The sequence below is a fragment of the Chiloscyllium punctatum genome, chromosome 27 (assembly GCF_047496795.1).
Source record: "Chiloscyllium punctatum isolate Juve2018m chromosome 27, sChiPun1.3, whole genome shotgun sequence".
Lineage (NCBI taxonomy): Eukaryota > Metazoa > Chordata > Chondrichthyes > Orectolobiformes > Hemiscylliidae > Chiloscyllium > Chiloscyllium punctatum.
The window spans coordinates 71,622,284-71,694,372 of NC_092765.1; the positions used below are offsets into that span (position 1 = coordinate 71,622,284).

Here is a 72,089-nt window from a genome sequence, read left to right on the forward strand (position 1 = left end):
TTAAAGAATACATTTTTTGCTATGCAGAGGCACCTGAACATCCTTCTGTAGGAGGGTTGGTCACCAGGTACAACAATCAATTCAGAAGGCAAATGGAATATTGTCCTTCATTGCAGATGGGGTTGTGTTTAAAAGCAGAGGTGTGCTATAGTGGATGCTAGTGAGCCCACACCTGGAGTACTGCATGTCGTTTTTATGTCCTTTCTTGCTCAAGGATGTACTGGCACTAGAGGGTGTGCAGAGGAGGTTAACTATGTTGACTCCGGAGGTGAGGGGTTTGGCTTAACAGAGACTGAGTAGATTGGGATTCTATTCATTGGAATTCAGAAGAATGGAAAGATATAAAATAATGAATGGAATGGATAAAATAGAAGTAGAGAGGATGTTTCCACTGGCAGGTGAAGCTAGGATAAGAGGGCATTGCCTCAAGATTAGAGGCAGCAAATTTAGGACTGAATTGAGAAGGAACTTCTTGACTTCTATGGAATGCATTGCCCAGCGAAATAGTTGATGCTAGTTCAGTAAACGTTTTTAAAGCTAAGTTAGTTTTTTTTAAAAAAGAAATAATTAATTAAGGAATACGTTAAGAACGTGGGTAAATGGTTCTGCAGCCACAAGATGATCAGCCATGATCTTATCGAATGGTAGAGCAGGCTCGAAGGGCAGGATGGCCTTCTCCTTTTCCTAGATCTTTTGTTCTTATATTATGCATTCCTCCCTCACTCGTGACTTGCAGGTGCTGGTGTTGGATTAGCATGGGAAAATTAAAATTCACAGAACACCAGGTTATAGTTCAACAGGTTAATTTGGAAGCACTACTTTTCCGGTCCTTCATCAGGTGGTTGTGTGATTTTTAACTTTGTCCCTCACTCTTGTAAATGAGAAATAGCAACAAACGCCACGAAGCAGTGCGCAAGCTCCAGCCAACAGTTGGTATTGTGGACAATGAAGAAGGTTATCTCAGAATACAATGGGATATTGATCAGATGGGCCAATGGGCTGAGGAGTGGCAGACAGGATTTAATTTAGATAGATTAGGTTAGGATATCTGGTTAACATCGACAGGTTGGACCGAAGTAGTCATTGATGTCAGCGGCGGACCAATGCCTAGGCAGGGGCGGAGCTGGAGGACTTGGCGGGGCAGTTGGTTCTCCGGCCAATCAGTGAATAAGGGTGGGACTGGACTATACCATGTGATCATACTTGTGGTGTGTGCGGATGTTCGGAATGTGTGCGCGCGGAGTGCTGTCGGTAAGGAAAGAAATAAACAGCAGGAAGCGGGAGGGAAATGGTGTTGGTATGGTCTGAGAGGTTTTACAATCATTTGCTGCACATTGGAAAATACAAATTTGAAACTTACAGTTCCGTTTTTGCAGCAAATGGGAAGATGCCTCGTTGAGTAATCGGCCCAAGTGAGCGCCGCCATCTTTATTCGGGACAATGATTCACTGGACACGTGCGCGGCCGCCAGCTTTGTAGGGGGAAAAATTCAGATGGATGTATGTACAGCCGTCCCTGGTAAAAAGAGTCATAGGGCAGGATTTACACAGAGCATATTCAAACCCAGAGAAATGTGTTTTTTTCTGGATTTGTTTCGTCATTCATTAAAATGATTTGGATGTGAATAGAGGCCGTATAGTTAGTGAGTTTGCAGGTGACACCAAAATTGGAGGTATTGTGGACAATGAAGAAGGTTATCTCAGAGTACAGTGGGATATTGATCAGATGGGCCAATGGGCTGAGGAGTGGCAGACAGGATTTAATTTAGATAGATTAGGTTAGGATATCTGGTTAACATCGACAGGTTGGACCGAAGTAGTCATTGATGTCAGCGGCGGACCAATGCCTAGGCAGGGGCGGAGCTGGAGGACTTGGCGGGGCAGTTGGTTCTCCGGCCAATCAGTGAATAAGGGTGGGACTGGACTATACCATGTGATCATACTTGTGGTGTGTGCGGATGTTCGGAATGTGTGCGCGCGGAGTGCTGTCGGTAAGGAAAGAAATAAACAGCAGGAAGCGGGAGGGAAATGGTGTTGGTATGGTCTGAGAGGTTTTACAATCATTTGCTGCACATTGGAAAATACAAATTTGAAACTTACAGTTCCGTTTTTGCAGCAAATGGGAAGATGCCTCGTTGAGTAATCGGCCCAAGTGAGCGCCGCCATCTTTATTCGGGACAATGATTCACTGGACACGTGCGCGGCCGCCAGCTTTGTAGGGGGAAAAATTCAGATGGATGTATGTACAGCCGTCCCTGGTAAAAAGAGTCATAGGGCAGGATTTACACAGAGCATATTCAAACCCAGAGAAATGTGTTTTTTTCTGGATTTGTTTCGTCATTCATTAAAATGATTTGGATGTGAATAGAGGCCGTATAGTTAGTAAGTTTGCAGGTGACACCAAAATTGGAGGTATTGTGGACAATGAAGAAGGTTATCTCAGAGTACAGTGGGATATTGATCAGATGGGCCAATGGGTTGAGGAGTGGCAGATAGGATTTATTTTAGGTAGATTAGGTTAGGATATCTGGTTGGCATAGGTTGGACCGAAGAAGTCTGTTTCTGTGATAGATATCTTTGACTGTGGGATCATAAAAGTGAACTCTGCTCTGGTTCACCTCTGGGTTCTCTGATGTCCACTTGTTCATTATCTAGCTTCCTCAGTCTCTCATGGGTATATTTTTGCTCTGTATAGTATTTTACTATTACTTTCACAGCTGCTTTGTAAATGACTTGAAAAATGTAGAGCTGGAAAAACACAGCAGGCCAGGCAGCATCCGAGGAGCAGGCGGATCAACGTTTCGGGCATAAGCCATTCTTCAGGAATGTAAATGAATTGTCCACTGCTGCCTGGCTCTTGACCGTATGATGTTCCATTATCAGTTTATTTTTTCCACAATATCTTTGACAGTCAAGAATTCTTTTTTCCAAGAAGCGAGTGCATTTTCCTTCAATTTTCTGACAGTCAAATTCTGCACCATTTTCATTCCCTGTAATTAATATTGCACTCCTTGAAACATCAACTGTGTATTTCTCCTTCCACAGAAGCCAGTGATCAACGCCAAAGCCTTGTTGCCTGTGGAGAGGGTGATGTTTGACTTCCTTGTACTGCTGCAGTTTGTATGGTGAAGGTGGTTGGGTAAGAGACATTACAGATTATTCACTCAGTGATATTGAAGAGTCGACGATATCTGTACAAATCATCATGGTTTTAATTTCACAAAAATATTATTGAGAAGTTTTGACATAAGGCTACAGATGGAGAATATTGTGTCCAGTGACCAAAACCATTGCCAAATAAGCAGTTTTTTCAAGAATGCCTTAAAGGAAGAAAGTAGATCTTAGAGGGTTAGAGTGGGGATTCCAGAACATGTTCGCTGGGAGTCTATAGAAACAGTCACACAGGTGAACTCAAAAATAAACACATCATTGAGAGTCTGAACTAAAACGAGATATTATTGAGATATGAAAGGGTGTGTGGTGCAGGGAGATAGGAATGATTACAGCCAGGAATTAATTCAAAGGTGCGAAAGTAAATTGTTGTTGCTTACAAATGGGAGTCTTTTGATTGATCAGCAAGTTTTGGTACAAGTGAGCACTTCGGCAGTAGAGTTTTCAATATTCTAGAGATTATTGGGAGGGTGAATGTGGGATGCTGGCCAGGAGTGGGTTTAGACAATGAAATCTAGTGTTAACAAAAGGAATGAATGAGAGTTTCAGCAAATGAGCTGAGACTGTGGTGAGGTCAGGTGATATCACTGAAGTCGAATTAGTGGTCTTGGAGGGGGTCTGGCCTATCATCCTCACCTCATTCAGCTGTTTGTCAGTTTGTGAATCAAGTCTGTAACAAGCTCAGGAACTGAGTGGCCCTGGCAGAACCCAAAATGGGCATCGCTGAGCTATTGCTTGACAGCACTGTTGATGACACCTTCCATCACTTCACTGCTGAGCGAGTGTGGACTGATAGAGGGGAATTGGCTGAGTTGGATCTGCCCTGTGTTTTTGTGTTGGAACATCCCTGAGCAATGTTCCACAAAGTCAGTAGGTGCCAGTGCTGGAACAGTACTTTTCTTGTTGGGCAGCAGGTTCTGGAGCACAGCCAACAGTATTATTGCCAGAATATTGGCAGGGCCCATACCTTTACACTACTTATTTCAAATCAGATCAAGAAATGGATGAGTTTTAAACCAAGTCGATTCATATCTGTGATGTCAGGGACCAATGGAGAAGGCTCATCTACTTGGCACTGCTGGCTGAAAATCGCTGCTAATGCTGTCCTCTTATCTGTTGCATGAATGTGTGAGACCCCTGCATCGGTAAGGGTGGGGATATCTGTGATGCTTCCTGCAGTGAGTTGTTTAATTGTCCATCACTATTCTTGGTGTGGCAGAACTCCGATCTAATCTGTTGGTTATGGGATCACTTAGTTCTATTTGGTGTTACTGTTTGGCATGCAGGTTAGGTAGCTGCACCAGGTTGGCACCTCATTTTTAGGTATGCCTCTTACTGCTCCTGGCATGCCCTCCTGCATTCACCATTGAACCAGGGTTGATTCCCCTGGCTTGATGTTAATGGATAAGTAGGGGATATCAGGCCATGAGATTTCAGATTGGGCTGGAGTACAGTTCTGCTGCTGTTGTTGGCCCATAGTGAGGCAGAAGTTGCAGGGGCAAGAGGGCTGATTGTGTGGTTGTATTTGCTCGTGCATTGGTAGATGTAATGTGGTCCATCCATGTTTAATTCCTTTGTTGAGACTGTGCAGTGATTAATACAATGAGTGACTTGATGGGCCACTGTCGGGTTTGTTTCCCTCAAGGACATTGTCAATGGCAGAAAAACATCCCCAATAGTTCCATGGCAAACAGTAGATTCTTCATTCCATTTATTTTTTTCTTGAATTCAGAGCCACCCTCTACCGATTTGGGATCCAAACCTGAACTTCAGTTGTATATTTTAATATTCTTGATAAATGATAAATATGTCAGGTTTGTTCACTTATTTTTAGAATCACTATCACAGGTTTTGTTTATTATTTTGGAAATAAAAACACTGTCCATTATCCTGTCTCCTCCATCCTCCCCTCCAACAACAAGAGTGAGGAGCACATGGAGTTTCTCTGTCAATAACATTGAGACAATCCAATCAGCTGCCTCTGCTTCTTTTCTCCCTCTCCACTAGCCACACTGCCTCACAAGGGTGCTCCTCATTTTAGTCCTAAACTTGCATTTCCTCGAGTCCCTTGTCAAGCCTTATTCGAGGTCATCTTGACCATTTACCCTAGTGTAGCTAAATCATGGACATTCCAAATCTCTGTCTCATCCTCCTGCTTGTCACTACCCTCCCTCCCTCCACTACCCCCCCCCCCCACCTTGCAATTCACAGATATTGTTCCATGATCTGTCTGTCTATCTTTTCTGGTTATGTCCTTCTCTCCCATTCTGCTAAAACCTAATATTTGACCTCACCATCATTGGAAACTCCTGCTCCATCTCCACTCTTCCTTTCCTTTCTGAATTCATTGTATTTGGTGTCCCTCCAGGATCTATCCTTGGTCCGTCCTGTTTCTCACCTACATACTGCCAGGAGGTAACATCGCCCAAAAGCACCGTGTTAGGTTTCACATGTACACTGACAATGCCCAGCTCTCCCTCCCCATCATCCCTCTTCATTACTCCACTATTACTCAGTTATCAAACTGCTTACCACGCTTCGATTAGCTGCAATTCCCTCCAATGAAACACTGTAATTGTTAAACCCATTGCCTTCACTTCCTATTCCAAATTCATTTCCCTTACTGCTGTGTCCCTCCCTCTCACTGGGAAGTGTCTGAGGCAGAACTACATTCTTCACAATATTGCTTTCATATCTGACCCCAAGGTGACCTCCTGATCAGACATCTACACAATCACAAACACCAGGAATTCCAATCTCGAAAACGTTGCTTGTCTCCTTCTCACCCTAGCTCCATTGCTACTGAAACCCCTTACCTGCGTCGGTGTTGCCTTTAACTTGACAAATCTGAAACAGCACCCTTCATTCCGCGACTGGCCCAGAATCTGGTTCAAGACTCACCCGTAGTGGGACACATCCTCTCCATATTTACCCTGTCAAACCTTGACAGAATCCGGTATGTTTCAAAGAGATCACCTCTCATTCTTCCAAAGTCCAGTGAGTATATTCCCAACTTATTCAGCCTTTGCTTACAGGATAATCCCTTCAAAACAGGGATCATCCCAATGGAACTTCTCTGAAATACCTCCAATAAACTGCTCTATTTCATGAACTAAAGCGACCAAATCTGTTCACGTTACTCCAGATGTGGTCTCACTCGCCATTTGTTTAGTTGCCCTAAGATATCTATTCCAAACTCTTTGAAATAATGGACCGCATTCCATTCCCTTTCCTGATTCCATGTTGTAACTGTGTGCTCTCTTTCTGTGTTTCCTGCTCATTTTCCCCCAGTCCCTTTGTGGTGCAGCTTTCTACAGTTTATCCCAAGTTATACTCTATTTGCCAACTTGTTGCCCACGTTTCCTGTGAATATCTCTCTGTAAACTCTTTATAACCTTTTGGAACGTTCCTGTTATGCCTTTTCTAGGAGATTTCCCCCCTCATTATTCGAAACATGTCCTGTGAGCACTGGGCAGTGGGAAGCATGCACAGTTGCTATCTTTCAGGGATACTCTGTTTCATGACTGGGAGGAGCTTGCTGCCCATTGGTCAGAATGGAGACAACTTGCCCATCAAACTGCATGAGCCTTTCACACCCCATGTCTTATTGGGGAGGCACAGCGGCAGAATGGAAGGAAAGAAAAGGAAGCAAATCCTGCTCTCCATATCTCACTGAATCTTGGTACATGCTGTCCCATGTTCAGTCACATGAAGTCCCAAGGTGGAAACTCATAGAAACCCACATAGATCTGTCCTTGAATGTCCTGCTAACCTCCACCAGGGGTAATGTGTACAGTCCTCCTGGGCCAGGAGGAGGGGATTGTATGAGTTTCTAACTTGAACTGACAGTGACGGATTTTATAAACTTGTATTACAGGCAGATATTCAGATGGTAATCTCAGTCATTGTAACGCCAAACTCTGACAGAATTACTCAATACATCAGGCCCTGGATATTCGTATTGTGTGAGAGTATTGTGTTCCAGATCAATACCATTTGCTGAATAAAAGTTCTCCTTTGAATCAAACCATCCTCTCAATAGATCTTCCCAAATCTTCAACATGTGTCCGGTAATCATTGTATAATGAGCTGAAGGGTCTAAGATTTATTATAATATGTAACTGTTGTAAACCGCTTTGTCACAGCTCCCCAAATTTCCTTTGCTACAAGGAGAGCACACTCAGTTTTTCCAAACCGCTGATTCCCCAATGTCTGTTTGCTCTCTCTAAGGTTCACATCAGGATTGTATTGGAACATTCTCCACTTGCCTGCATCAGTGCACCCCCTCGCCCCCCCCCCCGCCCCCCCCCCCCCCCACAACAATATTAAAGAAAGCGAACATCCTCCAGGCTAAAGTACTGTACCTGAGTGGTTTCACATCCACCACCTTCAGCATTCCCTTTCCCCACCCTCGAGGCACAGTGGCATCACTGTGTAAAAGATCAAGTCAGCATTGTCCTACTGTGCTCATTAGAGAGCACATTAGAGCTCATTAGAGAGAGATGTCTAGTAGTGGTTAACCTGAATATTACCACAGCACAGGCAAGGGGAGAGGTTGAAAAGGAAAGTCCATTAATTGCGGATGGTTATTCTTGATGTATATGAGCAACACACATGTCACGTGAACAATTAATGTTAAAAAAACCCCACAAATTCTGCAAATAAAATCCCCCATTCCTTGAACCATCTTGGTAAATCTCCTGTGCCCTGTCTCAGGGAGCCTGCCATCCTTCACAATGTGTGGGCGATCTGTGGTTCGCCCAGACCTAGCTGCCCTGAACCCTGTGGGTGATAGCATAGAGCAACAGTTGCGCTAAACCTCACTGTCTGGAAGTGAGTGAGAGACAGAAATCCCGAAGGCATTTAAATTCTATTTCGGAACATACTTGCAAGGCCAAGGCTGACAGGTCTATGTGCTCTGTGCTGGAAAATGGGATTAAATAGTTAGCTGGGAGATTTCTTTGCAGCATAAACCCAATGGACCACAAAGCCGTTTTCTGTCATGTAGACCACAGACGCATAATATAGGAATATGACAAGCCACTATAGAAACCAGGTCAGAGAAGGTGATATTAGAATAGATGATACGTGATTGATTAATGTTTTTTTGAGGAAAATGTGACAGAGGTTAAGCGGGACATTGTGGGGCTCTGGGTGCAGGAATCTGAAATAAAAATGGGCTATCCTGAAGGTTGGAATTAAAGAAAGGCACATCACAGAGATTTGAGAGGGTGGACAAGATTAAAGATAGAAAGTGTGTTGAGACTGGACGAGATTAAAGGTTGGAGGATGTTGCAGAGATTTTGAGATGTTTTTGATCCCAGAGATAGTGGTAGTTCTGAGGCTAGAGAGGGATTATAGAGATAAGGATGAGTTGTTAGTTTTCCCAACACTACCTCTTTACTGATAATGATTGTTTCTCTGTCCTTATCTGCCATTGCCTCCATAGGCCTGCGACAATGAGAGCACGCAGATAGTATGTTCCCGTTAAGGCCAAGGCTGGGAGGCTTCGAGAATGCTGCATGACCTGCAAAATTGAGGCTCTGGTCAAGAAAATGAAGGAAGGATATGGCAGGTACAGACCCCACTGTGTTTGTGTGAATCCCTAGAGGAATATAAGGGAAGTAGGAGTATACTTGCGGAAAACCAGGAGGCAAAAAAGGGGACATGAGATAGCTTTGGGAAATAGGTTTAAGGAGAATCCAAAGAGATTCTACAAATACACTAAAGACAAAAGAATAACTAGGCAGAGAATAGCGACCCTCAAAGATCAACATGAATGTATATGGGATAGCAGGAGGTGGGAGAGATTCTGTAAGTATTTCATGTAAATTTTTACTGAAAGGGGATATGAAAGTGAGAGAAGTTGGAGAAATAAATAGTGATAACTTGGCAAGTGTACATATTACAGAGGAGGTGGTACTGGATGTCTTAAAATGCATAAAGGTGGATAAATCGGTGAATCTGATCAGGTGTATCCCAGAAACTTGTGGGTAAATAGGAAAGCTTTTGCTGGGCCCCTCGCTGCGATATTTGTATCATTGATCGCCACAGGTGAGGTACTGAAAGATGGGTGCCATTATTTGAGAAAGGTGGTAAGGAAAAGTCAGGGAACTATAGACCGGTGAGCCTGAAGTCAGTGGCAGAGAAGTTGTTGGAAGGGATTCTCCGGGACAGGATTTGCAAGTCATTGGAAAGGCAAGAAATGATTAGGGAGAGTCAGAATGGCTTTGGGCATTGAAATCAGGAACTTGGACTTGAGAAAGACACAAGGTTTCACATAACACACTGGTTAGCAGGTTCAACACCATAGAATTCTGGCGGAACTAACTGTTTGAATACGGAATTGGCTGGAAGTTCAAAGAATTATAGATGGACTGCACAGAAACAGAGACCCGTCGGTCCAACCAGTACATGCTGATCAGATATCCCAATGCAATCTGGTCCCACCTGTCAACACCCGGCCCATATCCTTCCTATTCATATACACATGAAGATGCCTTTTAAATGTTGCAATCGTAATGGCCTCTACCACTTCCTCTGGCAGCTCATTCCATACACGTACCACCCTCTGTGTGAAAACGTTGTCTCTCAAGTCTCTTTAAAGTCTTTCCCCTCCTACCATAAACCTATGCCCTCTAGTGCTGGGATCCCCCACGCCAGGGAAAAGACTTTGTCTATTTACCCTATCCTTGCACCTCATGTTTTTATATACATAGATAAGATCACCTCTCAGCCTCCGACGCTGTAGGGAAAACAGCCCCAGTCTATTCAACCTCTATTCAACCCCCAGCCTAGCTCAAATCCTCCAACCCTGGCAACATTCTTGTAAATCTATTCAGAACCCTTTCAAGTTTCACAACATCCTTCCAATAGGAGGGAGACCAGATTTGTACGCAACGTTCCAAAAGTGGCCTAACCAATGTCCTGTACAGCTGCAACATGATCTCATATCTCCTGTACTCAATACTTTATCCGATAAAGGCAAGCATACCAAATGCCGCCTTCACTATCCTATCTACCTGCACTCCAAGGTCTCTTTGTTCAGTAACACTCCTCAGGACCTTACCATTAAGTATATAAGTCCTGCTAAGATTTGTTTTCCCAAAATGCCACTCCTCAGCCATTCACCCATCTGACCGAGATCCCATTGTACTCTGAGGTAATCTTTTTCACTGTCCACTACACCTCCAGTTTTGGTGTCAACTCACTAACAATACCTCCTATGTTCTAAGTCATTGATATAAATGACGAAAGGCGATCGTTGTAACACTCCACTAGTCACAGGCCTCTAGTCTGAAAAGCGACCCCCATCACCACCCTCTGTCTTCTGCCTTTGAGCCAGTTCTGTATCCAAATGGTTAGATCTCCCTGTATGCCATGAGCTCTAACCTTGCTGAGCAGTCAGTGTCAAAGTGGAGGGTGCTTTTTGGACTCGAAGCCTGTCATGAAAAATATGCTGTCAGGTTGGGTGCTGGGTCCACTGCTTTTTGCCATTTATATAAATGATTTCTATGTGAATATAGGAGCTATGGTTAGTAGGTTTACAATAGACACCAAAATTGGAAGTGCAATGGATAGCAAAGTTACCCGAGAGTACAATGAGACTCCGATCAAATGGGCTGAGGAGTGGCAGATGAAGTTTAATTTAGATATATGTGAGGTTCTGCATTTTGGAAAAGCAAATCAGGGCAGGACGTCTACACTTAATGGGAAGGTCCTGGGGAGTGTTGCTGAACAAAGAGATCTTGGAGTGCAGGTTCATAATTCCTTGAAAGTGGAATCATAGATAGGCAGGGTAGTGAAGCAAGTGTTTGGTGTACTTGCCTTTATTGGTCTGTGCATTGAGTTCAGGAGTTGTGACGTCATTTTGCGGCTGTACAGGACATTCATTCAGCCACTTCTGGAATTCTGCTTTCAGTCCTAGTCTCCCCGCTATTGGAATGATATTGTGAAACTTGAAAGGATTCAGAAAAGATGCAAAGGTGTTGCCAGCGTTGAGGGATTGAGCTATAGGGAGAGGCTGAATAGACTGGGCTGTTTTCACTGGAGAATCGGATGCTGAGAGGTGACCATAGAGGTTGATAAAATTGTTAGGGGCATGGATAGTGTAAACAGCCAGGGTCTTATTCCTGTTTAGGTGAGTCCAAAACTAGAAAGCACAGGCATGAGGGAAAAGATTGAAAAGGGATATTAGAGGCAAAGTTTCAAGCTGAACGTAGTATGTGTATGGAATGAGCTGCCAGAGAAAGTGTGGAGGCCGGTACAGTTACAACATTGAAAAGGCATCTCACTGGATATGTGATTGGGAAAGGTTTAGAAGGCTATGGGCCAAGTGCTGGCATATGGGCCGAGATTAATTTAGGATATCTGGTCGGCATGGACAAGTTGGACTGCAGGGTCTATTTCTGTGCTGTACATCTCTATGGCACTAATCAATTAAAATTAAGATAGTTTTCTCTTTTATGGAGAGTTAGCAGAAGGCCAGACAATTCTCCTTGGAGCTGAGAAGGTTAAGCAGTGATTTCAACCAGGAGTTGATTTGTTTCCAGGGTATTTCATTTACAGAGAGACAGAGTGAGAAATTTTTAACGTCACAAATTTTAGTAACTATTTTCATGTAACTGGCAAATAATGCAGAGGAAAAATGTGAAGATTATTTTACTCACTAATTTCTGAGCATTTGGAACAGTTTTACCGACAGCTGGATGCAGATTCAGTAGTTATTGTCAAAACAAATTTGAAATTTAACATTTTTAAGGAAGGATTTGGAGGGCTATGTCCAAATGGGAGGTGGGGTGGGACTGACTGGCACCATCTCCAGAGGGAGAGAGTACAGCCCCAATGGGCGGAATAGACTCCAGTCCCTGTGCTCCGTGATGCTGACCCATTCACTGTGAATGATGAAGCTCATCACAGGGCAGAGCCATAGAGATGTGCAGCATGAAAATAAACCCTTTGGTTAAACTGGCCCATGCTGACCAGATATCCCAACCTAATCTAGACCCACTTGCCAACACTTAGCACATATCACTCTACAACCTTCCTATTCATATACCCATCCAGATGCCAAATGGTTTAATTGTACCAACATCCTCCACTTCCTGACAGAAAATTCCCAACACGCACCAGCATCAGTGGGGAAAAAATATTGCCCCTCAGATCAATTTTAAATTCTTCCCCTCTCATCTTAAACCTATGCCCTCTCATTCTGGACTCCCCCAAACCAGGGAAATGACCTTGTCTATTTATCTACCCATGCCCCTCATGGTTTTATAAATGTCTGAGGTCACCCCTCAGCCTGTGATGCACCTGGGAGGATCCCACCACTCATGTCACAATGGGGCCTGGCTGATTGACGCAGCTTCAAACCAGTAGGAGAGTTGGCATGATCCTACAGCCAATGGGAGTGAATGAGGGGTGGGTCCAGCAGGCCAACACATGACCATCAGCTTTGCAGGCGCAGTGTCACTGTGAGGGGGGACTGAATGTGAAGGAGTGGGAGAGACAGCGTGATACTGGGAGAGAGATGGAGTTCGTGTGGACTGGGAAGGTTGATAAACACTGATTCAGTCTGCTGGACCTGAATTAGATACTCTGGGTAAATTAGAACCTAAAGAACTTCGGATGCTGTAAATCACGCACAACAGCCAGAAGGTACTGGAAATGCTCAGCAGATCTGTCAGCATCTGTGAAAAGAAATCAGTTCGCATTTTCGATCCAATGACGCTTCCTCAGGAACTGATGTTACTGAGAAAAAAAAGTCTGTTTTTATGCAGAAGGTAGGGGTTAAGGAGTAAATGATAAGTGGGGATAGAGAACAAAGAGAGAGATAAGAGCAGTTAGACAAAGGAGTGGATAACGATCTGACGGGGGGAGGGTGAATACCTTTTTATGGGGACTGATCGTGGCTCACCATAGGTAGTGTATAATGGCAGGCTACGTAATAACAAGGCCTGGTATGTGGGGTGGGGGGAAAGACACTAGGACTTGGGAGAGTTCAGGACCTAAAATTATTGAATTTTATGTTGAAGCCAGAGGATTGCAGGGTTCCCGAGTGGGAGATGAGGTGTTGTTCTTCCGGTTTGTGTTCAAGTGTGGCGCTGGAAAAGCACAGCAGGTCAGGCAGCATCCAAGGAGCAGGAGAAGTAACGTATTGGGCATGTCAGCACTTCATCAGAAATGTGGGTGGTGGAATATCGCTGAGAGATAAATAGGGAGGGGTGTTTGGGGTTGGAGGGAAGGGAGCTAGGGTGGCAATAGGTGGTTGTAAATCGAGGGTCGTGGTGAGAGGGTGGAATGGACAATTGGAAAGGAAGATGGACAGGTGGGACTGTTCAAGAGGCCAGTGCTGTGTTTGAGGGTTGAATCTGAGATAGGTTGGGGGATGGGAGATGAGGAAACCTTGATGCCGTGTGGCTGAAAGTTCCCAAGGTGGAAGATGAAGTGTTCTTCCTCCAGGTGTCGGGTGGCTCGGATTTGGGATGGAGGACTTGCATGTCCTTGGCAGGGTGGTGACGGAGGGGGTGGGGGGTAGCCGAAGTGGTCAGCTGCAGGGCGGTGGGATTGGTTGGTGCATGTGTCCCAGAAATGTTCCATGAAATATTCCACAATTTGGTGTCCTGAGAGCAAAGGACACAATAGGTGAGGTGTTTGTGTGGGCAGGGAAATCTCTGCTGGATGTAGGAGAATCCAGTGGTGCCTTGGATGGAGGTAAGGAGAAGGTGTGGGCACAGATTTTCCACCTCTTGCAGTGGCAAGCGAAGGTGCCTGGAGTGGAGGGTGGGTTGGTGGGGACCGTGAATCTAACGTGGAAGTCACAGAAGGTATGATCTCTGTGGAATGCTGAAAGGAGTGGGGAGGGAAATATATCTCAGGTGGTTGGATCTGATGGTGGAAAGAGAAAAGATGATGCGTTTTTTTATGGGTGGTAGGTGAGGATGGTGGGATTCCATCTTTTTTGCATTTGGAGGGGTGGGGTTCAAGGGCAGTGGTGTGGGAAGTGGAGGAGATACACTGGAGGGCATTGTTGACCACATGTGAGGGGAAATTGCAGCCCTTGAAATAGGAAGCCATTTGGTATGTTCTGAAGTGTTCTTCCAGCTTGCATCAAGCTTCACAGGAACACCGCAGTAAGCATGAGACAGTGATGTTGGACAGGGAACAGTCTTGTGTGTTAAAGAGCAGGCAACTGGAAGCTCAGGGTCTTTTTTGCAGGCACAATGTAGATCATGAGCCACCATTTCCACCACTGCCACTGAGATGCTAGAAGGTTCCTGTCTCCTCCAAAAACAGCTTTCCACCTTCCCACTCCTTTATCTCTCCAAATGTTCCTGTGTCTCTGTCCTGTGTCCAAATGTTTGGGCTCTGTCCCCACCTATTATTTACTGTTTAACCCCTATCTCCAGTAGTCCAAAGATGTGCAGGTTAGGTGAATTGGCCCAGTTAAATTTCCTGTAGTGTTCAGGGATTTGCATTAGTCCGGGGAAATGGTGAGTATTAGGATAGGGGAATGGGTCTGGGTGGGTGTGGAATTATTGGGCCGAAGGGCCTGTTTCCTGTGGGGATTCTAAATTTCCCAGCTGCCGTCGGTTCTGAGGAAGGGTCACTGGACCCATGATGACCCATGGTGTGTGCAGGTGGAGGAAATGGGAAAGGGAAGAGTGGCAGCAGAAACCGGATGAAATGTATCAGTGTAGACTGGGAGGGTTTAGTTGCACTCTGTGCAGGTCGTTAGTCTGAATTAGAAACTCTTGGTCCCACGTTTGCAGCAAAGGGGAAGATGGCTTGGGCCTCAGGCAGTGAGAGGTCCTGGGTTCTGGCCACCATCTTTATTTGGGGCAAGGTACAGCAAGGAGCATGCACGTGTCCTCTTCCTGAGTGGGGGCGAGGTGATTTGAAGAGGAGCATTTACACATCAAACACATACCAAGAGAAGTGTTTGTCTTCACTATTCATCTTGCACTGACTGAGCTTTGTTTTGTGAATTCAGTTTATAGGATATTAATTCAGAATAATTGAGACTGGGATCTTCAAAAAAACAAGTTTCTACAGTCAGCGGAGTCATCAGGATCTGAATATCATTGGGATTTAACTGTGGAACGAGAAAAGTTTGTCTGTTCTGTCTGTGGGAAAATATCTTCAATATTTTTGTGAAGCCAAAAGCAGAAAGATGTTCAAGTTCATGGTTGGATCCCCCTTGCGTTCAATTCTTGTCCCTGTAGCTGCGGAAGGAGGTATTGGCCTGAGAGAGAGCACAGATTTATCCAAATTACACCTCGTCCTTTTGCAGGAACTGTCAGATTTAGTCTCAATCATCCACTTTATAATGTTAATCCTTAAACTCCCTACTTCCAATTCTCCGCATATTTCTCGTGGACTCAAATTCCAGCACCATTTCAGGTGGAACGTTCCAGATTCTGACAACTGTCTGTTCATTCAGAAACTGCTGAAGTCCATTTTGACTCTGACTTGAGTCTGAATTGGGCTAAATTGAAAGATGCAATGCTGGTCTGAGCTCCCATTGAGATGCATTAGAACAGTACAGGAGGCTGAGGGAAGTGTAGGTGTGAGCAGACAATGAAAATGACAGGGCTGCACTATGAGGGCTGCTTGGCTCAATGAGAGTGTTTTGGAGTTGCTTGTAAATAGTGAGGTGAGACAGGGAGATGGTGAAGCTGAAACTCAGTTTTAGTTCAGCATTTCAGAAATTCACAATCCCAATGGGAATAGCCAATTTGTCAGTGATACCTGTGGAGTATTTAAGTTTTCAAAGTATGACGTATCAGCTTAAGTAAAGATTTTTTTTGTTATTACAATGGACATGTTTGAAGTGAAGGAAGGTTGCTCACTCATTTAAATTCTCTTAATGGGAGTAACGAAATGAATGTAGAGAGACGTGACAGGAGCCCTCAGACCCGTGGTGTGCTCCTCTTGCACAATGTGGGAAATAAGGGCCGCTTCCAGTGTCCCTGACGGCTATTTCTGCAGGAAGGGTTCCCATCTGCAGCTACTGGGAAACTGCTTTTCAGAGCTGGAGCTGTGAGTGGACTCACTGTGGAGCATCTGCAATACTGAGAATGTTATGGACAGCACGTTTAGTGAGTTAGTCACACTGTAGGTGAGGGTTACACAGGCAGAAAGGGAATGGGTGAACATCAGATCTAGTAAAAGGCTCAGGAAGCGGGTACAGGAGTCCCCTGTTGTTATCCTCTTCTCATACAGATATTGTATACCGCTTGGGATTCAGTAAGGGCGGGAATGGGTGGGGTAGCTTCTTGGAAAATCAGCAACAGACAGGTTCATGACACCACAGAGCTCAGCTGATCAGAACAAGAGGAATGAGAGTGGCAGGGCTATAGTGACAGGGGATTCAATAATCAGGGGTACAGCCAGGCACTTCTGAGCCCACAGACATGAATCCAGGATGGTATGTAATCTCCCTGGTGCCAAGGTCCATGATATCATGGAGTGGCTGCAGGACGTTCTGGAGCTGGAGGGTAAACAGCCCGTGGTCATGCAACACACAGATACCAACAATATCGCTAAACAGAGGGATGAGGGCCTGAAAGCTGGACATAGGGAGAGCAGAGATACATTAAAATGTAGCTCCTGAAATGTAATAATGTCAGACTTACTCCCAGTGCCATGTACTAATGAGAGCAGGAATGAGAAGGTAGATCAGCTGGATGTGTGGCTGGGGAAATGCTGTACCACAGAAGGGTTTTGATTCTTCAGGAACTGGGACTGTTTCTGGGTGGGTCCTGTACCAGCCTGACCGGTTACCCCTGGGCAGAGCTGAGACAAATTCGGTGGGGGCTTTGGCCAGTTCCATTGGTGTCGTTTTAACTAGTCTAGCAGGGGGATGGGAACTGAAGTGTAGGCTTATATGGGTCAGATTCAGGACAGGGAATGGGAGGTAGAATATTAGTGATGTAGTTAGCGGCTCAGAAAGCCAAAGGAAAGGAGGATAAACGAAGATTAAGTCCCTCTTCAGCCATCAGTCCTGACATCCCAGGAATGTGACTCAACAAAATATGGAACTGTATACATGTCTATGACTCTGTGCTTCAGCAAAATGGTGTAAATCTGCCAGAAAAACAAAAAGTGCTGGAGATCCTCAGCAAGTCTGTCAGCATCTGAAATGATGACAGATGCAGGAAACATTGCAGCCTTAAAGAAGTGTTCAGATGATCCCACCAAGCACTACAATATCGATTACACGCTGAGTGCCAGAACGTGGGACTAGAATAAATAGGTGCTTGATGACCAGCATGAATACGATGGGGCTGGAAAGTTGACGTTTCGGGTCAGGGCTATTTATCAAGACTGACAAAGGGTCCTGACCCGAAACATCAACCTTTCTGCTCCTCTGATGCTGCCTGACCTGCTGCACCTCCCCAGGTCCACATTGTACAGACTCTGACTTCCAGCATCTGCAGTCCTTAACTATCTTCACATCCCAGGACTCATCTGGTGATCCTCTTTTACACTCTCTCAATAACCAGGAGAGCCTTCCTTGGAAAGGGGGAACAAAGGTGTATACAGTAGTCCAGGTGTGGTCTCACCAAGGCCCTTCCAGAAAGGGATCCCTGCCCCCATCTTATCCATAATGGTCATCAAGCACACATGCCTCGTGTGATCATCTCAACACTTCTTCAAGGTTGCAATGTTTCCTGCATCTGTCACCATTTCAGATGCTGCCAGACCTGCTGAGGATCTCCAGCGCTTTTTCTCTGTTATAGAGTATTGAAAGGGGGGATTTGCAGTTGAGAAATTCAAATTGAACTTCATGTTACTGGATCCGTGCCGATCTGAATATCACTGACCTTTTCATCTGGAAGGAAAGGTTTGCAATCTGTCCATGGACGAATATTTCAATTGTCCGTGTGACTGGAAAAAAAGTACTGAGACAGTGAAGTCCATGTTAGCGTGGGGACTTGGTTTTTGAAAGTCTAAAAAATCATGGCACATTTCCCTGGAAAAGGTAAGACACAGATTGGTTTTGTATGAGGACAATTAACCATGAAACCAGAAAGACAACAGGATTCCTGCATCATGGAAAAATCTATGAAAATGGGATTGTTGTAATGGAGTGAGTTATCAATCATTGATTGTAATCCATTGGCGTTGTCGCATCGGTTCCAGTGCCGTGGGGAAACACAGGAAATTTGATGAGTGCAGTGTAGGTTTGTTATTCAACTGAAAAGGTGAAGAAGAAATTTACAAGGATGATGCCAGGGCTCAGGGGTCTGAGTTACAGGGAGAGGTTGGACAAGAGAGGACTTATTTGTTTAGAGCAGAGGAAACTGCGGTGGAATATTTTATAGAAGTGTATAAGACCATGAGAGGCATGGGTAAGGTGAATGCACTCGGTCTTTTTCCCAGTAACTCAAGGATTGGAGGGCATCAGGTTAAAGTTAGAGGAGAAAGAATACATGGGAAACTGAGGGGCAACTGTTCTACACAAAGGTGGTATGTATATGGAATGAGCTGCCAGTGGAAGTGGTTGAGGTGGGTATATTAACAACAAGTAAAAGACATTTGGACATATACATGGATAGGAAAGTTTCAGAAGCAGATGGGCCAAGTGCAGGGAAATGGGGTTAGTGTGGATGGACATTCTGATTGGCATGGGCCAGTATGGACCAAAGGGCCTGTCTCTGCTGCAGGACGTTATAACTCTAAGTGCATGTGCTATTTCTCCCTCTAACACTGTTGGTATCATGGGATGTATTCCATCAGGGCAAGGAGACTTGTTTATCTTTAGCTCCATTAGCTTGCCCAGCTCTAACTCTTTCGTGATAATGGTTGTTTCTTGGTCTTCACCTTCCTCAGTCTCCTTATCAATTACTGGCATGTTGTTCGTCTCCTCCACTGTGAAGACTGACTGCTGTGTGCTCATATTCCTGAACCCTGCTGGATAGGAATAACTGGGCACAGAACTCTGAGAGGTCTTCTGAGTCTTTATTGATGAGACACGGCAACTCCCTGGATAGTGTACATGCAAAACGCCTTCAGGCAGCATCAGGTAACTCCCCGCCTGTCCGATGTATGGCTCCCCTTCTTATACCTTTTGTGGTTTGTGACTTTGAATACAGACTGTCTCTCAATATTATCTCCATGGCAACGGCAGTTGAAAAGTCTAGTTCAGTTTAGCACTTTGTGGTTAAACCACACACCCCTCCCCCACACCCCTGTGGCTCCCTCAAGTACCTGACAGGCGCTTCAGTTTCAGTGGGGCTATCTATCAGGATTCTGATGTGGAGGAGCTGGGGTTGGGGTGGGGTGGACAGAGTTAAAAACCACACATCACCAGGTTATAGTCCAACAGGTTTATTTGGAAGTACAGGCTTTTGCAGTGTGCTGTGACTTTTAACTTGATCAGGATTATCTCTATCGTAACAGTTAAGTGCTTCAACAATTACAGAGGCCATATGTTCCCCAAACAATAGGTTTCCCTCTAGCAGGGTAAACTGCTATTCTGTCCCTGGGGAGAGCTACTCATCACTTTTTATCCCAATTCCATCATGCTTTCTTTTCCTACAGTCCTTCCTTTTCACTGATATATACTTCCGCTGAGAAATTTGAAAAATTACTTTGATATTCCTCCACTGTCCATCAACTGTCCCACAGTAAAGTCTTTGCTTCCAGTCTACATTACCAGCTGCTGCCTCCTCCTATTGTAGTCTCCTTTGTTTAAGCACAGTATCTTGGGATTCGATTTAATCTTCCCGCTTTCCATCTCTGTTCGAAATTCAACCAGATTAATGACAAGTCTTTTTATGAGGTTACGAAGGGAGGCGATGTTTCCTGGGTGTTTTGGTTTCATTGTCAGTAAACCTTGGCTTTGTAACAAAGTACAGGATAGATATTCACAACAGAGTATTCTGGACGGTGTGAATGTACTACACCGTCTAAAACCATAAATCACTGTCACCCCTCCATTTAAAATTGCAAAATTATTATCTCCTACACGCTTCCTCACTACCTAAGTTTGGAATGATAATCCACCTGACTATCCTGCTGTTTCTGAAAATCTCCTTTGGTGAAGGTGGTGAGTTTTGGATTCATCTTTCTGGTTATTACTGTAAGAAGATAAGCCCTGGGCACAGGAAAGGCAATGCAGCCCTTCGAACCAGCTGCTCCATTTAATACGGTGATGATTGAGCTCACCTCGGTCTCGGCTGGATTTGCCCGCCTGCTCTCTCTCACACTTCAACTCATTGAAAATTAAAAATCTGTATCTCTTCATTAAATTGGCTCATGTCTTGGCATCCACCGCACTTTGAATAGGGAATTCCACAGATTCACAACACATTGAGATAGGTACATTCTTCCTCATGAGAATAGAATAGAATCCCAAAAGTGCAGAAACAGGGTATTCGTCCATCGATTCCACACCAACCCTATGATGAGCATCCCTTTCAGACCCACCCATTCCCTGTAACCTTCACCTTCACCTTCCTTAGTCTCCTTATCAATTACTGGCATGTTCTTCGTATCCTCCACTGTGAAGACTGACTGCTGTGTACTCATATTCCTAAACCCTGCTGGATAGCAATAACTGGATAGGAATTTTCCCGTGACTAATTGCCTAACCAACGCACGCATGGACCCTGTGAGCAATTTGGCATGACCAATCCACCTAACCTGCACATCTTTGGACTGTGGGAAGAAACTGGAGCACAGAACAAAACCATGCAGACATGGGGAGAATGTGAAAACTCCACACAAATCACACCCGGGTCCCTGACGCTGTTAGGCAGCAGTGCTAGCCACTGAGCCACCTCTGCTTATAATCTGCTGCCCATTATTAACATCCCCACCCCGCAATTGGCGGAATGTATATTCCTTATGTCAGAAATCGAGGTGTTTAAGCAGATGTCTTACTAAATCCCCGTGACAGCCCACATGTCCTGTGTGTCTGAATAGTTATCCTATAGACAACACCCTCCAGCCCACACTTTTTTTCACTTTCCAGGGACAGGTCTCCAGAGGCTTCATGGGGACTACAACTCCCACAATCCCTGAGGCAGGGACCACACATGTGTGAGGAAACCCACCACTGTACATGTACAGAATGTGGGTGGGTTTTGAAGCATGTTCTTTGGAGTAACTAGCGGAAAGCATTTCACACTGTGATTGGCAGGAAAAGGGACGCATCTGTCTATAGTATTGATCAGTTGGCGGGGAGGGGGGGGGTCAAAGTGTCACTACACCTAGATGGGACCAAGTTCCATTCGCAACTTGTCATAACACTGGGAATTGACCAATGGGAAACAAGGAAGAATCTGACCCATTCTCCCAGACTGAAGGTTCCTGTTCTGTCCAGGATCTGCCACCTCCCTTTCTGTTTCCTTTTGTTTCATTCTGCTGTTACATTATTGACTTGCAGCAACTGAAGAGAAAGGAAGTGATCCCAGAAAGGGTGCAGAGTCTAACCAGGATGGGAAGTGGTGGCATGGATCTGTTTATTTGTTCCTCCATGAGAATGTGGAGGGTGTAAATAGGGGGCAGTAGAGTCAGAATGGTGGGAGAGAGTAAGGGTTACAGCTTTGGGGGAAGAAAGGGGAAAAAGATATTCCAGAGAAACGAGAATTGTCTGTTCTGAATTTCTAATCTGTACATATTCCTTTTATACAGGGTGCTAGATAGTGAAGATTTGCAGACTGAAATCTCAAAATCAGGTGCAGATTGTGATTAAGTTGACCAGCATTTGATGAACCAAAGATGGAGAATCACTCGGCCAAAATCCTGCAACACTCTCCCTCCCAGCATTGTCGGTCTCTCTGTGACAAATGGACGGTGAATGGTTCAAGACAGCAGCTCACTACCATCTTCTCAAGGGTACCTAGTGATGGGGAATAAATGCTGGCTGAGCCAGTGATGACCATATCCTGGAAATGGTTTCTATTTCTCGTTGTTGAAACCCAGTTGATGTTACTGCAGGATGATGAGGGACGCTGAGTGCATCCGCCAGGAGGCAGCACCATCACATTACACTTGCCTACATCCACACAGTAACATCACAACGCCTCTGGATCAAAAGGCAGTGAAGCTAAATGAGGACTTCGATATAGTTCTTCAAGGTAAAGTCATGAAAGGGAATTGGAACACAGCAGGAACAGGAGACTGAGCTGGATGGTCAGCTGTGTCCCATTGAATGGTGGAGCAGGATTGAAAGGCCGAATGGCCTCCTCCTGCTGCTATCTTCCAGGTATGTATATCGTCATGGAGCCCGTGTAGGGCAGGGATTCTCCAGGAGATTGCACTTCCACAGCAGTTTTCAGTGAGGGATGGTTTGATGGATTTTATTTAACATTTATCTTTAACACAAGGTTTCTAAATTTTGGCTTTAAAAGGTTGCAAAAGCTTTTTGCACAGCAAATAAAATTAAAGAAAATAACGTAAACTGTCTGAATATAATAGTTTTAAAGCTTTCAACCTCCTGTAAAACAAAATCCTGTCTATTCCCAGACACCATCACTTTCCAGCTACTTAAACTCCAGGGAAATATTCCCTCCCTGTCTGAACCTTTGGTTTGATTTAACTGCTTTTCAGTTGTCATTCTGTGAGGTGTGAAGCATACTTTGTCCCTATTTCTCTGACTCCGAAATGTGAGCACAACAACCTTCCCACCATCAAAATTATCATTATGCCATTTTGCTTTTGGTTAACCTATAATCTCCAGCAGTGCAAAAGTGAGGACTGCAGATGTTGTAAACCAGAGCCTAGATTAGGGTGGTGCTGGAAAAGGCATCTCGCCAAAACGTTGATTTTCCAGCTCCTCGTATCCTGCCTGACCTGCTGTGCTTTTCCAGTACCACTCTAATCTCGACATATAATCACCAGCAGTACACCATTTGTGTAACCAATTGAATATTTCCAAACAAAGTCTATTACGGGTCAAGCAAACCAATTCAAGTGACAGAGTGAGAAGGGACTAAATCAAAGTAGAGTTGTAGGGAGGGGGCAGTGGTGGAGATAAAGTACTGTATCCCCTGCGGTGCCTAAAGGCATCGAGAGCATTGATCCACACTACATGCTCCTTCTCCAAGGACACCCTGCTGTGTAACCTTAGAATAAAATCATAGAATAAAATCCCTACAGTGTGGGAGGAGAGCATTGGCCCATCAGACCCCACCGACCATCCGAAGAACATCTCGCTCTGAGCACTCCATCACTGTAACACTGCATTTCCCATGGCTGATACACCTAGTCTGCACTATCCTGGATAGTGTGGTCAATTTAGCATGACTGATCCACCTAACCTGCACATTGTTGGACTAGGGGAGGAAACCAGAGCACCTGGAGGGGACCCACTTTATCATGGGGAGAATGTGGGAACGCCACACAGGCTTTGACCAAGGCTGGACTCCAACCTTGTACCTGATGCTGTGAAGCAGCCGTGCTACAGTCACAATTTAAATCAAAACAGATAATCCCTGCTCATTGTCACATTGCTGTTTGTGGAGACTTACTGCCCAGAGAGACATCCTGAGGTTCAGAAAGTGGCAATGTAAGTTCAGTCAAATCCAGCTCAGTTAATGTGGATAACAACAACAACATCAATACTCCAACAGTGTCATCGTGTACAAGGTCCACTCCTGACTCTGATGGACAGTAACATCAGAATCAGAGTCCTGCAGTCCACACGGGGCAGGGGGATGACCACTTCCCTGTGAGCACTCACTGGGCTCTCAATCGTGTTGAAGATGCAGCAAATCCATTGTCACACAGAGGGATCAACAGCTCCTACCCAGTTTGAACCCGCTGGGGTCTCAGGGGATGGGATGAATCACTGAATGCCTTCTTCCACACTGAGCATCTGAATGGCCTCTCCTCTGGTGGGCTCCTTGAGGTCTCAGCAGGAGGGATGAATCACTGAATTCCTTCTCCCACACTGACCATCTGAATTGCCTCTCCCCTGTGTGGGCTCACTGGGGACTCTGCAGGTGGGGCATTTGAGTAAAACTCCCCCCACACTGGGAACAAGTGAATGACCTTTCCCCAGAGTGAGCTCGCTGGTGTTTAAGCAGGTCAGAGGACTGAGTGAATGCTTTCCCACACACTGAGCAGGTGAATGGCCTCTCCCCGATGGGAATGCACTAATGTCTCCGCAGGTGAGAGATTTGATTGAATCCTTTCTCACACATGGAGCAGGTGAAGGGTCTAAATCCACTGTGCCATCTCTGGTGCCTCAGCAGGTTGTAAGATCGTGTAAATCTCTTCCCATACGTGGGGCAGGTGAACGGCCTCTCCGCAGTGTAACTGTGTCGGTGGGTGTCCCACTGGGAGGGGTAAGTGAATTCCTAATTCTAATTGAGTACATCCTCCTGTTTTCTCGTTTGTTATTGACAGTCTCATTCCCCTCACTGGAACAGAGCCTGTTCCAGTGTTACAGAAACAACAGAATGGTCAGCTACAGCTGGTCACCTGACTGATCACTGGACACGAACGGTTCACTCTCCACAGATGCTGCCAGACCTACTGAATTTTTCTAGCAATTTCTGATTTCCCAGCATTTGCAGATGTTTAGTTTTCCAATACTCATCTTGTGTGTTTCAGAGGAGTTTATTGATGAAATTAGATGGTTTTGAAAGTTGTATGTTAGGTCACACATCAGCTATGATCATCATGAATGGCAGAGCAGAATTGATGGGCTGAATGGCCTCCTCCTGTTCCAATGAAAGTTACCCATCGGCAGCTTGTTGTTACATTTCCCCTCACTGCTCACTTCATCTCCATGTCGAATACACTGTTACTGACTGAACAACCTCCTGTGTTTGAACGAAACCTGCTCATGTTCAGTGGCTCCCTCTCCTGCCACCCGGGTTTAACTCTCATCATGGAATGCTGTCTTGTATTACTGCAGGAATGCCCACAAGGACTAATCCTGGATGTTCACGTTTGAGAGAAGATTTGTAGCTCGGGTGTTCGTTGTTGTGGTTCTGTTAACCGAGTTGGGAATTTGTCTTGCACACGTTTCGTTCCCTGTCTAGGTGACATCCTCAGTGCTTGGGAGCCTTCTGTGATCTTTCCTCCGGCATTTATAGTGGCCTGTCTCTGCCGCTTCCGGTTGTCAGTTCGAGCTGTCCGCTGCAGTGGCCGGTATATTGGGTCCAGGTCGCTGTTTTTGTTGATAGAGTCTGTGGATGAGTGCCATGCCTCTAGAAATTCCCTGGCTGTTCTCTGTTTGGCTTGACCTATAATGGCAGTGTTGTCCCAGTCGAATTCATGTTGCTTGTCACCTGTGTGTGTGGCTACTAAGGATGGCTGGTCGTGTCGTTTCATGGCTAGTTGGTGTTCATAGATACAGATCGTTAGCTGTCTTCCTGTTTGTCCGATGTAGTGTTTTGTGCAGTCCTTGCATGCAAAACCAATGTAGTGCACAAATTCCCATGCAAGGACCGCACAAAACACTACATAGGACAAACAGGAAGACAGCTAATGGTCCGCATCCATGAACACCAACTAGCCACGAAACGACACGACCAGCTAACCTTAGTAGCCACACACGCAGATGACAAGCAACATGAATTCGACTGGGACAACATCATTATTATAGGACAAGCCAAACAGAGAACAGCCAGGGAATTCCTAGAGTCTGTGGATGAGTGCCATGCCTCTATCAACAAACACCTCGACCTGGACCCAATCTACCGGCCACTACAGCGGACAGCTGGAACTGACAACCGGAAGCGGCAGAGACAGGCCACTATAAATGTCGGAGGAAACGGCACAGAAGCGCTTCACAGGAGGCTCCCAAGCACTGAGGATGTCACCTAGACAGGGGACGAAACGTTTGCAAGACAAATTCAAAGCTCGGCGAACAGAACCACAACAACTAATCCTGGAGTCTGTATCCCCTGGGATCCACAATCACCATTTATTTCCTTCTTCCTCTTTCATTCTGGCGATTGAACTCTCGGTTTCAATCCATTCTCCTGTCATGCTGTTCAACATGTCCATGTGGGTGGACGAGGGGCAGCTGGGATTTAATGAAGGGAAGTGGGGATTAAGCAGAAGCACGAGCAGAGGCGACAGCAAAGATCGTTCTCATTGTAAGGGCAGAGTTTCTCCATGACCTCGTGAGTGGCGAGGCACCTGAGTTTGTGGGGGAGGAAGATTCAATCAGGGATTTGGGAAAACACTCATACATTGACCTGTCCATCTGAGTATTAACTCAGACAGACAGAAAGAAAGATGCACATTAAAATTCACCTTTGAAGATCTGGGGCAATGAAACATGCTTCCAATCCAATGATTCCAGCTCAAGTCTCTGAAAACACAGACACAAAACTTTCTACTTGTACCAGGCTGTCTCTGAGCCTCCTCTTTTCTTGAGAAAAGCGTTTTGAGCTGTTCAGCCTTTCCTGGTGATTATAACCGCTATGTTCCTGTAAGATTTATGACTGAACCTTTATTTTCCTGTTCCTTGTGAATGATAAAAGTAGCAGAAACAGTTCCTGACCTGTGAGGGGTTTCAGTTGGAGTATTTATATTTACAAATCCATTCCCACCCTGGCATACAGCGTGAAATTGATGTAAAACTGAAGGGAAGGAGTGAGTGAGCACCCACAGAATCATATGTATCTGAGTTGAATGAACCTGGCATGGGGAAAATGGGCCAACACTCACAACTAGTTAGAATCACAGAATCCCATAGGTGCAGACAGAGTCTATTCGGCCCATCGAGTCTGCAATGATCTGCTCACCCACCCTACCCCTATAACCCCACTTTAACAATGGCTAGCCCAACCCACATAAATTGCACACTGCGGCCATTTTCGCTTCGCCAATCCAGTAACGTTACACATCTGTGGGATGGTCACAAATTACATCCAAATACTCGGAATTGTGGATGAAGGCTCACAAATATTTGACTCTGACACAAGTGCTCTGCTTTTCAAAATAAAATCTGGGGGAAACTGCAACCGGAAAGATTTCTGATTATCTCAGGAGGAAGAGAACGCAAAACTCATGCCATTGACCCGGGGGTGCAGTGAAAGTTACAGAGGTCTGGGAACCATCAGAAATGTAACAGGTTGTGAGCAAGGTGGGGTTGAGACAAGGACAAAAAGACAGTCTGTCACATGGGGAAAGGCGGGAGAGATTAAATAGCAGAAATGATCATCCCGCAAGGCCAAGGGGGATAGAAATAGCGCTGGGAAAGAAACAAGGAAACAAGGTGTACAGCTGTCAGAGAAATATGTTAAAAACAGATTATAAAAGCATAGAGGGCAGAGTACAGTCTGAAATTGTTGCTCTCAATTGTGAGTACAAAAAGCTGTAAAGCCTGGGGAGTTTACAGCCAACACACACTCAGGATTGGCCAAGTGGCCTCGATCTGTGCTGTAACTTTCTGATAACTTTTTTTCTGACATTTGTAGTTAAAGTCTGATGACGCTAGTAACTTTTCAAATTGGACTGGAGTTTAATATTCTGGAGGAGTGTCAAATAAATCACATTGATCACATTCTGCAGATCTTAGACCATTATCCTGCATGTTCCAGCATTTCAGTTACATCCATGTCCTTCCGGTGGGACAGGGCATACAGGGATGGTGACGATGGTGTCTAGGACATTGTAAGCTGTTATTCTGTGCGTATGACTGTGTCAGCTTGTTGCTTGACTAGCCTGCGTTCCAGCTCCCCCAATAAGATGTTAGCAGGGTGAGATACTACAGTTGGAGCTCCTCTGCTCGCCAGTTCCTTTCATTTCTCCTTTTTAAAAAATTCTTTCTACATCACTCTCCATTTTACCGACTCTGACACAAGTGTCTCAACATTCAATCATGACAATTTTTTTTTAAAAGAACATGTCTCTACAAGAAAACCAATGGAGGAAAATATATTATTCTTGCATCAACTGCATTTGTAAACAAAAACAATCCTGTTCAATGAACACTCTCATTTCTTCCCTTCAATTCTATCAAACGAGCTATTATATTTGATCCCTCAATTTACCGATCTTAATAAATATACAATCAATTTCAGAGCAACATGTTTACAAAGTATTGAACCAATGTATCTGTTTAGGTTTTAGCATTAGTCATTAAGTCATTACCATTACAATAATTGCATAGTAATTGGTCTGGGTAACAAGTATACTGAGGTTCACAATTTAATTTATTGACTGTTGAAAAATGGTCAATTATATCCTTTTTTCAGGCTTCTAACAGTAGTTATTAAAGAATTTCCATGACAATAATTATTATATATTTTAGTTTATCTTGCTAACAACCACAGTGAAGTTTATATTTGAATTTAATCCAATCTTCCATAGTACCGAAACAGTAATATAAAAATCCATTTTATTTCCAATCACACACCTACAAAAGAATCCATTATTTCTGATGCAACACGCACTATTAAAATTACGACTTTTGCTCATTTGAATGATCTGTGTTATCCCAGCCTTATAAATTTAGAAAAACCTAATTACTTTTCCCTGCAACAATTCCTGTTCATTTTTGCAGATAGCACAGTCAAATAGCAAGAGGAAATGTATCATTATTCGTAAGTATGCTCATACAATTTTGAAAATCTATGTCTGGCTAATATATAAATGTTCATTTCCGTCCATAGAATATAGAACAGTACAGCACAGTATAGGCACTTTGGCCACGATGTTGTTCCGACCTTTTATCCTACTCTAAGATCAAACGAACCAACATGCCCTTCATTTACTGTCATTCATGTGCCTATCCAAGAATCGCTTAGATGTCCCTGATGGATCTGAATCTACTATCACCACTGGCAGTGCATTCCATGCACCCATCATTACCTATAAAGAAACTATCTCTGACATCTCCCCACAACTTACGCCATTCACCTTAAAATTATGCCATTTTGTGGGGAAAAGTCTTTCATTATCCACTCTATCTATGCCTCTCATCATCTTACACAAAGCTATCAAGTGAACTCTTATCCTCTTTCACTGCAATGATCAAAGCCCCAGCTTCCTCAACCTTTCTTCATAAGACATGCCTTCCAGTCCAGGCAACATCTTGATAAATCTCATCTACACCTTCTCTAAAGCATCCGCATCCAATGTATAATGAGTTGATCAGAACCGAACACAATATTCCAAGTGTAGTCTCACCAGGGATCCATAGAGGCGCAGCATAATCTCATAGCTCTTAAACTCAATCTCCCTGCTAATGAAAGACACCATGCACCGTCTTAATGACCCTATCACCTTTTTTTAGATTAGATTAGATTACTTACAGTGTGGAAACAGGCCCTGCGGCCCAACAAGTCCACACCGACCCGCCGAAGCGCAACCCACCCATACCCCTACATTTACCCCTTACTTAACACTATGGGCAATTTAGCATGGCCAATTCACCTGACGTGCACATTTTTGGACTGTGGGAGGAAACCGGAGCACCCGGAGGAAACCCACGCAGACACGGGGAGAACGTGCAAACTCCACACAGTCAGTCGCCTGAGGCGGAAAATGAACCCGGGTCTCTGGCGCTGTGAGGCAGCAGTGCCAACCACTGTGCCACCAGATGTCAGTTATGAGGGATCTATGGACGTGAACCCCACGATCCCACTGTTCCTCCACATTGTCAAGAATCCTGCATTTAATCTCAAAATATGCATTCAAATTTGAATTTCAAAAATGAATAACTTCATATTTTCCCAGGTTGAACTGCATCTGTCACTTCTCAGCTCAGCTCTGCATCCTGTCAATGTCCTCCAGCAACCTGCAAAAGTCCTCCACACTATCCACAACTCCACCTACCCTCGTGTCATTGGCAAACCTCCTTACTCACCCTTCCACTTGATCATCCAAGTCATTTGTAAAAATCATAAAAGAGCAGAAGTCCCAGAACTAATCCCTTCAGAACACCATTGGTCACCGTGCTCCATGCTGAAAACTATCTATGTAATCTCACCCTGTCTTCTATGGACCAGCAAATTTATTATCTAACCAGGCAGGTTTTCCTGTATCGCATGCCTCATTACTCTCTAAATGAGCCAACCATGGGGAACCTTATCAAACACCTTGCTAAAATCCATATAAACCACATCCACTACTCTGTCCTCACCAATGTGCTTGTCACATACTCAAATAATTCAATAAGGTTTGTGAGGCATAACCTGCCACTCACAAAGCCATGCTGACCATCTCTAATCAATCTATACTTTTCCAAATAATCATCAATCCTGTCTCTCAGAATGCTCTCCAATAATTTGCCCACAACTGTTATAAGACTGACTCATCGGTGATTCCCAGGATTATCTCAATTGCCTTTCTTGAATAAGAATAATTTTCCACCCTCCAATCATCTGGTATGACTCCAGTGGACAGTGAGGTTGCAAAGATCATCGCCAAAACACAGTAATCCCTTGCCTCCCTTCTCATAACAACCTATATTATATCCTTTCTGGCCTAGGGGACTTATCTATCCCCATGACTTTTCAATATTTTCAGCACATTCTCAGAGTTAACATCAACCTGTTCGACCATATCAGCCGGTTTCACGCTGTCCTCACAAAGAACAACGTCCCACTCACTCGTGAATGTTGAAGCAAAGTACTCATTAAGAACCTCCCCTACCGCCTCTGACTCCTGGCACAAGCGTGCTTTACTATAACGGGTATAAATGTAGAATTACGCATGAGCGCTGAATTAATGTAAAGATAATACAGCGTACAATCACTCGATTACTTTGAATATTGAACTGTATTTTAACTGAGAAAACACAGTTGAATTGATTTGATTATATTTCACTTCAAGCTAACGTTTATTGTCTTTCAAACCACAATAAGAGTTTCATTTTTACATATATAAAACTTACTTAAAATTCATCGCACGTTTATGTACAGAAAATAGAATTATCATCTGCTTGTTCCTTCCTTTTTCAATGACTGTTCATTTTGAAATAGTGGAAGTTGTACATTGTTGAAAGGAAAGGAAATTGTCATCAGCTGAATATTCACATTGAATGACTGATGCTTTTTTAAATCAAAGTACAATGATCACGCAGTTTTGTCGATTTGTCTTTCAAAGAATTGTCATGAGATTCCTGTTTATTTAACAGTAACATTCATTTATTTTATTGGTATTGTAAAATATTGCTTAAGATCCAGTCCATTACACACAGAAACTACCTAATGAATTCCCATTCAAATTACAACAATAAACAGCTGATTAGTTTTCATTTGAGAAACCACATGAAACACAATATTGCAGTCCTGCCCGTCCTGAGTGGGAACATTATGAAAGGAGCTTGTGGAGCTGTGGTAGTCCCTCTATTTCTAGACCCGACGGAAGGTTTCAAATCACACCTTCCCCAGAAATATATCAAGAGCTGCTCTGAATGTTGATGAGAGAGTACCTAAGCACAGATTGAACTGCTTTTCAATCCAACATTAGATCTGCTTTTATCTATTATATCAATCATCACAAAATCTGATGCTTATTTGAGTCAGGTTACAAAGAAATATGTGTTGGAAAATTCGCTTTAGCCACTTTGCTTTGACAAAAGACTTATATCTGTCCCTGTTTTCTCTAATTGAAAGAAATATGAAGAGGATTTTCACTTTTATTAAAAAAAGGGGGATGTTTCCCATATAAATTAATGCTTCTTCGATTTACGCCTTTTCAGCTTAGGAAAGGTTTCATAATAACGCTCTACTTTCGGATAGTGGGGATACCTGTATCTATTTCTGTCGCTTATAAGTTCCTGGAGAATATTTGAAAATGTTGCAGAATTCAAGATTACGATGTCTAAGTAATTAGATTGATCATTTTTTGTTGCAAAGGGGCAAGTCGAAACAATTGAAACACATTAAACATTATTATCTTGTGCTATAAATTGGATATAAAGTTGATAGCTTCTTCAGTAAACGAACAAATGCTACCACCTATTACTTGTCAGTCAGCTGTTTGCCTACTTTGTAACTAAATGGTGTGATTCAGCTCAATATTACACTGTCCTTTGATCAAAGTGAATTTGTAATTGTTGTTCAGTTTATGAATTGTCAGAAACTTGTTTTTACTTTTCCTTTCACCTGTTCATTTTGACCGTAAGGTTGAAATGCTTTGAAAATATTGGAGTTTATTCGTTTAAAAATAAGGTTTGCACATCTCTCACATATCTCATTTCTTGTATTATGATTCAAGAATGTTTCCTGGTGGAATTCAAGTAAATTCCAAACATTTGTTCACTTCAAATACGGTCTTTAACACCCAGTTATCAATCTGTTGTTAATGTTTCAGTTGTTTACATTGACATTGATTATGTACTCATTCAGAGAGATCAACTGACAATTATAAACTATTTGCAGGATTATTGAATTGAAAGAAAGATGCAGACGTCCAAACATTTTTTGGAAGGAATTGCTTTTTCATTCAAATGTGTAGGCTGTTCAAGAATTCTATATCGCCTTCCACTTGTTTTCTTGTCGAGAAATCAAATTTATAATTTATGCGAATTTTAATGTGTTCTGTATTTTGAAATTTGTATCAGATTTAAGAAGAAAAAGAGGAGCAATTAACATGACAACTTCAGTGAATAGAAAGCACAGTAAATTAAATTGACAGAGGCAACTTTTAGTATTATCTCTGAATATTCAGTCAAACATTTCTAATGTCAAAAGAGTGTGGTGCTGGAAAAGCACAGCAGGTCAGTCAGCATTCGAGGAGAAGCAGAATCGACGTTTTGGGCATGAGCCCTTCGTCAGGAATCTTTTCTGATGATGGCCTAATGCCCGACAGGTTGATACACCTGCTCTTTGGATGTGCCTGCCCTTTTCCAATGCTACAGCTTTCCTCACTTTCTCCAAATATGTTTAATGAACACAAACTGAATATGTTCGCATCAGCAGTTGAACAAGACCAGATTAACACATTTTTTTGCAATATTTATAGTTAAAACCTATTTGAGAACATGCAACAAATCAGATCGAACAATATCTCTTGCCGTTAGAACCATTAGCCATTCATAATAAAGAATAACCATGCTTTCAATAGCCAGTATGTTTTATAACTACTGAACAGAAATACCAGAGGACAACGATTGCATTTATTGGAGGGAATGATAACCAGATCCTTACTGTGCTAGTGGTGATTGATCTCAGGAACAGTAACATATTTACTGTGATTATTCCACTGAACAGTAATTAGATGGTCATGAAGATATTTGTGTGGCTTTATGTGCAGTGTTTTGTTTGAACATTGATTTCAGTAACATTGAGATATTCTACAAGATTGACAATTGCCTGTTATATTTAAGTTTTAAAGGCAACATTTTAAAAAAATTGTCAGTTTTGTTTAGCAAAACACAATTCTAATTATATGGAATCCCTACTGTGTGGAAACAGGCCATTTGGCCCAACAAGTCTACGCTGACATTCTAAAGAATAATCCACTCAGCACCATTCTGCTTTCAGATTACTGGACATTTATCACGGACTAAAGTATATAACCTACACATCCCTGAACAGACCGTGCAGCTTAGCATGGCCAATTTACCTAATCTGCGCATTTTTGGATTGTGGGAGAAAACCAGAACATGCAAACTCCACACAAACATGTGGCCGAGGATGGAATCAAACCCAAGTGCATAACACTGTAAGCCACAAGTGCTAACCACTGATCTTCTGTTCTCAATGCCCAGCCCCCATGCAAGAAGTGAAACAAGTGAGAGATGTGCAAAATAAAAACTCCTGACAAATCATGAATGAACAATAATTAGAAAATTTATATGATCAAAGGACACAACAATATTAAGGTGAATTGCATTGTTTAACAACAAATTTGGGAATGAGCTAAAAAAATCAGTACAATCACATTGACTTCTTCATCCTTAAGACTCAAACATTTTCAATTACTTTACTGATCCTCTGTTCTCAATGCTCAGCCCCCATACAAGAAGTGAGATAAGTGAGAGACGTGCAAAGTCAAATTTCAAATGAACACTCTGATGTTGCCAAAGCGTACCAATCTTACATTCAATATGAATAGGTGAACGGAAAACTAAAAATAGAAATCCCTGACAAATCATGAATGAACAATAATTTGAAAATTAATATGATCAAAGGGCACAACAATATTCAGGTGAATTGCATTGTTAAATTATAAATTTGGGAATTAGCTAACTAATGAATAACGGGAAGTGACATTTGTTTACTTCACTGTTGATGAAATTGACTTGCTTTTCTTCTTTGTAACACTGCAGAATAGCAATTTATGTGCCTGAAATGTTTGAATTAAGCTGTTTCCAATAAAAAAAATCAGTAAATTCACATTGACTTCTTCATCTTTAAGACTGCAAAAATATCAAATACTTTCCAGGAATTTAGAACCAGCAGAATTAGTTAATTTGGTTGCTTGGGAACTCGAAGAGAATAAACAGCAGATACTGTGAATTAGTCATTCAATGTGAATATTCAGCTGAAGACAACATCCCGTCTTTGCAAAAATGCTCAGCTTCGAAAAATTCAAAATGCATTGTCATTGTTTAATGAAACAATACAGAAATGTTCATTCTTTTTCATTTGACTTAACAACATGCAGGAATTTTACATGATATTGTGTCAGGAAAAATACTTAAAACTTATGATGATTAGAAATACAGTAAATGTTCACATCAAAGTGAAATATATTTAACTGAATTCAATTATGTTTCCACGGGTAAATTAAGAATTAATAAAAACAATGAATGAGAGATTGCACACTATATTAGTTATTCATGTAAAGAGCCGTAATTCCACATTCACAGCACGTACTGGATTGAATAATTATTAGGTATGAGCAACAAATGAATTATAAAATTCGATCAATGAATTTAGAAATAATGAGAAATTTCGTTTTGATATGTGACTGAGGAATATGTGCAAACAAACAGGAATTATTGCAATGAAAAGTAATTGCAGGTCTATGAATTTAAAGTCTGTGATTGCGGAGATCATTCAAATAAGCAAACATTAGACATTCATAATTAATGTTGGATTGGAAGTCCTTGGATCCATTGTGGGAAACTTGACCTTAAAATAAAGTTTCATATTGCAATGTTGGTACTCAGAAACAATTGGTTAAATTAAAACGTGAGTCTCACTTTACTTGTTCAAAGCACTTTCTTAAATAATTGCGCAATTATTATCATGACAATGACTTGATAATGTTGTTATATGAGCAATTAAAATGATTCAATATTTCAAAAATACTTTGCTGTTCTGTTCATTGGATATTTATTAAAATTGGTAAATTGTGGAATAAAATATAGTAACTCCCTTAATGAATTGAAGAATAAATGAGCCATTCAGTTTATTACAGAAAATGTTTTTCTTTCTTTACTAAAAAATGAAGGTAACACAAGAAATATGAATTTCTATCAAATGGTTTTATCAAAGAGACATGTTATTTTAATTGAGATGATTAATATTATGATCAGAGTTCAGACATTTGTGTCAGAATTTGGAAGAAAGTTGGATAGATAATGAAAGTGAGCATGAAAGTGAACAGATGATGCAGTCAATGACATTTGGTACATAAAGGAATTATAATAATTGTTCATTATTGTACAGTGATTAATAATGTTGGAATAGAAAAGACAAAAAGAATCAACATGTTCAAAACAGTTCTTTTCATACAATTAAATGAAACCAATAATCATTTTGCAGAGCGTGTGATTTTGAAAAAAATGTCATTTAATGTGTTATATAAATTGAAAACTACTTCCATTTTGCAAAAATGGAGATTTTCCCAAATTCAAAATTTAGGTTTGCTGAATTATACAACAAAAATGGTTATAATTTGAAATATCTCTTGACACAAATTTAAAATAAGTAAACTTAAAGATTTTTAGAATGACAAACATTTGTTGTTTACATGATTGTATTACAGGCAATATAAGTAATAAAGTAGAAGCATTGTTTTAAGCAACATAAATCATCTTTAACTACTGAACTGAAATAGAAGATGTCAATTGCACTTGTTGCATGGAATAGTAAGCAATTGCTTACTGTTATCATAGGATTCAGGAGCAATAAGTTACTTCCTCAGGTTATTCTATTGAACAAGAATCAGATAGTGATGGAAGTCTTTCTGTTGCTTTATGTGCATTGTTTAGTGTGAACATTAAGTTCGATAAAATTGAGATATTTGCATGAATTAGGAACAGATTGATAATTGGGTGTGAATGATCTGATTTAAAATCAGACAGTTTTTGATATTTTTTCGAGGATTGCTAAGTGAAACGTTCTTAAACCACCATGCAATCAACGGGATAAGTGAGAGATATGCAAATTGAACTTTCAAATGAACACACTCTGATATTTTCACACCATTTCAATATCACATTCAATATAAATAGATAACTGGAAAGCTAAAAACAAATCTCACACAATTCATAAACTGACCAATAATTAAAAATTGAGAAATAATAGCAAGTGGCATTTGTTTATTTTACTGAGAAGTAATTGATCTTTTCTCATATTTATAGCACTGGAGCATAAAATTCTGTGCTGTTTTAACTAAGATATACAGAACAACAGAAAATGAATGACTCTCATGACTTTGTATATTTCAGCTTTATGACTGTAACATTGTCAAATATTTTCTGAGGAATCTTGATTGAGTGGAATTAGATACATTTTGCTATGAGTGACTAGAAGAAAGTATATAGCAGATACTGAGACTATTGGAATGGATGATGATACCTTCAAATTGTGATTGGATATACAGTATTTGTCAGCATCGAAATAAATTATAATCAAATCAATTCAAAGATGTTTCCAAGTTTAAAATAAATGCAATATTCACAATGATTGAGAGATTGTAAATTGCAATGTCCTTGCAGTATTTATTGTGCAGAAGCATAATTCCACATTTGTAGCCCTTACTGGATTGCACAATTATTAGATATGAGATATATTAGCCACAAAGGGATTTTTAAAAATATATATTCGTGTTATGAGAATAATAAGATATCTCATCTTGATATTAGACTGAGTAATATGTAGAAATGAACAGTAATATTGCAGGGAAAAGTAATTGGAGTTCTCTGAATTTCAAAGGCTGAGATAATCGTTAAATTTCACGTGAGCAAAAATCAGACATTTACAAAGAATTTTGCAAGGGATATTATTGGTCGTTTGGTATGTGCATGGGCCTGAACAAATAGGTATTAATATAGTAGCATTGACAGTAAGAAATAATGAATGACATTTAAAAATAACACTGCATTTTTACCAAGTCTATGTTAAATTGCTGTGCAATTATTGTAATTGATAATTGCTTTTGGAATCCTGACAGATAAATTGACTTAATATTTTGAAAACACTTTGCTCTGATATTGATTGGATATTCATTAAGATTAAGGAACTGAAAATTAAAGCATAAAACTTAGCTGGATGATGTGAAAAAAATCATTCCGCAACAATTTAAAAAAAAAAGATTTTGTTTCAAAAAACAGTCAATGCAAGATTTATATGGTTCCAATAGTTTTCTTGAAGAGTCATGTCAATTTTGTTGATGTAATTTTTACCACAATAAATGATTTGATATTTATTTCAGAATTAGGAGGAAAAGAATTAGGCCATGAAAGTGACTATTATTGTGAACAAAATACAGGATCACTGACATTTGATACAGAAAGAAATTCTCATAATTGTGTGATTATTGTTCACTGACATCTAATATGGGAGGAAAAGGAGAATTGTCAACATTTTTAAGGAATTTTTTTCATATAATAATTTGAAAATAAAAATCATTTTGGAGGGCAATTTGTTTGAAAAAAGTAAACAGTCATTTCATATGACATTTGAGCTGAAGACACGTTCCCATTTCCCCAATTGTAGTCTTTACAATAATTTAAAACTTATTGTTGGTTGAACGAAAGAACAAATGGATATAATCGAAATGTTTTCTTGTACACCAAAAAAAGTAAATGTAAAGCAATTTTATCATGAAAATTATATCGCTCTGAATATAATAATTTCACCATAAATGTTTGTATTGAATTGAAATGTCTGAACTCCCTCGGGCATCTCAGGATACCTTATCAGTTGAGACATTTTGAGTTCTGCCATTCATTTAATTTTATTTTATTTTATCTTACTTTAGCTTACTTGCATTAGTAATATGGCTTGTGTTATAAAGTTTGTTATATTGTGTACAACTATACAGCTACTCTTTCTGTCAGGACTTTATAATTAATGAGCAGTCAACATCATACCGTGAAGTTAATTCCTAAAACTAGCTAACTTCAAATCCCAGTCTAAATGCTTTTCCATAATGTTTTTAGGAGGCATTGGTTACATATATCAAACTTATGTTGCAAATTTCCCCTATTATACTCAAGAATCTGTAATTAGAACCTATGTTTAATATTTTGAGTAACTGTAAAATAATAACTATATCTGACAAATGAACTCTTCTGTTGTCATGAAAGCTGCTTAGTGAGTTAACTGGGCTGCACCCTGCAGCTGCTGTTTATTCATTTACTGGGACAATTATCCTTTCATTTATGATGATCAGGATTGGTCATTTGTCTGTATGTCGGCATGCTCTTATCAAGAAATGTCAGGAATGCTGTAGTCCTGGCGTTGGAGTAGATCCATTGGTAGTGTGCTTTCTTTTAATTTGAGGCTGGAACAGAATGTTAGTCTAGTTTATCACCCCCTGACACCTTGTAATTTAGTTCTAAGGTAGGCTGCCTGTTTTTGATTGCCAGGCATTTTGTATGAGCCAATATGGACCATTCTATTACAGGTGGGGGCAGGCCATGCCCACAACAGCAAATCAACTAAGATTCAAGTATTGAAATAAAAATCACCATTCGCTACCGTTGGTTTCTGTACGATGCAATACGTTTACGTTACTGAGCCTTAATTTCACACTTAAAGCTAGATATACTGGATTTGAACAATTCTTCAATATTAGATATAAGCAACAATTCATAATAAAAACATTTCATAGCAAACTTAAAAATGATTAGAAATCTCATATAGATGCCCATCATATGTAAAAATGAACAGCATTTATTGGATTGTAAAATAATCAGACGTCTCTTAATATGTAAGTCCGAATATTAATCCAATGATTTCTGTGAACATTCAAATGAGAAGGGAACAGATATTATCTGTGAGTATTGGATAGGGAATCATTAATTAGTTTGTGTTATCCTGGAATAAGAGAACTATTTTTTTTAATATTGACACTCAGAAATATTGGATTAAATTAAAATGTGAATTTGACGATGTTTGTTACAAAACCTAAACTGAATTACTATGTGATTTTTGGAATGGCAATGAATTGATAATTAATTTTAGAACTTTGGAAAAATAAATGATTCAATATTTCCAAATGGATTTGCTCTGATATTGACTAGATATTTCTTCATCTGTCAGCTGAGAATGCAAATTCTGGCATGATGACATGGAAAGACATTAGACATTCAGTGAACGTTGATCAGAAATGGTTTGTCATTCAAAATTCTCAGATCTTCAAGATTTCTATACTTGGTTTCTCTACCTTTCTTCTGGAGAAATATAATATATAATAAGAACAAATTCTGCATTGTATTTAATTCATGCAATTTTTCATATCATCAATATTTAGACATTTGAGTCAGAATTATAATGAACATAAGTCAATAAGGAAGATTTATTTTCACAGAAGCGTCCAGTTAGCAGCATTTATCAACGTATTTGTTTCAATATTGTCTCTGAATAAATGGTTAAATACGTTTAATTGGCATCTGTTGACAATGTAATGAACCACAATATCATTTTTATCATAATTTTTGGATTGGAAATCTATCAGAAAAAAATCCTATATTCAGGACTTGCTTCAGCTCGATACATGTTACACGTAGTATCCTCAGGCATAAGTAATAAGGTGTTATCAATAATCTGGGAAAGATGAAGTGTGTAAATTATAATAAGATGTCTCTTACATATGTTTGGATCTGGTTAGACTGTGATGTTTGCTATGATTATTCATCCTGAGAACAATAAGGCACGTACAAAGTGTGTTTCACCGAACAGTAATTAGGTGGTCTTGAAGACCATTACAAGTACTTTGATTTCAATAATGTTGAGCTGATTTCCATGATCTGGGAAATGTTTCACAACATTTTACCAAAATTCTGGATTCTAAGCATTCAATGCGTTTCGTGCAAACACCCTTCACTTGTCATCATTCTCAAGTGAGGTGTCTAATGTTCAGGCACTGACTGGAAGTCAAGGTGCCAGGAAGTCTGCTTCAACCTCTCCAAAACACAGCTCTTGGGCTGGTGTAACAGGGTGTCCCGAACCTTTGTGAGCTCTTTGACCGGGCTTTCCATTGTTTTCTGGAGCTGGTTACTTTGTCTACTGTTTCCTTAAGTTTGACCTTTTTAGCTCTGCTTTCCCCAACTGTAGGAATATTTACGATGTTCAATTATGGGCCACAGGTCACTTGACCTTAGTGGACAGATAAAATATGGTTCACTTATTGTTGTAATAACGAATTGAGAATGAATCATTGCATTTTAACAAATAAAATGTTTCAATTTTATCAGTGGTTTACAATGACATTGACTAGATAGTCATTAAGAGGGATCAACTGGCAATTATAAGCTATTTGCAGGATTATTGAATTGAAAAAGGATACAGACGTACAGAGATTTTTTTGGAAGGCATTTTATTTCCATTCTAATATCTTTGTTGTTCAAGAGGTCTATGTAGCTGTTCATTGGTTCTCTTGTCCAGATGCTAATTTATAATTCATATCGCTTTTATTGTGCCCGGAGTTTTGAGATTTGTATCAGATTAAGAAGAAAACGAGGAGCTATTAAAATGAGAACTTGAGTGAATAGAAAGCACAGTAAATTTAAATTACAGAGGAAACAGAGAGCATTTGCTCCAAATAAGCAAATATTTTTAATGTCAAAAGTGTGGTGGTGGAAAAGCACAGCAGACCAGGCAGCATCCACAGAGCCGGAGATTCCTGATGAAGGTTTATGCCTGAAACATGGTTTCTCCTGCTCCTCAGATGCTGCCTGACATTCTATGCTATTCCAGCACCACATTCTTGACTCTGATCTCAAGCATCGAATTTCCTCACTTTCTTCAAATATTTGTAATGGACATGAATTGAAAATGTTCGTCTCGGCAGTTGAACAAAACTAAATTTACACTTTTTTGTGCAATATTTGGACTGAAAATTGTTTGTGATCATGCAACACATTAGGACATATGAACACCTCTTCCGTTAGAATCCTTTGCCTTTCATAATAAAGAATAACCACTGCTTTGAACAACCAGTATCGTGTGTAATTACTGAACTGAAATACCAGAGGACAACTTCTGCATTTATTGGAGGGAATGATAACCACATCCTTACTGTGGCGGTGGGGATTGATCTCAGGAACAATCAGATAGTTATTCTGATTATTCCACTGAACAGTAATTAGATGGTCATGAAGACCTTTGTGTGGCCTCATGTTTAGTGTTTTGTGTGAGCAATGATTTCAAAAATATTGTGATATTTTGCAAGATTTAGGAACACTGATAATCAAGTGTTAAAGGTATTAACTAAAGTCAACTTTACAAAAGTTAGAATTGTTTAGAGAAACGCAATTAAACTATTGTAGAATCCCTGTTAGCACAGTGTGGTAACAGGTCATTTTATTGAAAAAAATGACCCTCCAAAGAATAACCCAGCCAAACACTTTCCCAACCATATTCCTCTAAATTTACTGCTGACTAATATACACATCCCTGAACACAATGTGCAATTTAGCATGGCCAGCTCACCTAACCTTGCACGTCTTTGGATTGTGGGAGGAAACCACAGCAAAGTCACATAGACTTGGAGAGAATGGGCAAAGTACACAAAGACAGTTACCCCAGGATTGGATCAAACCGAGATCCCTAGCACTGTGAGGTAGCATTGTTAATGACTGAGCCACTGTGCAACTATATGCAATAAGTAAAATCAGTGAGAGGTATGCAAAGACAAATTTCGATTAAACACCCTCCGCTATTGTCAAAGCACATAAAATTTACATTCAATACGAATAGATGAACGGAAAAAAAAATCCAACAATTCACGAATGAAAAATAATTAGAAATTTAATTTGATCAAATGTCATTCCAATATTTAGATGAATTGCAATTTTTAATAACAAATGTAGGTAATTAGCTGACTAATGAATAATTGGAAGTGGCATATTTTTACTTTACAGATGAAGAAAGCGACTTGCTTTCTCTCCTTGTAACACGGCAGAATAACAATGTGAGTGTCCGAAATGTTTGAATCAAGCTCTTTCGAACAAAAAACTAATCACTTACGATCACTTAGTCTTTTCACCTTTAAGACCACAACATTCTCAAATATTTTTCAGGAATTTAGAACCAGCAGAACTAGTTAATTTCTTTTCTTGGGAACCCGAAGAAGAGAATAAACAGCAGATATTGTGAAGAAGTCATTCAATGCGAACATTTAACTGAAGACAACATTCCTTCTTTCTAAAAATGTTCAACTTTCAAAAATTCAAAATTTATTGTCATTGTTCAATGAAATAATAAAGAGATGCTGATGCCTTTTCATTGGATTTTGTTGCATGAAAAATGCTTAAGTCTTAAGTGTTAGCATTGAAGTGAAATATATTTACATTAATACAACTATGTTTCAACAGGTGAAATAAATATTGATTGTTACAATGAATGAGAGATTGTACACTGCAATGCATATGAAGAACTAACATGATTCAATATTTCAAAAGCACTTTGCTGTGATGTCGATTGAATATTTATTAAGATCAGTGAACTAAGGAATAAAACATAGTAACTAGCTTTACGTATTAAAGAAAAAATGAGACATTCAGTAATTATTGAACAAAATTCTTTTCTGAACTCAAAAATATATGCAATATACAAATTGCGAATTTCTTTCTACTGGATTCCTTGTAGAGATGGTACGTTGATTAATATTACAATCAAAGCGTCAGAATTGTGGGCGGCACGTTGGCACAGTGGTTAGCACTGCTGCCTCACAGCGCCAGAGATCCGGGTTCAATTCCCGCCTCAGGCGACTAACTGTGTGGAGTTTGCACCTTCTCCTCGTTTCTGCGTGGGTTTCCTCCTGGTGCTCCGGTTTCCTCCCACAGTCCAAAGATGTGCAGGTCAGGTGAATTGGCCATGCTAGATTGCCCGTAGTGTTTGGTAAGGGGTAAATGTAGGGGTATGGGTGGGTTGCGCTTCGGCTTGGCGGTGTGGACTTGTTGGGCCGAAGGGCCTGTTTCCACCCTGTAAGTAATCTAATCTAATTAGGAAGAGAATTAATAGATCATGAAAATGAGCATGAAAATAAACAAACAATGAAGTCACTGCTGGGTGGTATATAAAGCGATTGTAATAATTGTGTCATTATTTTACAATAATGAATAATGTTAGAATTGAAACAACAAAAAATTCAACACTTCTTTTCTTACAATACAATGAAAGCAATAATAATTTTTTAGCATGCATGATTGGAAAAAGCAGTCTTTTAATATGACATACAGTGAAGACCTTTTTGCAAAACTGTAAGAAGTTCATAAATTCAAAATTTAGAGTTTGTTGAATTTGCAACAAAAATGGTTATAATTTGAATTGTCTCTTGCACACACACAACAGAAGAGGAGCTTAAAGATTGCTGGAATATTTTTAAAAAATGTTTCCAGTGTTCTTGTATGACAGTCAATATCCATGATAAATTAGAATTATTGGTTAAAACAACAAAAAATTTCATTAACGACTGAACTGAAATATTAGATATCAAATGCATTTACTGCATGGACTAGTAAACAAATGCTTACTGTTGTCATTAGTCTCAGGAACAATAAGATACTCAGGTTATTCCACTGAACAGTAATTAGCTGATGATGAATATCTTTGTGTCGCTTTATGTGCACTGTTTTGTGTGAACATTGACTTCAAGAAAATTGAGATATTTACATGAATTAGGAATAGATTGATAATTGGGTGTTAAGGATCTTATTTAAGATTAGACTTTTTAAATAGTTGATAGAATTGCTGAGCAAAACACACTTCTGACATCATGCAATAAATGAGAAAAGTGATTGTGAGAAACGAAGTTCAGTCACTTCAATAACTTCAGTCCGGAACAAGACCTGAATCAGTAATGTCGTTTATTACACTGTTGCAAGAGGGGTGTGGTGTCCACTGTCCACAAGGCACACACACACACTGAATTTAACGAGTACACAATATTTATGTAATTCGTTACTCTTCCCTCCTCCTCCCATTGCTCCTTTACTGTTTACAACTATTTCTAATCTAAACCGGCTGTTTATCCCTGAACTCATCCAGCCTCGTGCCTGACAAAATGTTTATCGCTGGCCTCACAAGGCCGTTTGACCACCTCCCTCTGTGGTCTTATTGTTATTTATCCTTCTTCACTGCCATCTATTTCCGTGCTCACCAAAGCATAATTTCTTTTTATTCTTTATTTACACCGAGCATTATGATCTTTTGATGGTGTTATTTTGTTCCTGCTGACGCGGGAAACAGATGCTTGTAACTGTTTGTACAGGCATATCTAACTTTACCTACCCCCGCCTCCCCTCACAGCACCTTAACTATTTGTCTATAACATCTGCCAGTATTTGCAGACACATTTTATTCTTGTATGCACATTTTAGCTAATACAAAAGCAATAATATATTTCCTTCACATAGTTTTCATTCTTGTTAACTCAGCTCTTGGCTGAAACAATTATACACTGGTGCGAGTTCATTTACCTTGAATAAACAATTATGATTGCAGAAGTAACACTGCTTTATATATATCCCACAGTGATAAATATGCAAAGTCAAATTTCAAATGAATGCTCTTGGATATTTTCACAGCAGTTCAATCTCACATTCAATATAAATAGGTGAGTGGAAAATGAAAAACAAATTTCACGCAATTCATAAACATCAATAATTAAAAATTGATAAATAAAAAGAATTGGCATTTGTTTATTTGACTGAACAAGAAATGTATTTTTTCTCCTCATTTTTATAGCACTGGAGCATCAAGTTCTATGTACTGTTTGAACTCAGCTCTTCAGAACAAAAGAAAATAAATTAATATCATTACTTTGTATATTTCATCTATATGACTACAATATTCTCAAATATGTTTCAACGAATATTGATTGAGTGGAATTAGATACATTCTGTTATTAGTGACCTGAAGAAAATAAATAGCAAATACTGTGATTATTGGAATGAAAAACAGATGGAAGCATACCTAATATTGAATTGAAAGGCAATTCATTTGATTCTTAGATATTTTCTAATCAACATTCAGAGCTGCTCTGACACAACTCTGTGCAAGGTGGGAATTGAAACTGTACCTCCTGGTCTGGTAACAGAGACACTATCAGAGCTGCACAACATTCCTTCATAATGTTCCCAACCAGGCTGGGCAGGTCTACAATCACATGCTCACTGTGGTTACTCAAGTGAAAAATAATCAGATGTTAATTGTGATAATTGGATTGGAATTAAATGGATGGATCCTATGTATAATGTACTTAAAATTAAATAGTAATTTACAATAATGATGGGCGTTAACAGATGTCTTAGTTAAAAATGATTTTATAATAAATTGTGGAATGACAACTTGACAGATTTGTGTGATTACTGTAAATTGATAAATAAAAGTGAATACAATCATTCCACAAATTTATAATAGTTTCTCATTTTATAAAATGCAACGTAATTTTTTTTGTTCTACACGTAAATCGGAACAAAATGAAAACTTGGTCAGTCAATGGGACTATTCAGCTGAAGACAACTTTCATTGATTCTGAAAATGTCTGATTTCTAAGATGTCACCATTTCTCATGATTGTTTAATGAAACAAGAAAGATGTCAACCCTTTTTTTGTGTACTTCAAAAAAATTCATCGGAATTTAAATAATTGTGCACAAGAAAAATATTCAACTATTATTGTGATCAGAAGCACAATAAATGTTAACATTCAAGTGAATTACAATCAAATCATTTCAGAAGTATTTCCAAGTTTAAAATGAAAAGCAAATTTCACAATGATTGAGAGATTCTACATTGCTAAGTCCTTGCAATATTTATTACATGGAACCATAATTCCACACTTACATCCTTTGCCAAATTGAACAATTATTTGATATTAGCAACAAATTGATTTTAAAACTACTATTAATGAGTTTAAAAATAATGAGGTATCTCATCTTACTATTCCACTGAGTAATGTGCAGAAATGAAGAGAAATATTGCAGTGTAAAGTAACTGGTGTTCTCTGAATATCAATGACTGTGATGACTGTGATCTTTCAAATGAGCAAAAGTCAGATATTTACAAAGGATGTCGCAAGGGCAGTTATTGGTCTTTTCTGGGTATATTGGCCCGACCAAACAGGTTTTTATATTGTAGCATTCACAATAATAAATATAGAAAATATTAATAACACATTAACTTAGACTTCGTAACAAGCACAAAGTGCTGTGTAATTATTGTAATTGTTAATTGTTTCTAGAATATTGATAGAAAAATTAACCTAATATTTTGAAAGCACTTTGCTCTGACATCGATTGTGTCATAATTAAGATTGATAAACAGAAAATTAATATATAAAAAGTCGCTTTAATAATTCTAAAAAATACTCAGCAACAATTGACACAGTTCCACCTTGGGTTTTTTTGTTGAGTCATGTTTACTTTTTTAAATTTTTATCGTGATAAATGTTTAGACATCTATGTCAGAATAAGGAAGAAAATAATTAGACCAGGAAAATGAGTACTATTGTGAACAAAAGGTCAAATAAATGACATTTAGTACAGAAAATTATTTTGCACAAACTGACTGATAATTACGTGATTATTGTTCATCGACAATTCATACTGGAAGTAAAAGAAACAGATTCTAACATTTCCAAAGCTTTTTTTCTTATAATGAAATTAAAATACAAATCATTTTGTATTGATTTGAAAAAGTGTCATTTAATGTGATATTTGAGATGAAAAATCGTTCTTTTTCCCCCAGTATAGTCTTTTCAATAATTTAAAATTTAGTGTTATTTGAGCTAAAGAACAAATGGGTGTGCCTACATTGTTTTCCTGCGTACAGAAGAAGTAAAGTCAACAACATTTTTAGGTTTTGTAGAGTTAATTAGCAAAATGCATTGAAGGTATCATGCATGAAGTGAGATAAGTGAGAGAGAGAGACAAATTAAATGTTCAAATGAACACGTCGATATTTGGAAAGTATATCAATCTTATGAATTATGAATTGGTGGATGGAAAATAAAAACAAATTCCTGACAATTCAAGAATGAATAGTAATAAGAAATTTCGTTTGTTCAAAGCACATAACAATATTTAGATGAATTGCAATATTTAGTTACAATTGTAGGTGATCAACTGACCAATGAATATTATGAAGTTGCATTTGGTTATTTTTCTGAAGAGGAATTTTGACCGTTTATTTTTTCATCTTTATAACACTGGAGAATAAGGATTTATGTGGTTGAAATGTCTGAACTAGGTTCTTTCAAACAGAGAATAAAAATAGTGAGTATCATTTCTTAGACTCTTGCAACTTTAAGATTGCAACATTTTCGATTACTTTTTCAAGGAATGTTGAACGAGCAGATATGATACGTTTTATTAGTGACCTGAAGAAAATAAGTAATAGATATGGTGATGATTAAAATGCACAGCAGATTGAAGTATATTTCATGTTGTTTTAAAAGCGGTTCAATTTATGTCAGGTAATTTCTCATGAAAATTTGGAGCTGCTCTGACACATCTCTGCTGAAGGTGGGAGTTGAAATCATTCTTCCTGATCTTGTCGTAGAGACACTGGCAGAGCTCAACACGGACCCTTTATAATGTCCCCACCCCCGGAAGGGTAGGACCATAGTCACATGCTTACTGTGGCAACACAAGTGAAAACGAATCAGATGTTTATTGTAATAATTTGTATGGGAATCAATTACATATTTCCTGTGTGTAATGAACTGACAAAACGAATTAGTAATTTACAATAAAGTTGTAACAAAGCAATAATGACTTTAATTAAATATGAATCTCATGAAGATCCATGATAGGAAAAAAAATCCTAATCATTTGATCATTGTACACTGATGAACAAAAATCAATAAAATAGTTCCATATGTTCAAAGCAAGTTTTCACAGAATAAAAAGAAAATAAAAATGCTTTTGCAACATAAATGAACAGGAAAATAAATGAATTAGTCACACAATACGACTATTCATCTGAAGACAACTTCCCTTCTTTCCCAAAATGTTCAAATTCCCTAAGTTCAAAATGTACTGTGACTATTTCATGGAACAATAGAGATTTTAGCTCCTTTTGTTGTACTTCAAAACGTCACAAGAAGTTTAAATGATTTTGTTCCATGAATAATGATTAACTTGTATCGTGTTTATAAATACAGTCAATGTTAACATGTAAGCGAAAGATAATTAAATCAATTCGACTTTTGCTAGGGTTAAAATAAAAATTGATATTTACAGCACACACTGCAAATCTTTACATTATTTCATGCATGACCCATAATTCCACAGATATACCCTGAACTATATTGAACAATAATTAGATAATAGCAGCAATTGGATTGTCAAAATTCTATCAGTTAATTTAAGAATACTGAGAAATCTTAGTTGATTATTTCACTGAACAATGTGGAGAAACGACCAGGAATTATTCTAATGAAAAGTAATTACAGTTTTCTGAACGCTTCAGGCTGAGATTACCGTGATCATTCAAATGAGCAATCATCAATTATTTACAATGAGGCATTGAATGGGAAGTCATTTATTCCATTATGGGATCGTTCAGCTGAAGAGTAAATTGATTTTTATATTGTAGGGTTCGTATTCAGAAACAATTGATGCAATTAAAATGCGATTCTCACTATATTTGTTAGAAAGATTAACTCCAATAATTGTGCAATTATCGTAATGGCAGTGACTGGAAAAATAACATTATAATCTGAAAAAATAAATTGATTTAATATTCTAAAAGCACTTTGCTGTGATGATTATTGCATATTCATTAAGATAGGTAAACTGAGGAATACAATATAATGGCTAGCTTTATGGATTCACAAAAATGAGCAATTCAGTTATTATTCAGCAGAATTGTTTTTGGCTCAAACATGCAGGATTACAAGAATGACATATTACCATCCATTGGTTTGCTTCTTGAAACGTACTTTTAATTTATATACTTATGATCATGACCAATGTTTCGACATTCCTGTCAGAAGTAGGAAGTTAATCAGTAGATAGTGAAAGTACGTATGACAGTGAACGTAAGATACAGGGAACTTCCATAATTTTGTGATGATAGTACATTGATAAATAACTTTGGAGTAAAAAAAAGTAAATCAACATGTTCAAAGCAGTTTTTTTGCTCATAACAAAATCATTCAGCAGTGCACATGATTTGATAACGCATCAGTCACCAGTCACAAAAAACATCGGCACGAGACAATAAGACTCTTATGAAGGGTATTCTACTCAACAGTAATTCGAGGACCTTGAACATCTTCATGTCGTTCTTGCAAAGAACACTCTCATTATTCCTAATGTTTTCTTATTATAAATATTTCGATATTTGTATCAGAACTAGGAAGAAAATGAGAAGCAATTCACATGAGTATTTTCATGAGTGAAAGTCAAAATATATTTACAGTGCCATCTTTCATTATTTTCTCTGAATAAGCAGGTAAAGATTTTTAAGGTGCAAGCTCAAAATTTTTTAACCTACTAGGTGTACTAAGCCAAAATACATTATTTTATTTTGTGATACTTCAACTGGATTGGAAATCTGCAATGTATGCTGACGTTAGCGTCCTCGCTCATTTGTAATAAAGCATTGTTATTGGTTTTAGTGGAATATTTCGTGTGCAATTACTGAAGTGATATGTAAGAAATCAAGTGCATTTATTGGATGGAACTGCTCACCAAATGTTTATTGTGGTTCTTGTTCTCAGAAAGAATAAGATACTTACTCAGGTTTTTCTCTGGAGCAGTAATTAGATGACCAGGAAGACATTTGTGTAGCTGTGTGTGCCGTGTTCAGTGAGCATTTTTTTTCAATTACAACTATATTTTAAGAATAAAGGAAGTGATTAATAATCGTGTGTTAAATATCTTAATTAAAGTCATATTTTCTTTTAAAAATTACGAGAATTCCTTTGTGCAACAGTAATTTGGAGATCTCAGTATTGGACAAGGGTGGACAAAGTTAAAAATCACATGACACCAGGTTATCGTCCAACAGGTTTATTTATAAGCACTAGCTTTAAAGGCTATGGCTCTGCATCTGGTTATCTGGTCTCTTAGGAAAGACACTACTCGAGATGCACAAGTGCCTTTCATTATCGTCCCAACAACGAAGGTTGGGATTATAATCAATGGGATTACTCAAATGAAAACTAACCAGTGTTGATTCCGATAATTGGGCTGGGAATTAATTAGACTGTTTCTGTGTAATGTACTGAGAATGAAACAGTAATTCACTATAATAATGGTACTAAGCACATATGCTCTTTCTTACAAATTAATATCAGAACCATGGGAAGAAAGATAAATCGACATATCATGAGCTTATTGTAAATTCATATAAAATACAATTGCTGAATACTTTTAAAGCAGTTTTTCTTATCAAGAAAAAGATAATGACAATGTTTAGCAGTCGGACGGCATCGGAAGAAAAGGTCATTCACTGTGACTATTCAGCTGCAGACATCTTCTCTTCCTTCCACAAATATATAACTTGCAACAATTCCAAATGTATTCTGATTGATAAAGGAAAGAGTAAGCGCCTGTAAATTCTATTTTTTTGTTTACAAAAAAGTCACAAATTTAAATAATCTTACTGTGATCAGAATTACAATAAATCTTTGTGTTGAAGAAAAATATAATCAAATCAAATCAAAATATACATCGATATTCACAATAATTGGCAGAGTGAACACTGCAATATCTTTCCATCAGTTGATGTACTGAGCCATTTTTCCACTTTTCTATCCCTGACTGTATTGATCAATGGTTAGATATTAGCAATAACTCAATTATTAATATGCTGTCAGTGAACTGAATATTAACGAGAAACTTCACATTGCCGTTTGAACGAGCAATGTGTCGAAATAAACAGTAATTATTGGTGAAATGTCATTTGATATCTCTTAATCGATGAGGCTGTGATTACTTTGATTGTTGAAATGAGTAGTATTCCAATATTTCCAATGAGCATTGCATGGAAAATGGATGCTTTTTGGTGTAGAGCTGAATTTTTTTATTGTCGTATTGGCAGTAATAATCAATGGATTAAATTATGATGCGCATCACACCTTACTGAATATTTTCAAGTTTTCTAACAGGTTTCCAGTCCAATCTTCAATTTAAAAAGGGTAATTTTGGCTCAGCACATCAGTAACTGCAAACATTTTCATCACATCTCCAAAGTTATTAATCTTATAATTTAAAAAAAAATCAAAAAATTACCTCTGTAAATGTCATTGACTCTATCTTTAGATCATAGTCAAGTTCGTTCTCTACTTATTTTCTTCCTATTTCTGACACCAGTTCCTAAATATTGATTAGATTAAATGTCATATGAGTGTGGTATTAGTTTTCTCTGAAAGATCTGTGCAGCACAGGAATGGGTCCTTTGGCCCGTAACGTTGTGCTGAATATAATCCAAAAGAAACTCATCCCTTCTGCCTATCCTTGGTTCATATCCGTCCAAATTATCTAAATGAACAGTAAATAGCCTTAATGTACCTGCCTCCACCACCAACCCTTGAAGTTCATTCCAGACACCAACCACTCCCTGTGTAAAACGTAAATGCCCCTCACATGCCCCTCGAACTTCCCCCCACAACCTTAAATGCATGCCCCATAGTTTTGACGTTTCAACTCTGGGAAGAAACTTCCTGACTGACAACCCGACCTATGTATCTCATGATTGCGTAGACTTCAATCAATTCTTGCCCTCATCCACCGCCACTCCACAAAAAGGCAGCCTCTCCTAATCCAGGCAGCATCCTGGTAAACGCCCTCTGTGCCATCTCCAAAGCCTCCATACCAAAACCTGAAATGTGGCGAACAGAAGTGATTACAATACTTTAAGTATGCCTAAACCAAAGTCTTAGAAATTTGCAAAATGATATCCTGACTCTTGTAACCAGTTCCCTGACCAATAAAGGCAAACATGCCATTTGCCTTCCTTACCACCTTATCTACTTGCATGGACACTTTCAGGGAGCCATGGTCTTGAACGCCAACATCCCTTTGAACACCAAAGCTGTTCAGGGTCCTGCCATTAACTATCTACTTTTCCTTAATATTTGAGCGCCAAAGTGTGACACCTCACACTTGTATGGATTAAGCTTTACCTTTAATATCTCTGCCCATAGCTGCAGTTTATCTTTTTCCTGTTGCATTCTTTGAGAACTTTCTACATTATTCACAACTACACTGAACTTTGTATCATCTGCAAGCTTTTTAACTCACCCAATTAGGTTTTAATTCGTGTCACTTCTATATATTTGTATCGTAACCAGAAGGGTTCCAGTACAGATCCCTGTGGAAAAAAGACAGAAAATGAGGTAGATTTCTTGAGTAAATGTGTTTTTTTCAATGACAAAACAATTCTGATGAATAATCTCTGAAGTTGTGATTTTTGTTTTAAATTAACCCAATATTTTAATTCTCAGTTTACTGATCTCAATGAATATCCAGTACAAACTGCTTTGAATATATTGAATCATTTTAAGTGTTGAGTTATAACATTAATTATTATTTGATTGTCATTTCAATTCTCACACCATCATGAGATTCACATTTTAGTTGAATCCATTATTTCTTAGTGCCAGTATCACAATGAAATATTAACATTCTTTTCAGGTCAACACACCTGCAATCAACCATAGTTTTCTCACCCAACACTCATAGTAACTATCTCATTCTCTTTCATTTGAATTCTCGTATTAATGGAAAGATTATTAATCAGCCTTATCAATTAAGAGATGGCTAATTATTTTTCACTTCAATATTTCAGTTTTTTCAGATATACTGCACAATTACATTGCAATGAGGATTTTCTTATCAACCTTAAATTTGGTTTCAGCCATTTTAAAACTAATTATTGCTAATGTCTAACTGGTAATCATTGTTTAAATGCAATATATCCAGCTGTCGATGTGAAACAATGGCTCAATACACCAACTGACAAACAATATTGCACTCTACAATCTCTTAATCTTAGCAAAATAATTTTCAGTACGGAAGCTTAGTTGGATTGAATTGGCTGTGAGCAAAAATACATTCTGAAGAAATGTCACTGGACCCAAAGTATTAACACTGAATGCTTCCCACAGATGCTGCCAGACCTGCTGTGTTGTTTTCCAGCAATTACTGATTTTGTTTCTGAGTTCCAGCATCCACAGTGTCTTGCGTTCTTGTACTGATTGTATTTCACTTCAATGCTAACATTTCTATATTTCTGATTATTACAAAAGAGCTAACTATTTTTCACATTAAACATTATTTAAATTTCATGTGTTTCTTGTGTACACAAACCTGAATTAACAAATGTTTGATCTATTCTTTTACAATAAGTCTTGAATTCTTAAAAATCACAATTTTGTGAAACTGAGGAAAGTTGTCTTTCGCTGAGTAGTCACGTTGAATGGCAAATGCTTTATTTCCAATTCATGTGCGTTACAAAGCAGGTCAATGTTAATTTATGTATATGAATAACTGCTTCAAACATATTCAATTATTTGATTATCATGAGACTTATATTTATTTAAGATCATTGTCGCTTCGTTCCATCATTATTAGAAATTAGGAATTCTTTTTATCCATTACACACTGGAAGTGTCTAAAATAATCCTAGTCCAATTATCACCATAAATATCTGAGCAGTTTACCCTGTGAGTAACCACAGTAAGTATGTGATTATAGTCCTGCCCTTCCTGCATGGGTACATTATGGAGGGTTCTGGTAATGTCTGTACTAATAGACCATGAGGCTGGCGTTCAATTCCTACCTTAAACAGAGATGTGTCAAAGCACCGCAGAGTTGATTAGAAAATATCTCAGTGTCAATTGAATTACTTTTCAATCCAACATTTTCTCAACTTGTATCTGTTGTTGATTATAATGGTCACAATATCTTGAACCTATTTGCTTCAGGTCACTGATTAAAGTATGAATGTAATTAAGGTGAGGGGGAAAGTTTTAAAAGGGATCTGAGGGACAACTCTTTTCACAACGTGTGTTTGGCATATTGAGATGAGCTGTGACAGGAAAGTCAGCGGCTGGAACAATTACAACATCTAAAAGACTTTCGGACAGTTACATGGATAGAAAACATCCAGAGGGATATGGGACAAACACAGGAAAATGAGATTCGTTTAGTTTCGGAAACCTGGCCGGAATGCCAAGTTCGGCCGAATGGCCTGTTTCCGTGCTGTATCAGTCTAACTTTCTACAATTCAAACTTGACTGTGATAGGTAAAGGAAAGCAAAAACGGATATTAATTCTATTTTGTGTCCATAAAAAAGTGACATGAATTTTAAATAATTCTGTCACATGAAATAGTTCACTCTTATTGTGATTAAAAATACAATGAATGCGAGCATTAAAGTGAAATATAATTGAATTAATTCAACTGTGTTTCCATGGTGAAAATAAAAATTGATTTTCACAATGATTGTGAGTTTGTACACTGCAATATATTCACATCAGTTCACGTACTGAGCTATTATTGCATATTTATGCCCCTTACTGAACTGAACAATAGTTACATATTCGCAACACATAGATTTTTGAAAGTATATCAGTGCACTTCAAAGAAGGAGATATTTAATGTTGCTATGTGACTGTGCAATGTGTAGACATGAACAGCAATCATTGCAGTGAAAAGTAATTACAGTTCTCTGAACTTATAAGGCTGAGATTATTGTGATTATTCAAATGAGCAAAAGTCAGTTTTCAAAGCATGTTGGGTGCAAAATCATTGGTTCCATTGTAGGATACTTGACCTGAAAACAATAGTATTGTTACAATGGATTAAATGAAACAATGGATTAAATTAAAATGTGGATCTGACTATACATTTTAGAAAGACAAACAAATTATTCTGTAATTATTATAAGGATAATGAATTCATAATAAATGTTGTAATCAGAACAAATAAGTTGACTCAACATTTTAAAAGCACTTTGCTCTGATGTTGATTAGACATCATTATGATCGGTAAACTGAAGACTAAAATATAACAGCTGGATTGATGGATTGAGGACAATAAATGAGCATTCAGTAATTATTGAAAAGAAATGACTTTTGCTCAAAATACAAACAATACAGAAGGAATGTATTTCATTCAATTAGTTTACAGGTAGAAACGTATGTTTTTAAATTATTTAATTTTATCCTGATCGATGTTCAAACATTTGTGTCTGAATTAGGAAGAAAATAAGGAGATAACGAAAGTTAATATCAAAGTGACTACAAGATACAGTCCATGACATTTGATAGAAAAAGGAATTTGCATAATTTTGTAATTATTGAACATTGATAACCAATTAACTCCACAGGTACTGAAGCAGTCCAACCCCAAGAACAACAAGATCTGGACAATATCCAGGTTTGGGCTGACAAGGGGCAAGTAACATACATGCCATACAAATGCAGGCTGTGACCATCACGTATAAGAAATGACTTAACCACCATCACTTGACAATCAATGCTGTTACCATCACTGAACACCCACTGTCAACATTATCCTGGGGATAATCATTGATCAGAAACTGAATTGGGCTCACCACACAAACACAGTGGCTACAAGAGTAATTCAACTCCTGGCTCCTGAAAGACTGCCCAACAGCTACCAGGCACAAGTGAAGAGTGTGATGGAATACTCCCCACTTGTCTGGATTAGTGCCGCCCTAACAACACTCAAGGAACCAATGGCCATTTCCATCTCGAAGGACAAAGGCAGCAGCTAGATGGAAATACAACTACCTTCAAGTTCCCCTCCAAGGTACTAACCCACCCTGACTTGGGGATATATTGCCATTCCTTCACTGTCGGTGGGTGAATGTCCTGGAAATCCCCGCCCCAATGGTATTGTGGGTCAACCCACAGCAGGTAGACTGCAGCGGTTCAAGAAGACAGCTCAGCAAAACTTTCTCAAGGGTAACTAGGGACGGGCAATAAATGCTGGGCCCAGCCAGTGACAACCAAATCACATCAAATAAATATTAAAATAATGTCTGCAAGATCAAACCAGCTCCAACGCTGTCCTAGCTGCAATCTCTGCCTCTTCTTATTGACAAAGATAAAAGGTTACCTTGCTCAACTTTCTCATCAGTACAGTATTCCCCCCAGCCCTCTCTTATACCAACCAGCAGCATTTCCATCACCAGCAGCAACTCCGCTTAAAATATTTTATCAGTAACTTTTCATGAACTGGTTACTTCAATTACAATGCAATCTCTACAAACAGACCAAGTACCTTTTAGGCAACAACAAATTTTCGAACAACTTTTCTTGATCTCTCTCTGCCATTCTTTTTGGTTATATGAGGTAGGGAGGGATTGGATCACCACAGTGATCAAGGTGGCCCTTTCCTCCCACATCCTCCATGAGTGGAAAAGATGACTGATGGTTTTATTAGGCGGCACACTTTGCTGGGAGGAGTAACAAGGAAAGAGAGAGGAAGCAATAGGTAATTCCACCTTAGAAATGCTACATTTGTTTCGTTCTCTGAGTTGAATCACACAATAATGTTATCCAGCCCCAAGCTGGACCATATGAGATATCCTTGAATATTTCCGAAACTGTATTCTATCACATTCCCTGCCATTTCCTTCGCAAGAATTGGTCCTAGTTGATTTGAAGGTATATGTTCATTTGTGCCAGTGTAATTTAAAAATGAAACAATTAATGCCTCACAGTATCTGCGTTAAAATGAATGCATACAAATTTAAACAAATACAGATATTTCTGGAAAAGCTCTGGAGGTCTGACAGCATCTAAAACCACAAGTCAGGGTTAACGTTTCTGATCTGGTGACTTTCCTCAGAATCAGTCTTATTCATACACTACTTCCCCAGTTACATTCTCCCATACTAGATGAAATATTCATCAGGTATTCCCAAGCTACACTCTTCTCGTGATCTTCTATGCTCAACAAGATCATCTCCCATTCTCAGTCCTAAACTGTTAATTATTCGATGCATGATGCCTTCATTCCAAGAAGAAGAAAAGAAGAATATCTTTGAAAAGTTTCGAGAGCCATTGCGATTTATTTTCAGTTTAAGGAATTACAATTACACTGAAAACATCAAGTGTGTTATCAGCACTGACCTGCACAGATGCAGATTAAAAACATTCCTAAAATCAAACACAATACCCTTTGCAAAAAAAGCAACATTCCATTTACCTTCGAAATCACTTGCTGCGTCTTCAGACTAACTTGATGAGATTCGTGAATTAGGAAAAACAAATCCTTCTGTATGACAAAGTTCTGCAATCTCTGTTCATTTAAATAATTAAATGTTGTCTTACCCGACTGCAAAACACAAAGTTTCCATCATTCACATTGCATTGTTTTGCGGTGAAGGTTTACTTACTGCATCCCCCTGCCTTCATCCCAATGCAGATATTCTGTCTTTCCCCGTCTATATCCCAATGCCGATGCTCTGCCCTCCCCTTTCTGTATCCCACTGCAGACACCCTTCCCTGCCCCTGTCTGTTTCGAATTGTAGAAGCTCTGCCCTCTACTGTTTGTATCCCAATGCCGATGCTCTACCGTCCCCCTGTCTGTATCCCATTGTAGACGTTCTGCCTTCCCCTGTCTGTATCCCATTGGAAACTCTCTGCCTCCCCTATCTGTATTCATTTGCAAACGCTCTGCCCTCCCGCTGTCTGTATCCCATTGCAGATGTGCTGTCCTCCCCCTGTCTGAATCACAGTGCCGATGTTCTGCCCTTCCCCTGTCTGTATCCCACTGCAGACTTTCTGCTCTCCCCCTGTCTGTATCTCATTGTAGATGCTCTGCCTCCCCCTGTCTGTAGACGCAGACGTTCTAACCTCACCCTGTCTGTATCCCATTACAGAAGCTCTGTCTCCCTTTGACAGCTTTTTCTAAAACACTCAGCCCCTTCATCCAAATCATTAATCCAGATTGTAAAATGTTGATAAACTCACACTGATCCCTGAGGAATTCCACTAGTTACAACTTTCCATTCTGAAAAAGAGAAATTATCTCTACACTGTATTTCAGGCTGGCGAACGAGGGCGCTCCTGTTCCTGTGTAGTTGCCCAGAAAGGCTGTAGCATCTCTTCCTAATGGTATAATTTAGTAAGTAGGCAACAAGACTGCATTCTATTTCTGTGTAACTCCATTGAGCGGGAAATTGGCCTCCCCCTGTTGCATTATAAAAACGCTGTCTTCTGAATGCGGTCAATCTTTCTGTCTGTAACAGCCGAAAGGGAGGAATTGGGAGAACAGCATGTAGGATAGGAGGGGCAGTTAGCCATTGGGCGCCTCCAGTCTTCTGCTCAATTTAGAAACATCATGACTGGTCTGTTTGCAGTTGACCACCCTTTTCCTGTCTGTTCCCAATAAACATTGACTGTTAAATCCGTCAAAGATAAGGTCAGCCTTGAATATCTTCAATGATGTAGTCTTCACTGTTCGCTGGGAATAGCAACACACACATCACACAGACCACAGGAGTGTATGGTGGTCAAGTCATTGACTCATAATCTAGAAGCACAGATGTCTCATGAAATATATTGGGGCATTGAAATGAAACCGTCATCTTTTGTGAGAAAAAGCCCATCTGCTTGCCTCATGTCCTTTAGAGAAAGGGCAATGGGTCATCCTTCCCTGGTCAGGTCTCTGTGTAACTGTAAACCCACAGCAATGTGTTTTACTCTTTACTGTCCTGTGGAATAGCTGCACCAGCGACTTAGTTCAAGATCAGCATAACATTCTGGCCTGACCAAGGCTGCACACCTAGTGTGAGGGAAGAACCAAAGCAATGAGAGCTGCCTTCCACCTCCTGTTCTCCATATATTTACAGCTTATTTCTAGTCAGGCAGCTGACCAACCCCTGTTTCGGGTGAATTCTTTCTGGCTGAGCATCTCCCGAGAGTGAGATTCATCTGGGCAGGCACCTCTGGTGCTGGCTTTTTTGATGCTGACATAGAGATGCAAGAAACTTCTAAATTCCACATCATTCATAGCACATAGGGAAGGAATGGCTTCTTCCAGCTCCATATCATGGCTTTTATTGGTTAGCCAATCCTCTCTCCTAGAAAAGAAACTTTTCCTAACCCCGTGTGCTCTTGTCTTGCTTATTTATCTTTTGTGTGACACATTATACAACATGGAAGTCTAGATATAATACATCTATAGCAATCCCTTTGTCCACCTCGTTTGTCATTTTTTTATTAAAAGAAAGTTTGTCAAACCATTCAAAGAAGACTTATCCTTCATAAAATCATGTTGACTGTGATGGATTATGGTTTGACGTTTAAAATCTCCTGTTATGAATTCTGCAATAATGGATTCTAACAATTTGTCTTCAACCCGAATAGTTTGCCCATTCCTTTCCATTCCCTCGTGAAGCTGATTATTTGAAATTATTTCCTTTATATAACCTCTACATTGTCTTTCAATTCCTGTATAACAGGCACAAAGCTGTAATAGATCTGCTCCAGTTGTGGTGTGAAGGACATGAGTGTCTTCATGGACTCATTCCGTTCCTGGTTTACCCACTCGATGGTCCGAATGTCCTTGTGGTGTTCCTACATTATAGTCTTGATGGGCTGAATGTCCTCCTGGTGTTCCTATATTGCAGTCTCGATGGGCTGAATGTCCTCCTGGTGTTCCAACATTATAGTCTCGATGGGCTGAACGTCCTCCTGGTGTTCCTACATTATGGTATCGATGGGCTAAATGTCCTCCTGGTGTTCCTACATTATAGTCTCGATGGGCTGAATGTCCTCCTGGTGTTCCTACATTATAGTCTCAATGGGCTGAATGCCATCCTGGTATTCGTAAATTATGGTCTCGATGGGCTGAATGTCCTCCTGGTGTTCCTACATTATGGTCTCGATGGGCTGAATGTCCTCCTGGTGTTCCTACATTATAGTCTCAATGGGCTGTATGTCCTTCTGGTGTTCCTACATTATAGTCTCAATGGGCTGAATGTCCTCCTGGTGTTCCTAAATTATGGTCTCGATGGGTTGAATGGTCTGCTAGTGTTCCAACATTATAGTCTTGAAGGCTTGCATGTCCTGCTCTAGTTCCTGATCAAGCCGTTCAAGATCTCAATGTCCTCCTCCTGTTGCTCAACGCCAGGTTGAGCGACTTATGGAAACACCCTGTTGTTATGTCACATTTCGAGGGCTAAATTGTGCAGGCAGGTTGTGTTTCACACACTGGATAATTCAGTGGTTATCACTGCTGCCTCACAGCACCAGTGATCCATGTGCAATTCCAGCCTTCGGTGAGTGTGGAGTTTGCACATCCTCCCCGTGTCTGTGTTGGTTTCCGCTGGTTTCTCCAGCTTTTTCCCATAATGCCAAGATGTGCAGATTAAGTGGATTGACCATGCTAAGTTATCCATAATGTCGGGGGATGTGCAGACTAAGTGCATCAATTATAGAAAATGCCAGGTTACAGGGATTGGTTGGATGGGGAGGGAGGATGGGTTGGGTTTGGATGGGATGGTCTTCAGAGGATCTGTGTGGAGCCGATGAGTCAAGCGGCCTGCTTCCACGCTGTGGGGACTTTATGATTAACACCTCATTGCAGAAATTATTTGAGGGAACAATATCTGAGTTAATTCCAAAATCCTTTCCTCAGTGAGGAGATTAAATCTGTACACACTACTCCAGATGTGATCTCTCTAAGACCACGTACAGCAACAACAACACGTTACCAGCCTGCTGTAAGGTTCCCACCCAAGTTAGAACAGTCTCAGCTATCTGGGGGAAAACACAGCATTGCTGAAAGATCATTATCCTTCTCTGCTCCACAGCATAACGTGAGAACTGGAGAAAATGTTACAATACGCTTGAGAAGAACGGGTAGAAATGTGATGAGATAATATCAATGTTGAGATATGTGTCGCCAAACATCTCGCATGAATCTACCATTCAGCTCCCCAGAGCCCATGTCATTCAGATTCCACAGAATCTGATAAGGTAGAGATTAGAAACAGCAAGGAGAAGCAAATATTGGTGGGAGTTATATATCAAAGGCAAATTTGTGATACAATTGTTGAGTATAATATAAAACAGGAAATTAGATCCTCAGGCTTGTGGGAACTGCAGTAATAATGGACAGCTTCAAGTTACATCTGAATCTTGAGCATGTATGAGATGCGTTGCTTTAACAGTATGCTGAGCACCCAGCTAGAGATCAGGAGATTTTGGAATTGCTGTGTGATCAGAAGAGATAATTGAAAACTTTGGTGTAAAGGAGGTTTTGGGAGTAATGACCTTAATACATTGAAATTTACATGACGTCTAAATACAAAGCAGTCTTTTTTTCTTAAATTGCGTGTATATTCCAGAATCATGTAAAACATGAACTTATGAGGAATAAGTTGGTTTCACTGAATTTGAAAAGTAGATGAAAAAGATTTAAGGGAAGGCAGGCAATGTCTGTTAATTACAGAAACACTGTAAGGCGGACAATATTCATATATCCCTCCAAGGTGTAAATAGCAAAAGTGAAAGGTGATTCAACGATGGTTAACAAAAGATGTTAAAAATTGCATTCGATCAAAGGAAGTGCCTCAGAAACTTGCCAAATATCGTGAATTCTCTGAAATTTTGGACACAACAAAAGAGGACTAACAATGTGTTCAGTAAACCAAAAAGAGAACAAGAATGCAAACTAACCAGAAATAAAAAGCTCGACGGAAAAAAAAACCCTCTATGAATATTTGAAAGGGGAAAATAAAAGCAAGGTGAAATGTAGAATAGTGAATGTGCCACCAGGATAATTTGTTGGAGAGAACAGAAAAAGGATAGGAAACTGAACAGTTACTTTATGTCTGTCTTCATGGAGGAAGATCCAGAACATCTCCCAGATATACCAAGTGACTGTGGACTTGTATAAATAAAAACTAAAAACATTCATTTCGGTGATGAGCTACTATTGCAAAACATTGGATTGAGCATTGATATGTCTGCTGGATCAGATTACGTCATACCAAAATTTCAGAAAAAGCAGCAATAAACAGTTCATTGCATTGGGAATCACTGTGATTTTCCATATTCAATTTGGAAGGTTACAAATGCATTCCAATAATTTAAGAAGGGAAGAAGACGGAGAGTGGAGAGCTACAGATCAGTTAACTTGTCACTCACAGTAAGGAATCTGCTGGACTTTATGGTAAAGAATGTGATTTCGGACGCTTAGAATGTTATAGCAAACATGAAGAGAATGATTCTAGATATCTGAAAAAGAAGTCAACATTTACAAGCTTCTTGCTTGAAGTTATCCCTTATAGATATAAATGACAGAGAACGAGTGGATGTGGTATAGTTGGATATTCAGAAGGATTTTTAAAGAATTCATATGGTACGTTAGCCGAAAAATAAGCAGTGGGTAATTGGAGGAACATAAGCAAATGAGAGAAAGTAAAGATGAGGTTTGCCTGCGTTAAAAGGAATCACTGTATATACGATGCAGAGCTCCATGCTCTCTCTCCACGGATGCTTTCTGACGCACTGTGATCTCCAGCATGTGTTGGTTTCAGTACTGATTCCAGCTTCTGGAGTAATTTGCTCTGACTAAAAGCAAAGACGTTCTGCACCAGTCGCACAAAGTTTTGGTGAGTCTGTATCTGGAGCATTGTGTACAGTTTTGATGTCCTGATTTAAGTAAAACATGCTGAATACTGAATGGACATTCGTCAGATTAATCCTTCAGATGACAAGATTGTCTGCTGAGGAAACCCAGCCTGTGTTCTCTACAGTTTCAGAGAATAAAGGCGATCCCAGTGAAGCTTAAAAATATTGAAACAGAGGGGATTGAAGAAAATAGGGGCATTGACAAGTACGACCAAGTTTAGCGAGAATTTCAAGATATTTCACAAGGACATCATGCAGAACATAATAACCAGGGAACAATCATGGTCCATTAGAAACTAAGGGGGCAATCTGTGTGTCAAGCTGGAGGACATTGATAAATTGTGATTTGAGAACTTCACATGCGTTTTACTTGGGAGAAGGAGGAGGCCCATACAGAAAATGAGAAAATGGACTGGGAAGCTCTTGAGCAGATTGATATAAAATGTGAGCAGGAATTGATGGTTTTGGCTGGTATAAAATTGAACAAGTCCCCAGGTCTGGATGAGTTGTATTACAGGCTGCTCTTGGAGAGAAGGGAGGAAAGGCCCTGACCCAGGTGTTTCAGTAGATTCTGGTCAAAGGAGAGGGGCCAGAGGAATGGAGTGCACCCTTTACAGGAAGGCAAGTGGAGATAGACCAGGGAACTGTACATCAACATCAGATCAGTGTCAGGGAAACTACTGGGGAATCTAGGGCAGGAGAAAACTGATTTTCATGTACAGCGGCAATATTTCATCAGGGATAGTCAGCATGAAGTCATCAGAGGGAAGTCATACCGAACGAATTTTATTGACGTTTACTTTGAAGAGGTTATTTATATGGTTTTTCAGGCCTTTAATAAAGCGCCATGGGCGAAAATGATAAAGAATGTACAATCTCATAGTATCAAAAGTAACTCAGTCACTGGCATTCAAATTATCTTAGTGGCAGGAGACAGAGGGTGGTGGGAGAAAGGTATTTGTGTGACTTCAGACAAGTGTTCCCTGATGCACCACAAGAATCACTGCTGTATCCCATATTATTTGTGGTATTTATAAATGATGTAGATATAAATGGGGGTGAGGTGAGTATGATAAGTAAGTTTGTGTTTGATACAAAGATTGTCCGGGTGTTTGGCAGTAAGGAGAAAGGCCTTATGTTTCAGGAAGATACAGATGAAATGGTCAGATGGTCAGATAAATGGCAGTTGGAATGTTTCCCTGATAAATATGAAGCGATGCACTTTGGACGAAGGAACCAGGCAGGGGAGAACTCAATGAATAATAGCACACTAGGAAGCTCAGGGACTGCTTCTCCACACATCCCTGAATGTCACTAGGCAGGGTAATAGGTCAGTTAAGAAGGCACTAGAGATAGTAAGCATGGTGTTTACTCATCGAGATATAGATTATGAAAGTGAATACAGGACTTTGGTGAGGCCAAGATGGAATAATGTGTGCCATTCTGGGAGCCACATTACAGGAAGGACGTGATGGTACTGGAAGGGATGTAGAGGAGATTCACCAGGATATTCCCTGGGATGGAGCATATCAGCTATGGAGAGAGGCTGGATAAGCTCGGGTTGTTTACTTTGGAGCAGAGAGGCTGAGTGGGATGTGATTCAGAAGGATAAAATTATGAGTAGCGTGGACAGGGTGGATAGACAGCAGCTTTTCCTTTAGTCAGACGGCCAAGAACAAGGGAGCACACCTTTGAAATGAAGGGTTTGAGGTTGGTAGAGGATTTGAGGATTGATTTTCACCCAGATGGTGTTGGAGTCAGGAGTAAACACCCTGAGAGGGTAGTTGTGACGGGTAACCTCACAGCCATTAAAAAGTAGTTGGGCCAGCACTTGAAGTATCATAACATTTATGGCTTCGGATTTCATGTAAGAAAATGGAAGAAATGTAAATCGTGCTGCTTTTTATGACGGTATAAAGTCTATGCTTCTGTGGTTGTTTGATTTTGGATGCTGAATGCAGTTGGGAAGGTAGAAAGTGTGTTGCCCTTCATTTCAAGGGGATTTGAGTCCACGAGTAAGGGTCACTTATTGCAGCTGTACAGGGCATTGATGAGACCCCATCTCGAACATTGTGCTGTATTGTGTTCAGTTTTGGTCTCCTTACCTCATGACAAACCTGACATTGAGGAAGTGCAGTGAAGGATGACCAGACTGATCTCTGAGTTGACAGGCTTGTTTTGGAGCAGAGTTGATTGACTGGACCTGTACCCCATGGGATTTAGGAAAATGGGTGGAGATCTCAGTGAAATATATAAACCTCTGAGATGGTGAGATAGATTGGAAGCAGGGATGATAATTCCCCTGGATGGGACGTCTAAAACAAGGGCCCACAATATTATGTGCAGGCAGGCCACTCTGCACTGAGGTGAGAATAAATGTCTGCACTCAGACACTGGTGAACCTGGGGAATTGTCTAACACATAAGGCTGTGGAAGTTAAGGCACTGAATATAAATAAGGATTTCAAGACAAGAAAGGGATGGGGGAGTGCAGGAGAATGTTGTGGAGATAGGGTATTAGATTAGATTAGATTGCTTACAGTATGGAAACAGGTCCTTTCGTCCAACAAGTCCACACCGACCCTCCGAAAAGCAACCCACTCAGACCCATTCCCCTACATTTACCACTTCACCTAACACTATGTGTGATTTAGCATGGCCAATTCATCTAACCTGCACATCTTTGGACTGTGGGAGGAAACTGGCGTACCCAGCGGAAACCCACCCAGACACGTGGATAATGTGCAAACTCCGCACAGACAGTTGCCTGAGGCGGGTATCAGCGATCATTTCAAGTGGTTCTCCGATAATGCAGCAGCTGCGTTCCTGTGGAACACTGTATTATAGAAAACGGTGCAATATAAATAATAGGACCTATGGAGGAAAAGAGGATAATAGGCGAAGCCCCAATAATATCAGGAAAAATCAAAACAAAAATAGGTCAGCCTAACACAAACGATAGCACAGTGTACGTCAATCTTCAAATGATGTATTTTAATGTAATAATGCAGTAAATGTAACACTTCCACGCAACAACAACTGACTACAGCCCTACACTTTTCACCAAACTCTTCACCAGAAAGTGCGCTAGCTGACTGACCACATGATGCCGACGCGGAATTCCAGTTCGCATCAAGTTTCTCCCCCAGTTTAAAATAAAGTTCCTTCTCAATGTTGACTGCAATTCCCAATTTCAGGCTCAGGTTCAAGGCCTGCAGAGCAGATTACATTCCTGTTTTAGCTGAACGCACTGAGGATGCATTTTGCAGTCAGAGGATCCTGAGGCTGGGATTTGCTGTTCAGCTGGTGCCAGGGAAGATATCGTGTCCCAGTGATCGTGAGCTCACTTTATAAGAGAAGTTGCACAATTCACGAATCGTGTACAATAAAGTCGTGTTTGATAAACACGCGTTATTGGAGAACTGCCTTATCTTGAACGGAGGAGCAAAATTGATGGACTGAAGGATTACAGCAATTTTTAAAAAAAATTATATGTCCCTATGTTTAATCATCCTAAGGGATATGAACACTGAACATGGAAAACTGCATTGAGGAGATTCTCTCCATTAACTAGAATGGGAAATGCTTAATGTGTTGAATGACCTACTTCATTCCGGATGTTTTTGTGCAGTCTGTGGGAAAGCTTTGTAAATACTGTCGCAAGCTGTCAGATGTTACGAAGGAGGCCTCTGCAGGGTCAACAGGACTATGTTTTCTATTCCCTTTTCCGATATCAAGGGCTGGTGTTCTGTCCGGTTTTATCCATTAAGACCTTGGAGCAATTTGATACAATTGAGTGTCTTGCTTGGCCGATTCAGAGAACATTGAAGAGTTTATCACATGTCTGTGTGTCTGGAGTCATTTTTAGGCTAGACCAGGAAAGCAGGGGAGATTCACTTCCTGAAAGTACTTTGGGGAAGGCAGTTGGTGTTAACAATCGACATTGGCCTCATGGTCACTGTTACTGACACCAGATTTTAGACACTGATGTTTTATTAATGGTTTTTAACTTCCACCAGCTTCCAGATAATTAGCCTGGTCTGGATTAGTAATCCAGTGACATTTCCACTACAGCACCATCTCCACATGCGGACCTGTCAGAAATCACACTGAGCAATTTATTTCTGTGCTGCTTGATAGCTCTGTCAAAAAGAACTCCTACCAATTTCACTATAGCGACGGGACTGAGCGCATGGTAAATGGTCAGTTTGTAATTATTCCTCTCTTAGGGGACAGAATATTGCTGAGTAATTTTCCATATTGCCAGGAAAATATCAGAGTTGGAGCTGGAATGAAACATCTTCGCCAGGGACACGGCTTGTTGTGCAACAAATGTCTTCAGTCCTATTGCAGGAATGGTGTCAGGGCTCATTGCCTTAGCCATATCTGCTGTGTTCAGCTGTTTCTTCATTTCACTTGCAATCAATCGAATTGGATGAAGACTGGCATCTGTGATTCTCTGGGCATCATGAAGAGGGTGAGGTGTATCCATATCTGTGTGGACTTCCTCTGAATGCTCACAGCTCAAACATGTGCAGCTTAGCTGAAATGGCCATGCTAAATTACCCTTGAATTATATTCAACTACAATCTGTAACTTTTCCCCTGGGATAATCCCTCAGTCTCCCATTACCATGAAGCCAATCTATGGTTCATTGACAAGTATGGGTGACATGCCAGGGTCAGAACCATTTGTACTTAAACCTGATAACAACTCATTAAAGCTACTGCACTTACTACTTACATTATCAAACAACGGAACTAACATCTGATAGAGAGGGCACAATGATCCCAAGACAGTGACCACTTCTTTTAAAACCAACTCAGAATTGCTGCTGACCGGCCTCCCCTTCCCTTATCTGTTTGTTAGAAACGTTGTTCCTTTTGTTAGAGACAGTTCAAGAACTTCCCTCCTTTTACCATTTTGTTTATATAATTGAAATACTTACAGTGCCTTCACCTGTGTGGAATGATTTAAAACACGGGTATAAATTATCTGCCTGTTTCCTGTAGCCAGTTCCCCAGTCACACCCTCCAAATGTCCTCAATATACATTCCTGACTTCATTTCTACCTAAGGTCACACACTCATCTTGAACATTTTTTTTACAAACGCGAAAAATTGTGTGATGCTTGTTTTTGTATTTCCTGCCAATTTGATTGCATCACATCTTTTCTTCCTTCTTCCTCGCTTTTTAAATTCATGCAGCCATATCGTGCACATACAGACCCTTTGCTTCAACCTGTCCACGCTGGCCCGGTTTTCCAAACTAAACTCGTCCCATCTGCTTGCAGTTGCCCCATATGCCTATAAACGTTTGCCATTCATATGTTTGTACTAATGTCTTTGAAATGTTGTAGCTGCACTTGCATCTTCCACTCTTCGTCTGCAGCTCATTCCATACGTACATCACCCTCTGTGTGAAAACGTTGCCCCTGCGTCCCTTTTGAATTTCCTCCCTTCCATCTTAACGCTATGTTCTCTATGTTTTAACTCTCCTATCCTGTGGAAAAGACCTTGGTTACTCACCCTTATCCATTACTCTCATGATTTAATAAGCTTCTATAATGTCACCCCTCAAACCCCGACACTCCATCTGACACTAGCTTCAAGAACAAACATTTTAAGATAAGCACTGCAAATTTGAAAATGTATTCAAAATGACATGTAAATAATACTCAGCCCAAACTTCATACTGTGATTTTTTTTTCTCTCCATATTTCAACACTAAGGCAGCATGCAACCTTTGCTAGTACCAGTAAGAAGTCAAACACCTGAATTCCTTTGTCAAAAGGGGCTGGCGATCTCGAAAGAGAAAACGTATCTCTGGTCAGATCCGTGTAAAAAAGGGAGAACCAATGCTACACGGTCAGTGTGCAGTTGCCTTGAGCAGAGCGAGATGAAGGCGCAGTACACTTTTGGAAATTTGCAGCAAAGTGTGAATTCAGGGCAAAGGGGAAGAGGTGCTTTCAATAACGTTTCCAAGAAAGTTTTCACCAAGAAGGAAACATTCCGGAATGAGATGTGAGTGGGGGGTATACAACAGCAAGAATGGAGAGGCGGAGCCACACTGGGACCAGAGGCAAAATAGCAGCACAAAACGCAGCTTGATGCTAGTGCAGGGAAGATAGACTCGATCAAAGAGCTTCAAGTGAAGTGGGGAGGGGCCATAATGTAAGAGAATGTGCTCTGTAATTGGAGAGGGAGAACCTGGAATCAGGAAGGGGAGACGAGCAGGGAAGAGGATGGAACAGCAATGGCAGAGGATTCTGGGGTGAATTCAGGAAGCACAGGTGAAAGTTATGCCCAGCATCTGCTTCTGGTCCCTGAAATAAACATCCTAAATCTGGCCCTACGCTAACACTCATCAAATTGTGATTGAGAAGCGTCCTTGACAGCTTTTGACAACATTGCGTGATTCATATTCATATCAAGTCCTTCTTTTTGAACAAAAACAATAATTGTTGAGTATTATGGGATATCTGCTTGAACGTCTGCCCATGTACACCCACTGACCTTCCTCTCGGTCTACTTGAACATCTCACTTCAGACCAGATGTGAGACAGAAACCACAATTTAGGTGTCGGGTTATTTTCAGGGGGAATTCTGCATGTGGATGAACACATGATTAGCAGAGGCTGACTCCATTCTCCCAGTTTCTCTATCTCTGTTGTTTCCATTTGATGATGCAACATTCCAATAAGCTGCCCCTGACGTGACCTATTTTTCCTTCAAACCAGAATTCCCCTAAATACAGTGGATAGGGCCTTCAACTGTGACTGTCCCATCTCCCGCTCTGTCGCCTTCACCCCGTTTACCCCCCTTCCCTTGTACTCTTTCAATTCAGTCTCTTCTCATTGCTGCTCACAATGCAATCTCCTTTACACTGGGAAGACCAAACAGAGACTGCTTTGAGGAATACTCCCACTCTGACCTTCTCATTGCTTCCCATTTCAATAACCTAACTTGCTCTCATTCTATCATTTCATTCCTGGGCTACTGCAATGTTCGAATGAAGCACAACCCAAGCTCGAGGAACACCTCACTTTATGCTTTGGTACGTTACAGCCCATTGGTGTTAATATTTGATCCCATAACTTCACAGCCTAAACCCCACTATGGCCTTATTCAATTTTTCATATATTCACCATCCTGGTTTCCCGATGACCTTGTGTGGTTGTGTCTTCTTTATCTTGCACTCAATCGAGAGAATCCGTTTGCCCCATTCACATAAAAATTTAAATCCTTTTTACATCATCTTCTCGTAAAAGCCCGTTTATCTTTTGCCACTCCCTCTTTTCCCCATCAACCATCCCCCACCCCTGGCATGGAATTATAATGCCAATTTTCCAATCCTTTTCAGGTCTGAAGAAGTGTCACACTGGACGTGAAACGCTAACTCTGTTTCTCTGTCTCTGCAGATGCTGCCACACGTGCTGAGTTTCTCCAGAAATGAATATGCACAGAACAAATTTCCATTAACAAATAATTATGGATACTGTAAGTAAAAGTACAAATATTTCTGGAGAAACTGGGAGCTTTGTAGAAGTGTCACCGGACCTGAAAGATTAACTCTTCTCTCACTCCACATGATGCTTAGTTTCTTCAGCAATTTCTGTTTTTGACGTGTGTCAAAGCTACCCAAACGCCCTGTCCAACACGGAGCGCCATATACCAGAATGTGAACGATAACACGAGGTGGGGACCCATTCATTTGTTCTGAACTACAAAAGCCTGGCATCGCTGACTCCACAGAGCTCTTAATCATGGTCAGGGAGAGAAACAGAGGGAAACACATTCACATCAAACAAAGATGATGACATTACGGGAATGGAAAAGATGCAGATGATTATGTTAAAGACTTTGAGTAATGTAACAAGTTGGAGGCGAGACACCAGAGAGAGACCTAACAGAATGTGAATATGGAAATGGAAGTATTGCCGCATCAGAAACCAGGTTAGGTCACTCAGTACAGGGCTGATGGGTGAATGGGCATTGGTGTGAATTAGGAATCAGTCAGTCGAATTGAAATGCAGATATTTCAGCTCAAACTGGACATTCATGTGATGATGTAGATCAAAGCAGCAGTAAAAGAAGCAGAATTGTGTTCAATCACCATCTGTACCTTTATTACTGAGATAATCCCTCAGCCTATCATTACCATCAAGCCGATCTATGGTTCAGTGACAAGTGTGGGTTGACATGCCAGAGTCAGAACCATGTGTACCGAAACCTAATGACAACCCATTAAAGCTACCGCACTTGTGTGGTTGCATTCCAAAAAGCAGAACTAACACCTGATAGAGAGGTTGAAATTATCCCAAGACCAACAGATGAGTTCTAAGATCTGTCGTCCTGCCACATCCAATTATAAAGGTCAATGCACTATTAAACAACTCACTGGAGGAGATTACTCCACAAATATCCCAATCCAAAATAATGGAACAGCCGTGTACATCAGTGTAAAAAATAAGGATGTAGTATCTGCACCATCCTCAGCCAGAGGTGTTCTGCAACCCTGTTGATTTCTGTAAGCTCCTCCAGAACAGCACCTCACATCTGTGTAACTGATGGGAGTGTTGCAAACCTGCCTTCACAGTCCTCACTAGCTCTCTGAACTCCTGTAGCTCGATAACCCTCAGCATCTCTGGCCCATCCAATCGCTACAATTCTCCACGGCTGTGTACACTCATCCAGCCCCTTCAACCCTCCCTATCTCACTCACTCCTGCAGCTCCAACTATTGTCCATGTCACTGTAGTCCCCAGCACCAACAATCCTGACATCTCTATAAACTCCTGCAGCTCCAACTACCATCCCTACCTGTGTACTGTCTAGTCCCTACAACCGTCCCTATTCCTATAAGTCCTACTGCTCCAACTGCCATCCATATCTGTGTTATCTCCCGTCAGTCCAATCGTCCCTTACTCGATGAAATCCTGCAGCTCTAACTACCACCCCTCTGTGTAATCTCAATCCCTCCAATCCTCCCTCTCTATAAAATCCTGC

General features: G+C 40.1%; 1 long non-coding RNA gene across 4 annotated transcripts; it reads left to right on the forward strand.

Moving 5' to 3' along the window:
• The first annotated feature begins 1,936 nt into the window (after window positions 1–1,936).
• Window positions 1,937–42,621, forward strand: LOC140453316 (uncharacterized). 4 transcript variants are annotated; one of them, XR_011952352.1, is made up of 3 exons: window positions 1,937–1,990; window positions 3,045–3,138; window positions 42,526–42,621. It is a non-coding gene; the product is annotated as an uncharacterized lncRNA (long non-coding RNA). The 4 variants fall into 4 exon arrangements; XR_011952351.1 differs by lacking the exon at window positions 42,526–42,621 and adding an exon at window positions 34,488–34,504; XR_011952353.1 differs by lacking the exon at window positions 42,526–42,621 and adding an exon at window positions 8,620–8,635.
• The last annotated feature ends 29,468 nt before the right edge of the window (window positions 42,622–72,089 follow it).